At 36.7% G+C, this 72089-nt stretch overlaps 5 protein-coding genes and 1 long non-coding RNA gene across 6 annotated transcripts; all 6 read left to right on the top strand.

Annotated features, from left to right (window-relative positions):
• Positions 1–12633: 12633 nt before the first annotated feature.
• LOC131632635 (uncharacterized) lies at positions 12634–14439 on the top strand. Its single transcript, XM_058903381.1, has one exon. The coding sequence runs from the start codon at positions 12634–12636 to the stop codon at positions 14437–14439; it is 1806 nt and encodes a 601-aa protein (XP_058759364.1).
• A 14502-nt stretch (positions 14440–28941) lies between these two features.
• Positions 28942–29888, top strand: LOC131632634 (ribonuclease 3-like). Its single transcript, XM_058903380.1, has 2 exons — positions 28942–29322; positions 29457–29888. Exons 1-2 carry the CDS (start codon positions 28942–28944, stop codon positions 29886–29888), a joined length of 813 nt encoding a protein of 270 aa, XP_058759363.1.
• Positions 29889–34410: 4522 nt separating this feature from the next.
• Positions 34411–39997, top strand: LOC131632642 (uncharacterized). Its single transcript, XR_009293064.1, has 3 exons — positions 34411–34903; positions 35554–35635; positions 39916–39997. It is a non-coding gene; the product is annotated as an uncharacterized LOC131632642 (long non-coding RNA).
• A 250-nt stretch (positions 39998–40247) lies between these two features.
• On the top strand, positions 40248–42095 carry LOC131632633 (uncharacterized). Its single transcript, XM_058903379.1, has one exon. It carries the CDS (start codon positions 40248–40250, stop codon positions 42093–42095), a length of 1848 nt encoding a protein of 615 aa, XP_058759362.1.
• Positions 42096–42583: 488 nt separating this feature from the next.
• On the top strand, positions 42584–46512 carry LOC131632641 (uncharacterized). Its single transcript, XM_058903386.1, has 9 exons — positions 42584–42840; positions 42928–43033; positions 43110–43834; positions 43955–44227; positions 44306–44556; positions 44652–44864; positions 45780–45872; positions 45949–46050; positions 46138–46512. Exons 3-9 carry the CDS (start codon positions 43813–43815, stop codon positions 46495–46497), a joined length of 1314 nt encoding a protein of 437 aa, XP_058759369.1. The 5' UTR covers positions 42584–42840; positions 42928–43033; positions 43110–43812; the 3' UTR covers positions 46498–46512.
• A 22606-nt stretch (positions 46513–69118) lies between these two features.
• On the top strand, positions 69119–72062 carry LOC131632632 (uncharacterized). Its single transcript, XM_058903378.1, has 2 exons — positions 69119–69326; positions 71578–72062. The coding sequence occupies exons 1-2, from the start codon at positions 69119–69121 to the stop codon at positions 72060–72062; spliced, it is 693 nt and encodes a 230-aa protein (XP_058759361.1).
• Positions 72063–72089: the final 27 nt, after the last annotated feature.

Here is a 72089-nt window from a genome sequence, read left to right as displayed (position 1 = left end):
CTAGTTAGAATCAATACTTTGACGCAAGAGTTTGATCTCTTTCACATGAAGCAAGGTGAAACCATTGCTGAAATGCAAAAGAGATTTTCTCATATTATCAATCGTTTACACACTTTAGGACACATTACTCCCAATGCTGTCGCTACTAATAAAGTTTTGAGATGTCTTAGTAGGGAATGGAAACCTAAAGTCACGACAATAAAAGAATCCAACGATCTCTCTAAATTGGATCTCACGGCTCTATTTGGAAAGCTTGAAGAACATGAGCAAGATCTCATGAACCTAAACAAGCACGAAAAGAAAGAAAAGAAAGAGAAGTCAAAGGACACCGAAAAGAAGTCTATTGCCTTAAAGGCTTCAAGTTCAAAGTCATCCACCAAAGATGCGTGTGATAGTGAATCTAGTGACGAAGATGATAGTCTGGATGAAGACATGGGTTTGTTCGTGAGAAGGTATAATAAGTATCTTCGAAAGAATGAAATCAAACACTCGGATAACAATCTAGTCGACTATAGACGTCAAGCAAGGCCTAACAAGCAAGATGAGAGTAAGAAAAGTAAACCTAAAGGATCTTGTTACAATTGTGCTAAGCTGGGTTATTACAAGCCGGATTGCCCATCGCTTAAGAAAGATAAGGCAAAGAGCAAACCTGAAAAGAAGCAAACAAAAGGAAGAAGAACCTATATCGCTTGGGAGAGTGATAATGACTTATCTAGCAAAGAAAGCTCGAGTGATGAAGAGGAAACGGTCAACCTATGTCTCATGGCACATCAAAAGAAGAAAAAGATTGTAAGTCATGAGAAATATAATAATGTTGATGCTATGTCTTATTTTGAATTAAAACATGCCTTTGATACTTTACATCATGAAGCTAAGGAAGCCTTTCAGCGCTTAGCTTCAAATAAAAAGATTTTCAAATACCTTGAGAAGAAAGTTTCCAATTCCAAAAAGGAAGTAGAAACTCTCAAGGAATCTATGATTGAAAGTATCAAAGACAAAGGAGAAGATGACAAGAGTTCTTGGTTTAGATGGGGAGGATGTGAAACTTGTCACATTTGGCAAAAAGAAGTTAAAACTATCAAAGCCAAATTAGACAAGGCTTCATTACCCAAGATTACATATGCCATTGATCGATCACATTTCAAAAATAGTATGATAAATCCATATCAACGATATACTTATGGGATAAAAGACCAATCGAGCAAATGTAATGACCATCCAAACTCAACATGTTTATATTGTTGCAATAGGGGTCATACCATTAGGAAATGTATTTTTAGGATATTTTTGGTTCCCAAAGGCATTTTCAAATGGATTCCCAAGAGCAACCTTTGTTTCACTCACACACAAGGACCCAATGAAAATTGGGTACCTATTTCCCTTGTTTAAACTTATAGGTGGAATGTCTTGAGCCATCCGAGAAAAGATGGTTTCTAGATAGCGGATGCTCAAGACATATAACGGGTGACTTATCTTTATTCTATGACTTTGTGGCTAAGAAGAAAGGATTTGTGACCTATGATGATAACAACGAAGGTGCAATACTCGGCTAAGGTAGTGTAGTGTTCTTAATGGTGCAGGTATCTCAACTGAGAGTATACTTAAGGATCCAGATGCTAAACTTGATAAAGATAAAGATTGCCTCTCACCCGAGAATATTAAAGAGGAAGTGGATTAAGCACCTAAAGAGAAAGTGGAAGATCAACCATGTGACAAAAGTGATCTTCCCTTTGAATGGAAATCTTCTAAGGACCATCCTATGGAGAACATTCTAGGAGACATATCAAAAGAGGTAACAACACGGTCAAGGATAAGTAACTTTTGTTATTATTATTCTTTCGTCTCTCAAATTGAGCCTAAAAACTTCAAAGATGCATTAATAGATGAGCATTGGTATTTAGCTATGCAAGAAGAGCTGAACCAATTTAAGAGAAATGAGGTTTGGGACCTTGTCCCTCCTCCGCGAGACCATCGAGTAATTGGCACTAAATGGGTGTTTAGAAACAAACTAGACGAAATCAAGATTATTACTCGCAACAAGGTCTGTCTTGTTGCTCAAGGGTATAGCCAAGAGGAAGGGATCGATTATGAGGAGACTTATGCTCCGGTCGCCCGACTCGAAGCCATACGTTTGTTAATTGCATTTGCATGCTCACAAAACTTTAAGCTATATCAAATGGATGTTAAGAGTGCTTTTATAAATGGGTTTATTAATGAAGAAGTTTATGTATCTCAACCTCCCGGTTTTGAAAACGTTGATTATCCCGATCATGTTTATAAACTTAAGCGTGCTTTGTACGGTCTTAAACAAGCTTCAAGAGCTTGGTACGAGCGACTTAGTAATTTTTTGATCAATCAAGGTTTCTCAAGAGGGAAGGTAGATACCAATCTATTCATTAAAAGACATGAAAAGCATTCTATATTGGTTCAAGTGTATGTTGATGATATTATTTTTGGGTCTACTAACATGACTCTTGTCAAGGAGTTTTCTAAGCTTATGCAGGGAGAATTTGAGATGAGCATGATGGGTGAACTAAACTACTTTCTTGGACTCTAAATAAAGCAACTAAAGGAAGGCACATTTGTGAGTCAAACTAAGTATTGTCAAGAGCTTATCAAACGCTTTGACATGGCAAAGTCAAAGGCCATTGAAACCCCAATGCCTACCGCGGTCAATCTTGATCGGGATGAACATGGTAAGTTGGTTGATGTAAAAAGGTATAGAGGTATGATCAGATCCCTACTTTACCTTACCGCTTCTCGTCCCGATTTTATGTTTAGTGTTTGCATGTGTGCAAGATACCAATCATGTCCTAAGGAGTCTCACTTAAAAGCCGTTAAGCGCATACTTAGGTATCTTGTTGGTACAACTAAGTATGGCTTATGGTTCTCAAAAGGTAGTGATTGTTCTTTGGTTGGGTACTCCGATCCCGACTTTGCCGGTTGCAAATTGGATAGGAAAAGCACTAGTGGTACATGTCATTTCTTCTCAAACTCCTTAGTGAGTTGGCATAGCAAGAAACAGGTTTTCGTTGCTTTGTCAACCGCCAAGGCGGAATATGTGGAGGCCAGTAATTATTGTGCTAAAATCTTATGGCTCAAGCAACAATTACTTAACTTCATCTCCGACAATACTCTGCCTGGATGGCATCTTTAAGCCCATCTCCGATAATACTCTGCCTGGATGGCATCTTTAAGCCCATCTCCAAAAAGTCCCTTCATCATCAACAAGGGCAAATTTCTTAGTATTCTAGTGTTCAATCCTCTTCTACCTTCAGATTCAGACAGGCACACATGCCAATCTACATCTTCAGATATAAGAAGATTGAACAGGGGCAGCTGTCATACCCCAAAATTTGTCCACCACATTTTTATACTCAAGCTCATCCAAGTATCAACAACTCAAGATCTAAGTGGATGCACACTCTCCTAAACAATAACCCTCAAATTAGGGTTTTGACCTTTTCAAAGTAAAATCAAGTTCTAAGACCTAAAATGGAACCCTTGGTCTCTCATATGCCTCAAAGGATCCTCATGCCAAGTTTCAAGCTCTGGTTCAAAAGATTGCTCACTCAATGGCCCAAACGATCAACAGTCGACTAGTTTGACCTAAAAGTCAACTATGGTCAAACTACAGTCAAAACTTCTGATTTTTGGTCAACATCAATATTTTGAAGTTACATTCATCATTTGATCAAAATTTGATCATGATTCATCAAGGAAATCTCCAAAATCAACAAAACTCAAAGTTTCTAAATTAGGGTTTTTAAGGAGAAAGTCAACCCAACTTTGATCAGCCATAAATTTCACATGGAACATCAAAAGTTGTCCAAACAAAGCTCAATTTGAAGGAAATTGAATTCTCTACAACTTTGTCTCTACATGCCAATGCCAGAAATGCTTCATTTGAGAGATATGAGCCAATACATTATAGGTCCTTCTAAAAGTCAACAAAAAGTCATCTTTTTGCAAAGAAGTGTATATGAACATGGAAGCTCAAATGAAGATGAAACCAAAAGGAGTGTTTAAAGGACTCTTCAAGCTTTCTAAAAAGTCCAAGAACACTCAGAAATATGGAAAATTGAGAAGGTTACAACACGTGCAAGTTGAGCAATTTTCAAGAGGTGTACAAAGAGAAATATGGTCCAAAATGATTCTTCTTCTAAATGGGCTTGATTTCTTTTTGTTCTAACATCATCTTAAGGCCATCCACGACCATGAAATATATCTTTTATATTTTTATTGTTTTTATTTATTATTTTATAGATTTTATTCATTAAAATCATAATTTAATTAAATAAAATTATAAAAATAATAGAAGATTTGATTTGGCTTCAGAATTGATTCAATTATTTGTCAAATATGCCACATAATCATTCCAAAATCGTGAGAAAAGAAATTGGAAAAAGAATGAAGCTAAAATAGAAAGATTGCATCATATTTCCAATCAAATATTTTCTCAAGTTTTCTCTCATCAATCACCTGATTTGTTTCCAAATATCCAACCCTAATTCATCACATATATAAACACCAACATATGCATCCATAGGGGACGAAAAATTTGCAAGGAGAAGCTAGGGTTTCCAAATAACAAAGTTGCAAGAGCTAGGGCGAACTCAAATCCTAGTCTCCGGCCATTTTCATTCGATTTAAAGCGTCCAATTATCCTCTAGAGGTTTCCAGGAACGTGCCCATGTCCTCACATCGTCCTAAATCGGCAAAGAATTGCCATGTTCAAGAACTCCAGTTTGGTTAAAGTCATGGAATTCGTTTTTAAGTTTCTATGCTTTTTTAACAAATTTGATGCTTTTGTTCATGTTCAGGATGACAATTAAGGGAGGAATGACGTGCTACATGTGGACTTTAGGGCCTGAACGGTATCATGCCATTGAAGGACCTTGGAATGCTGTGAATGACGAAGCCGGTGATACGATGATTTTCAGGGCAAGCCATGGCCACCATCGTGTTCGCAGACCCTGATTTAGGGGGGGGGGTAGGTTCCATGTGAGGCTTTGATTCTCATTGCTTTTGCAGGTTGGAGAAAACACCCATCGGAGATGATGGTGTTTTCCGGTCACCCGCGGCGGTTGAATTCTCCTGGCCCGGTCATATGCCTGCGTGGCGTTTCTGAGATGCACCATTGGCCAGTCAGCAAAACAATTCCCTCTCTCTTATCACGATTGGTTGGTCAAAGAAAATTGGGGCCCACGCTTAACCTTTGAATTGGTTGTTTGAAACAATTTTGTTTTATAATCTTTTTCCCAGATCTAGTACTCCTCTCTCACGAATGCACATTATGCACTAGTCATCAGCCACCGTTAGATCTCTCTTGCGCCAAATCTGATGCCCAGGACATGCTGATCCACCATGGTCTCTCACAGGATGCCCCCACTAGATCAAAAGTTGAGTTGTTTTTTTTTATTTTTATTTTATTTTTAAATTACATAAATCTTTTATTTATCTATTTATTTTTTTTCTATATTAATATTTTTGTTTGAATCATCTTCTTTAGTAAAATAATATTTTCATACCGTTTGAATTTATTTAATCAAAGATTCGATTTTCCTCATAATAATAAAAATAATGGTTTTATAATTCTATAAAGAATTATTGTTGGTTGTGCATATTTTCTTATCATTTGTTTCAAATCCTGATTTTATCATGATCACTAATCACTGGTAGGTGTTATCCACTAACGCATTTTTAAGCCTTATAAACCTTTTGGGTCACAATAAGTTTTCTTAAATAACCCTTTTAGGTTCAGGATAAGGGTTTGTAAATTTTTAGGGTTCGTAATCAATTAGGGTTAGATTAGTTAATGCACTAACCTTTTCCCTTCTTTGTGCAAATTTTCAGGGTTACCTCAAGATCCTCCGATTACGCGCCATATCGGATCAAAAGCTAAGTTTTTAATTCTTTTCCTATTTAAATATTATTTTACTTTTATTTTTGCCTTTTGTCCAAAATAGGGTTTACTTCAAATAGTCAATGGATCTCTCCTACACTCACTCCTATTATTTTCATTTCAATTTTCAGAGTCAATCAAGGGTTCGAGGAAGATCAAGGCATTCAAGATAATTAAACTAATTATTGATCCCTCTTATTTTCTGTCTTTTATTTCCCCTTCCCTACAGGTGTTTATTGTAATAGCGTAGGACTTTATATTTTTTTCTGCCTTTAATTTCTGCAATTTTAAACTGCGTGGTTAGTAACCCTAGGGAGTGATAAACCATGAATTGAACATAGATCACTAATTTACAACATAAATATCACCGAAGTTAACCACGTGATTGTTGCACCCACACACCTTTAGGGTAATCCCTCTTGTTGCCTTTGTTGCCTGTTGCCTTATAATTCTGTTGCCTCTAAGTATACTAAATAGTCAAAGTCCCTCGATTCCGAGGATACCTAAAGCAATATTGCCTTTAAAGTTATTGAAACTCCCTTGAGATTGCCTTATAAAAATATAACGATTGTCCCAATTGCTAAGGTATCCTCGCCTGTTGCCTAAAAATTAAATGACTATTATTTCCTTCCCTTAGACTACCTGCCCTCTTTATGGCATGGGACAGTCTTGTGGCGAACGATTATCCTCGATGACCCTTAAACATCCAATTGAAAGACTTCATGCCCTCTCATGGTATGGATAGACCCTTTCGCCCTGAAAAGCTAAAAGAACAAATTTCTAAACTTAGGGTAGTTGCTATTAATTGCTTGCTCTTTTTCAAATTCAAATTCAAAATCTTTTCCCACTTCTTTTCAAAGAAACTTTTCAAAAAGACTACGCTTATTTACAAGCTAAAGTTCTTATTCAAATTTCTATTCACACCCTACTTTTCAAACAAGTCAAGCATTTTGAAAACTAAGTGAGCTAAGCAATTAAGAGCCCATGGATAACCATGGATGCAAAGGGTGCCTTACACATTCCCTTTGTATAACTTACCCCCCGAACTCAAAATCTTTAAAAGATCTTTTTCTGTTCTTTTAGCCTTTCTTATTGGATAAAATAAAAGTCGGTGGCGACTCTTGCTATCCGCACACTTCAAATAAAGTCAGTTCACCGTATTACAAAACTGGCGACTCTGCTGGGGACGCTTTCGAATAAAAGAGGGGTTACCTTAAAGCTTAGGATCATTTTAATTGTTTGATTTGTTTGATTTATATTCTAAAGGCTGTTTTGGGTATTCTGCTGTGTGAAAGATCCTACACCCGGATCTAGTGTACCTTAGGCTGAGACATTGCTCCAGGTATACAGTGTGGCATTTCCAGTGGAAGCGAAGGAGGATTATTGGCCTGAGTATGATGGGGAGATAGTTTGGCATAATGACATGATGCGACGAAAGAAAAAGGGTCACCCCAACAGTACTCGCATTCGAACCGAAATGGACGTGCCTGACAAAAGGAAAAGAAAATGTTTACAAACATTTTGTTTAAAAATAATTTTAAAAATATTATTAGTTTTTTTATAATTTTTAAATAATAACTCACCTAATTACGTTCATTAACTATAATGAAAAAAAATATTTTAAAAATTAAAATAAATTTATTTATTTAAACATTTGTTTATTTAAGAACTACACACTTTATATAAAATATTTATATGTAGTCCAAACATATCTTATTTAACGATATCATTATAATTTATTTTTTCATATTTATTTGTCATACCCCAAATTTGTCCTACCCTGCAACTTCTAACTGGCTTAGGCTTTGCATTCATGTACATACGTCACTTAGGTCATAATCCATACCCATGCATTCATATCATTGGTACCATTCAAAAGGGTAGCAAAGAAAGAGCTCTATTGCAAAGAAGTTTGATCAGAGAATGAGAAAACTGAGGTATAATCATGTGGCCCTATGTTCGTTGAAGTCCTCCTGGATTGGGGTGTCTCTCTGCTTCAAATCAGGGAATTGATTAGAAGGTACAAGCTCGCAAATCATCTGGTTCTTTAAATCAGGGTTTCTTTGACCAAAGTCAACCAGTTGACTTTCTGGTCAACATTTAATCAGAAGTGGCTTCTATGTGTGGAAAACTTCTCATACTGACTGTGTGGATGTGTTTGTTTGACTGGATGTGAGTGGAAGAGATTTAATCGGGAATTTCATCAATAGTCGGAAAAATCGGAACAGTTGACTTTTGGGTCAAAATCGGGAAAATTATTCAAATATTGACTTTTGGTGGAAAATTAATCAAGAAAAGTCGAAGAATGGATAAAATCGGGAGTTCGGCAAAAAGTTGGAAAAAAATAGAAAAAAGACATTCCAACACTTAGAAAAATTTTTGATGTCTTAAATCTTGTTGAGCAGTCCACTTCAGCACCAGATTACACGTGGCAAACGACATTTTTCGGAGAAATTTCCAACATCAAAGTTGTTCCTCTCATGGAGGAGAACAACTTTGTAGTTGGACACTTTTTCATTTGAAGCTTGTATAAAGAGTTAGAGTGGTGTGAAGTTGCTGGAAACTCATTTGAATCAAGTCACATTCCAGGTCACCAGTCAGGTCATGACCTGGCATTTTCACAAACACATGGCATGCCAAATCTCCAGTCATTTTTAGAGCTGTACAGAAGTGATATGAACGCAAACTTGGTATCATTCTCTTCTTTGCCATGTCATCTATCCATAGAAACAAGAATTGGGACAATTGAGCAAATATTGAGTGAGATACAAGCCTTCAAAGTGGTGCCCCAACCCTGACCAAATTCTGCAGGCAGCCATGACACAGAATTCTGGGCACGCAACGCATTTCAGCAAACACGTGGTGGGCCAAATGTCAAGGCCTATTTCTTCCTCCACAAGTCTCTATCTTAAACAAGCCCAGTTCTAAGCTACTCCTTGCCATGTCCTCTATCCAATGAGACCAATATCACTGATTTTGGACATGTATTGATCGAGATAGAGAGGCTCAAAGTACCACCCTTGCAGAGTCACGTTCTGGCCATACGCAGGTGACAGCAAGCTGCTGGGCGTGTGCAGTGGTATTTGCATGAATTCAAGGCTATTTTTCTCATACTTCTAAGCCTTATTCTGAGATATTTTCAACACCAATCTTGTTCTATCCCATGCCCTCTTCGATATGACACCATTCTTGCATCATTTAACAACCCATGGTTCGAGATATAAGTGTTCAAAGTAGGCACCACAGCATGAAGGAAAAAGAGTAAAACAACACACAATTGCACTATACACACATTAAAGTCCCACATTGGAAAAATGAGAAAAAGTGTGCTGCAAGTCCCACATTGGAAAAATGAGAAAGAGGTATTGCAAACTAGTTCAAGTCCCACATTCAAGAATTGTGAATCACAAACCAATGGTTGGCCATATAAATAGAAACCCATACACTTCATTCTCACTCACTTCCACTCTTCACTATATCACCACATAACTCTCTCTCTCTCTCTCTCTCTCTCTCTCTCTCTCTCTCTCTCTCTCTCTCTCTCTCTCCCTCTCTCTCTCTCTCTCTCTAACTCCCTCTCTCTCTCCCTCTCCCTCTTCTCCCTCTCTATCTCTCCACCGCAATTACCTTCACCACCACAACAACCACCATTGCAGCCACCTCTAACCAAGCTTTGAGTCATCTTCAAGATCCAAAATCGTCGGCTCCTCTCAGTATATTGATCCAAGAATTGCTCGGCTTGCAAGTAGAGCAAGCTAACATCATCATCTTCGTCAAGGTCCGGATTCACCGAGGGAAATTTGCGGCTCTTTGAAGATACACTCAAGATTCGCTTCAGGTGCGTTTCTGTTTAATTCATAGAGTAAAGCACATGCTATAGTTCATATCATCATATTTGCAATGTGTGTGATGCGGTTTACACGTGAGTCTTGAACTGGTTGTGTCTCCTTTGGTATAATGTTTGTTTGAATGCAATAATGGTATGTCTGAATGCTGTGAGTGGTAGGAATCGTGTTGTTGTGCTCAACATCGATTTTAATGGAGTTTTGTTCGGTAGCTTCTTTAAAGGAATTTGATTCGGTTTGCATGATAGAGTTAAAATTAGAGGAAACTGAGCTTAAATTCGGATCCGGCATGAAATTTCGAGTTGAGAGGTGGTGTCTTTTAAATTTTCTGGGCAACTTTTGGTTAGCTCCGGCGACCGGAGCGTCGGAGGAGATGACCGGTGAGAGCATCTCCGGCGCTGCATGCATATTTTTTCCGGTCGTGGCATGCGTGTCATCCATGCTTTGGCCCATGCAATACGTCTCTTTTCCCTTCTTGCTGTTTGTTTTAATTGTTTTCAATAAGCTTGGATGAAGAGATATCATGTTGTCGACTTATTATTGGCTGGAGGTTTCATTTTGTTTGTTAGTGATTTAAAATACTAGTGACCCATTGATCCCAGGTCCATATGCATGTCACGTTAAATCCAAATGATGTGCATGTTGGGTAATAAATGAAAACCATGTGAAATAAATGTCATATAAACTGAGGTAAGATGGAGTAATGATAAGAGTGGTGATATTTTGAACAAGCTGGGCCGGCGCACTGTTTTCTTTTCCGCACCCCCTGGTCAGTAGGTCCACGCGCTAGAGATTTAGTTCATACAGAAATGCTTTTTACACCCCCATGCTGTTACTAATAAATAATAAAAATTGGTTTTTCCTTTTTGAGTATTAATTCATTTTTCTTAAATCAAAGTTGATAAAATTGTTTCCTCTTTCTTTTATTGATTGGTTGACTGTTTTTCATTGAATAAAAATCTCCAAAAATTTTGTTCACTAATTAGGATGTTAGTTTTTTATCGACTTTAATTGTTTTTTTAATAGTTTCTTTTAACATACAAAAAAAACCATAAACCAAATAATTTGTTTTCTTAGTGTAATTCAAATTAGACTCATGCATGAACAAAATGGCATAGTTTAGGAACAATTCTCATAATTGTTTGTTTTGGGTTTTGTATAGATTTAATTCTTTTATTTTGTGAATATACCCTTTGTGAATTGTCTAAAGTGCCCTTGGTCTTTAATATCACTTATATCCTTTTAATTGTTTTTCTTCCCCCATTTCTCTTAGAATATTCTTACAACATAGAATTAGAAATAGGCTAGTCTCCCTCTTTTTGCATTCTTTTCTTTTACAACCTTAAAACATTAATAAATACTTGAATAAAATCCCCTAAAAAACACCAACCAAAAACACTTCAAAAAACCTAATAAATGTTCAGACTTAAAACAAAAGTGAGGAAGTGATGCGAGACCTGGTGGTAGGTTCTCGTCGTCATGGAATTACCCTAAAAGACACAAACCAATCATTTCTTTTTCTTTTGCCTGCTTGGCACCTAAGGGCACCGTTATCTCCGCTCCATTGCATCCTAGGTCGATCCCTTATGCAAGAGCGTGAGCGTTAACTCCGCCCAACTAAAAAACACAAAACAAACAGAAAATCGTGAGCCGAGCTACGGTAACTCTGATTCCTGAAAAGGATACGTAGGCAGCGGGGTAGGGCCCGTGCGAGTATAATTCTTTATTTTCCCTACATTCTGCATTCATTTCGCATTTAGGCATAGACATAGTTAGACACCCTTTAGATAGAAACAAACATAGGTGGATACCATCGAGTACGATGGGCGCGAGGGGTGCTAATATCTTCCCCTCGCGTAACCGACTCCCGTACCTTGATTCTCTGGTCGCAAGACCCTGTTCCTTCCTTTGTTAGGTTTCCTGGTATTCCTTTCCCTTATGGGATAAATATATTGGTGGCGACTCTGTTCATTTTTCGCGAGCGTGCGACAGCTGGCGACTCTGCTGGGGATGTTGCTAGACCTGTTGCTGGTCCATCCTTAGTGAGTCGATCCTAGCCTGCGTTTGTTTGTTTATTTACTGGGTGTTTATTTGTTTTATGTCTATATCTTGTATATATGTTTGCATGTTTATTTTCTGCTTGCATATCATGTTTATTTCTGTTTGCCCATCATGCATATGGATTATATTATGTGTTCCTTGGGGTCTTCTGTTTTGTTTTGCAGGTTGGGTGGGATGTTTTGAGGTAAAAGGCCCACTACCCAGGCCAAGTGACACCTAGGATTAGCGTGGATGCTCATGTTGGCTCCCGTAGCTCTTGCTACGATCGAGTTGATGTGGGGTACCACAACTGGGCGAGGTTCTTTCATGGAACACTGTGTCTGGCACTCTTGTTGCCTCAAACACTTTGTACCCCATGGGAACTATAGACCCCAGTGACCATTAGGGACCACCTGTCCGTGTCTAGAATTCATACCCGTGAGTTTTGGGGAGGGACAGGATACTAACCTTCATCATACCCGGATTTCCATTTTGCAATCTGAAGTCGAAATTTTGAACCTGTTACAATCAGTATTACCCAGATGTTCAGAGTTGCGAGGGACATTCAGTCTCTCACCACATCATACACATGACACATCATGCTATTGCATTCACCTCACTTCATTCGCGGAGAATCTTAAAATCTATTTCTAAAGAAAAAAGGAAAGAAAAGAAAAAGAATATATACACACCTTTTTGCAAAAAATAGGAAAGAAAAAGAAAAAAGAAAAGGAATAATGAAAAGATTTTAGGATTCTCCCAATGAAATGCATTCCACCACATCATTTAACATGCATGTTCATTTATTTTCAGGAACTTTTTGGCTTTGTCTCCGACTAACACATGGCTCCACCACTGAAGACTGGCAAGCGCAATTACTCTTATTCTTTTGTGAACCCTAATCTGAAGTCTGTTGAGTGTTTGGCAAAGAAGATCACACCGGATGAGTCAACCAATTTCCGAGAAAAATATGGGTACATTCTGAGCCTCCTCAAGATGCCATTTACCAAGGATGAGCAAGAAGGAGTTCACACTTTGCTTCAGTTCTATCATCCTTCCCTCCGTTGTATCGCATTCACTGATTATCTTTTGGCCCCTACCTTGGAAGAGTATTCGTCATTCCTTGGCATTCCTGTTGGGAAAGAGGTACCTTATTATAGCGCCATGAAGGCCCCTGATTCCATTGAGATTGCTAAGGCTCTTTATTTGAGCAAGTCAGTCGTGGAGGCAAATCTCACCAAGAAAGGAGGTTGTCATGGTTTTCGTATGGAGTTTCTGGTTAAAAGAGGTTGTGATGCTGCTGAAGCCAAAGAGTGGGACACTTTTAGAGCTATCCTGGCTCTAAGTATCTATGGTATTGTGATGTTCGCAAATGTACCTGACTTTGTTGATATGAATGCCATCCACATATTCATTCTGCAGAACCCCATTCCTACGCTTCTGGGGGATGTTTTTCATTCCGTTCATCATCGTAATGAGCAGAAAGGAGGTTTGGTTAGATTCTGTGCTCCGCTGCTATACCGTTGGTTCAGATCACATTTGCCGGAACGTGGAGCTTTTGTTGATAATAGGTACACATCCAGATGGGCTGATAGAATCATGGGGCTTAGAGCTAAGGACATTGTCTGGTACAACCGATCCTTGGACCATATGGAAGTTGTTATGAGTTGTGGGAAGTTCAAGAATGTGCCTCTCATGGGCATCAGAGGTGGGATCAATTACAATCCTATCCTGGCTAGAAGAACATATGGATACGCTTTCATTAGTCCTCCTGAACAAGCAGAGATTGCTGAGAATATTTATTATCATTCAGCCACCAATGTTGGGCAAATGGCGGAAGCTGCGCAAGCCTGGAAGAATATTTGCTGGAGAGATAAGAAGTATTTTGGTCAAAGAGACTGTGCGACTTATAAAGACTATACTGAGTGGGTTGAAGTTGTGGCCAACACCCAAGGGATGCCCTTCCCTCCAAAAGATCCTTTGTATCCTCCTGCTGGTGTACAACCCGACATTGTCTCCATGCCTTGTTATAATCAGACTGTGGAGCAGAATCGGAAATTGACTGAACAAATGGAGACGATGCAGGTTAAGATGAATACTGATAGGCAAGAGAAGCTTTCTGCCCTTCATAAGCTGAAAATGAGAGAGATAGAGCTTGAAGAATTGTATGCTAGAGGAAGTACTTCTCAGAAAAGGTCAAGGGTGACCATGGACTCTAAATCTGCTAAATCTCAAGAGAGGGAGATCAAAGAGCATTATGAGGATCAGTTGGCGGAATTGACAAAGAGGCTCCAAATCCAAACTGATATAGCCAAATCAGAGAAAGCCCGTCGAAAGAAAGCAGACAAGCTCCTTCTGGAACGTCAGGCAAAGATTGAGGGGTGTTATGAAGAGATTCGCAAGTTGAAGGGTCGAATGGAGGAAAAGGGCCAAAGTGATACTCAAGCTCAAGAGGAGGCCAGAGGTTGGGAATTGAGAAGCCGTTACTTGGAGACCATGCATTTCAGGAAGGACCTATTGATTCAAGAAGTTGTTAAAAGACCAACCCATGCTGAGACCAAAAAGCTGTTTGAAGAAATGAAAGCTTGGAGCTATAAGAACATTGGAGATAGCCCACTTCGTCATTTGGACATGGGAGATCCTGCTTAGTATTGGTTTTTGTTATAGAATCACCACCAGTCTTGTTGGATGGGATTCTTATTTCCATTTTATGTATTGTTGGCTCATGAGAGCAGAATATTTTGTACTTCAAACATGGTTGTGGAATTAATGGATTATGGTTGTTTATCTTGGTTGCGCTTCGTTATTTCTCCGTTATCTTGTGTTGTTGGTTTGAGACAAAGCTAAAAAAGTCTTGGAAATAATAAAACATGCACACATGCACCCATGCACTCATATCATACTGCATTTTCAGGTTTTCTATCAGATTCTAATTGGGGTCCCTTCCAACAACAGATTTCTTTTCCGACGACGAAGCTGACTTTCTTACATCCTTACCGCACCAGGAGCAACGAGAGAATCATGGATCAATTTGAACAGAATCAAGCTGCCCTCCGTAGGGATATGGATGTTATGGGGGAAAGAATGACCCAACTTATGGAGACTCTTCATGTCGTTGTCCAAGGACAAGAAGAGCTCAGAAAGAGCGTTGCTGGGCTGATCAAAGATACTCCTACCAATTCTGATGATGGAGGGGTGAAAACTAAAGAGATTCCTGTTGAGGGGATAACAAAAGTAGTGGATGACCACCACGAGGTTATTGACCTTGAACATGATCTTACTGCTGAGTTGACCGAGACTGCTAAGATGTACCAAGCTCTTGAAGAACGCCTTAAGGCCGTTGAGGTTGCTAAAACTTCGAGTTTCAACACTGCTGCTATGTGCTTGGTACCTGGGATTGTTATTCCCCCGAAGTTCAAAGTGCCAGATTTTGATAAGTACAAGGGAGTTACCTGCCCAGAGACTCACATTCGTTCTTACTGCCGTAAGATGGCCGCTCACGCTGAGAACGAACCTCTGCTTATGCATTTCTTCCAGGATAGTCTCACTGGAGCCCCATTAGAGTGGTATATGAAGCTCGAGAGGTCTAATGTTAGTACTTGGGGAGAACTTGTTGATGCCTTCTTGAAACAATACCACTACAATACTGCTATGGCTCCTAGCCGCGCACAGCTGCAAAATATGTCACAGAAATCTGAGGAGTCTTTTAAAGAATACGCCCAGAGGTGGCGTGAACTTGCTTCCCGTGTCCAACCTCCTCTCTTGGACCGCGAGTTGATTGATTTGTTTATGGGAACTCTGAAAGGGCCGTATCTTCAGCACATGGTTAGCAATACTTCTCCTTCCTTTTCGGATGTGGTCATCATTGGTGAGAGAGTTGAGAACTGTGTCAAAGCTGGTACCATTCAAGGTGTTACTAGTCCTAGTACCTCAAGTGGTAATGGTAAGAAGCCGTATTCTGGGTTTGTGAGGAAGAAGGAAGGTGAGACTAGCACTGCTTCTGTTGACCAAAGCCGAGCCCCTGCTTATTCTGCTGTTCCACCTCCTTATTATCCGATGCCTTATGCTGTTCCTGGTCCGTATGTCCCTCAAGCATATGCTGCTGCCCTTCCACAACCATGGATGGCACCTCAACAGCCTTTCGTGCCACAACAACAAGCCGCTGCTCCTCAGAATCGCCAACAGAATCCTAGGCCTCAAGGTCAGAGAGGTCCACAGAGGCAAAGATACCCTGACAGGCGTATATATCCGGTTCCCATGCCGTATGCTCAGCTTCTCCCCCAGTTGCTTGCTGGTCAATTGGTACAACTCCGTGAACTTGGACCTCCACCTAGTCCTCTCCCTCATGGTTATGATGCTAATGCTCGATGTGAATTTCATTCAGGAGCCCCGGGCCATACTATTGAAAAGTGTAGAGCATTAAAGTACAAAGTTCAGGATCTCCTTGATGACAAACTTATCTCGTTCGCCCCTACTGGTCCTAATGTGCAGAATAATCCTATGCCTCCTCATGCTGGTGCGACCAATGCTATTGAGTTATGTGATGATCAGATCCTAGTAAATGATGTTAATGAGGTAAGGATGCCGCTAGCAGTTGTCAGAGAATATCTTATGCAACAAAAGGTTTTGTGTGAGCTACATGACTACTGTTTGCAATGTTCTTCTAACCCTGAGGAATGCACTAGGTTGAAAGAAGAAATCCAGAAACTAATGGATGAAGGTGTTATTAGGGTGGAAAAGGTTGTTTCCAGTGAAGATGTGGCTACTCTAGAGATACCTTACTATCCTGCTGAGGTGTCAAAGAATCAGAGTACTCCTTTGGTCATTCGTGCTCCGAGTACTCCCTTGGTCATTCAGGCTCCGAGGACTCCGTTAGTTATTCAGGTTCCAAATATTCCTTCGACTCCTTCAACCTCGTCTATTGTTCCCTCTCCTGTGAATGATTCTAAGGCTGTTCCTTGGAGTTACAATGCCGTGTATATTCGAGGTAAGAAGTTTGACTGTCCTCCAGTGGGTACTTCGAGTATCACAAATGTTACTGGCACTAGTGGTATTACCCGTAGTGGTCGGATCTTTGCTGCCCCTCCTCCGCCTCCTAAAGAGACCAATAAAGAGGTTGGTGCACAAGCAAAAGGAAAGCAAGCTGCTGTTGATCCTCCTGTAACACGTAATGCACAAGATGCCGAGCAACTCTTGAAGATCATTAAGAAAAGTGATTACAAAGTGATTGACCAACTTGATCAGACCCAAGCCAAGATCTCCATCTTGTCTCTCTTGGTGCATTCTGAAGCTCATCGTGATGCTCTGATGAAAGTTCTGGCTTCCGCTCATGTAACTCAAGATATTACCGTGCCTCAGTTTGAGTTTCTCTGATGATGAACTTCCACCTGAGGGTAGGGCACATAACAAAGCGTTGCATATCTCAGTCAAGTGTCTGGATGCTGTGTTGTCTCGAGTTCTAATTGATACAGGTTCTTCTCTTAATGTGATGCCCAAGACTACGTTGTTTAAGCTGAGTATGGATGGGGTTATGATGAGACCGTGTACAATGAGTGTCAGAGCGTTTGATGGTTCTAGAAGGTCCGTAGAAGGGGAAATTGATCTGCCTGTCTTGATTGGTCCTCACATGTTCTATATTGCCTTCTATGTTATGGATATACGTCCTTCATACACTTGCCTCTTGGGTCGTCCTTGGATCCATGCTGCTGGGGCTGTGACATCTACCCTCCATCAGTGTTTGAAATTTGTTGTGAATGACAAGATTGTTGTGATCACTGGTGAAGAGGATTTGATAGTCAATAATCTGGCGTCATACCGTTATGTTGAAGTGGAGGGAGAGATACAAGAGACGCCTTTTCAGGCCCTAGAGATTGTGTCGGTTGATAAACTCCCCGTGGTTGAGAATAAGAAAGAACTCGGAGCATCCCTCTCGTCTCTGAATGATGCTAAGGCCTTCTTAGAAGCTGGCACTCCCCATGGTGCCTGGGGCAAACTGATTGATGTTCATGAGAAGCGAGACAAGTATGGCCTTGGGTATCAACCATCTTCTTCTACTCAGCTCAGCATAATTCCTGGAAAGAAGGTGATTCCCCCCATTTCTCAAGTGTTCGTCAGTGCAAGCACCAGTTCCGAAAGTCAGGTTCTCGCCGTGGATGATGATGATGAAGAAGATCTCTCCAGATTCATTTGCCATGCTGCGCCTGGACAGGAGCTCAACAATTGGACTATCTTGGACATCCCCAAAGTCACTTTTATGGAGATGTAATTTTCTTGTTTCGATAAGTCATATGCTTCGCCCTAAGCATTTTGACTGCTTGTATAAAGAAGGGCCCCCATGTTGTTTCAATTTGTTTAATATTGAATGAAAATCATATTTTCGCATGCAATTACTGTTCCATTTCTTTCATTTTTGTTTTTACTTTAAAAACTTTTTCAAAAAATGGCAAAGCTTTTTCTTTTTTCTTTTTATGTGATGCATTCTAAGGCATAAATCATCCATCGTGCAGATCTGGCTCGAATTCCATCAAAAATGATAATGTTACAGTTCCACGTCTTAATATCCTTGAGAATCCAATTGACCAAGCTGATGAGGATAATGGGGAAGATTGTGAAGTCCCCGAAGAATTGGCAAGACTTTTGAGACAAGAGGAGAAATCTATTCAGCCACATCAAGAAGCAATAGAAATCATCAACCTCGGTTCAGAAGAAGCGAAGAGAGAAGTCAAGATAGGGGCCGCTTTGCAAAGTGATGTCAAGAGAAGGTTGATTGAGTTGCTTCGAGAGTATGTTGATATCTTCGCCTGGTCATATGAAGACATGCCTGGTCTAGACACGGATATAGTTATGCACAGGTTACCGCTCAAACCAGAATGTCCGCCTGTAAAGCAGAAACCACGAAGAACTCGACCTGATATGGCTTTGAAAATCAAGGAGGAAGTTGAAAAATAGTTGAAGGCTGGTTTCTTATCTGTCTGCGAGTATCCTCCTTGGATTGCAAACATAGTACCTGTTCCTAAGAAGGACGGAAAGGTACGCATGTGTGTCGACTACCGAGATTTGAATAGGGCAAGTCCGAAGGATGATTTCCCTCTGCCTCATATTGATGTGCTAGTCGACAACACTGCTCAGTATTCGGTATTCTCCTTCATGGATGGTTTTTCTGGCTATAATCAAATAAAAATGGCTCCTGAAGATATGACCAAGACTACCTTTACTACTCTGTGGGGTACGTACTGTTATAAAGTGATGCCTTTTGGTCTTAAGAATGCTGGTGCAACATATCAACGAGCAATGGTGACTCTTTTCCATGACATGATCCATAAAGAGATTGAGGTGTACGTCGATGATATGATTGCAAAATCCCAAACTGAGGAGGAACACCTGGTATATCTTGAGAAACTGTTTGCTCGTTTGCGTAAATTCAAGTTGAGGCTTAATCCAAACAAGTGCACTTTTGGAGTGCGATCTGGAAAGTTACTTGGATTCATTGTGAGCCAACGAGGGATTGAGGTCGACCCTGATAAAGTAAGAGCAATACAGAACATGCTAGCACCAAAGAATGAAAAAGAAGTTCGAGGGTTCCTTGGGAGATTGAATTACATAGCCAGGTTCATTTCTCACCTCACTGATACTTGTGAACCCATCTTTAAGCTGCTGCGCAAAAATCAAGATATCCGTTGGGATGATCATTGTCAGGAAGCCTTCGAAAAGATCAAGCAGTATCTCCAAGAGCCACCAATTCTCATGCCTCCGGTTCCTGGGAGGCCGCTTCTTATGTACTTAACTGTGCTTGAAGGATCTATGGGGTGTGTGCTGGGCCAACATGACGAGTCTGGTCGAAAAGAGTGCGCCATTTATTACCTGAGCAAAAAGTTTACCGATTGTGAATCTCGCTACTCACTACTCGAGAAAACTTGCTGTGCTTTGGTATCGGCTGCTCGCCGACTGAGGCAGTATATGTTGACTCACACCACTCTATTGATCTCCAAAATGGACCCGATAAAGTACATCTTTGAAAAACCGGCTCTTACAGGAAGACTAGCCCGATGGCAAATGCTTTTATCAGAATACGACATCCAGTATGTCACACAGAAGGCCATCAAAGGAAGTGTCCTTGCAGATCATCTGGCTCATCAGCCATTAGAAGAGTATCAGTCAATGAAGTTTGACTTTCCTGATGAAGATATCATGAAACTAGATGATAATGAAGGACCCGAACCAGGGGAGCGATGGACTCTCACGTTCGATGGTGCATCAAATGCTATGGGCCATGGTATTGGGGCAGTTTTGACTTCTCCTCGTCAAACTCACATCCCTTTCACAGCTAGAATATGCTTTGATTGCACGAACAATGTCGCGGAATACGAAGCTTGCATAATGGGTCTCGAAGCAGCCATTGATATGAGAATCAAGATCCTTGAGGTTTATGGGGATTCTGCCTTGGTTATACATCAAGTGAGAGGTGATTGGGAGACACGACACCCCAATTTAGTTCCTTATAAGGACTATATCTTGGAGTTGCTTCCCGCCTTCGAGGCAATCACTTTCAATCACATCCCCCGAGAGGAAAACCAATTGGCAGATGCTTTGGCTACTTTGGCGGCAATGTTCAGAGTTAGCTCCCCTAAAGAAGTGCCAGACATAACGATCCTCCGTTACAAAGAGCCTGCCCATGCATTCCCTGCTCATTGTCTCACTACCGAAGATGTGTATGATGAAAAGCCATGGTATTACGACATCAAGAGGTACGTTGAGAAGCAAGAGTATCCCGAAGATGCTACGATTGGTGATAAGCGAACGCTTCGAAGGTTAGCATCCAAATTCTTCTTGTCAGGAGACGTCCTGTACAAAAGAAACTATGATTCAGTTTTGCTCAGATGCGTGGATAGACACGAAGCAGAATTGATCATGCGGGAAATTCATGAAGGATCTTTTGGAACTCATTCCAGTGGACATTCTATGGCCAAAAAGATCTTGCGAGCAGGATATTATTGGATGACGATTGAAAGTGATTGTTATGTGTATGTGAAGAAATGTCACAAATGTCAAGTGTATGCTGACAGAATCCATGTTCCTCCAACTCCTTTGAATGTTCTGACATCACCTTGGCCCTTTGCTATGTGGGGCATAGACATGATCGGACGGATAGAGCCGCAAGCTTCGAATGGACACAGATTTATTCTTGTTGCTATCGACTACTTCACCAAATGGGTTGAAGCTGCTTCTTACAAGAATGTAACCAAGCAAGTCGTTACTCGCTTCATCAAGAAAGAGATCATATGCCGATATGGGGTTCCAAACAAGATCATCACTGATAATGGGTCTAATCTTAATAACAAAATGATGGCAGAGTTGTGTGAAGAGTTCAAGATTGAACATCATAATTCATCACCCTATCGGCCAAAGATGAATGGCGCAGTCGAAGCTGCTAACAAGAATATAAAGAAGATTGTCCAGAAAATGGTTAGAACGTATAAAGATTGGCATGAGATGTTGCCATTTGCTTTGCATGGCTATAGAACTTCTGTCCGTACTTCAACTGGGGCAACTCCCTTCTCTCTTGTCTACGGCATGGAGGCCGTACTACCTGTTGAAGTGGAAATTCCTTCATTGAGAGTCTTAATGGACGCCAAACTCGATGAAACGGAATGGGTTCAAACGAGGCTTGATCATCTCAATCTAATTGAGGAGAAACGCTTATCTGCTATCTGCCATGGCCAGTTGTATCAAAAGAGGATCAAGAAGGCGTATGACAAGAAGATTCGGCCTCGAGAATTCCACACAGGTGACCTAGTCGTAAGGAAGATCTTGCCAATTCACACTGATCCAAGGGGCAAATGGACTCCCAACTATGAGGGACCATACATTGTGAAGAAAGCATTTTCAGGTGGTGCTTTAATCCTGACAAAGATGGATGGGGAAGACGTTCCGCTTCCGGTCAATTCAGACTCAGTCAAAAAATACTACGCATAAAAGACCCGCTAGGTCGACGTACCTAGGCAAAAATAAGGGCATCCCGGCAAACCAAAAGGGTTTGGGCAAAAATTAGGGATAAAACAAAAAAAAATAAATAACCCGCTAAGTTGAAAACCTGAAAAGGCGACTTAGGCAAAAAGGGGCATCCCGCTGGGTTGAAAACCCGAAAGGGCGATCCAGGCAAAAGTTAGGGATCAAAAGCGAGAGGCTGTAGTCTGAATATCTTTCACAAAGACCACTATACGCCCTTGGCAGAACGGACAGATCAATCCAACCATTACCCTTCTGAAGCAAAGCATTGAGAGGATCGAGGATATGTGAACTGTAGCAATATCAGTTTTAGTGGAAACCCGAGCATTTCTCTTTGCCATTTTGCTCTTTGCATTTGTATTTTCTTTTTCGCAACTACCTCATTTAGGAGTTGCTTCCTTGTACAGAAGCCTATTCACAGGCGCTCCATCAATAAAATGATCTTTTGATGCAAAAGCTTTCTTTCTCTCTTTTTATTTTCACGCATGCGAGATGTGATTTAATTCGTTATTAAACATTGCACTGAAAGCATGGGGGGCAATAATCATAAAATCAAAACGAAACATGATGTTACATAAACATAAAAGTGCTCTAAGGGGCGCCATCTGCATCCAAACGTTGTTTTCTGTACAGGTTGCAGGTTCTAGCCACCATCTTGGCTCATGATATGTCACAAAGGTCATCATCATTCCACGTGAAAGTTCCAAAGTATAATTCGTCAGTACTGGTAAGCATGGAGCGCCTGAAAAGGTCCATATCCCTCTTCAATCTGGCAGACGAAGAATGGTCCCCCAAAGAACTCATGATTCACCAAGCAGTGTAGGATGTAAGGAAAGTCGAGTAAAGTCACTTCCTCCCCAGCAAAGCTATGTTCTAACCCTCCACACAGCTGCCAATAATCTGTGGCACTATGAGGTTTCCAACGCCCATCCGCAACGGCGTTTCAAGACAACAAGCAGCGGACCCCAATGATCTTGCTCCCCTGTCACTAATGCCTTTATTTGGCACTTTGCATATAGAATTCATCGCATATAACATTGCATCCTCAAAAGCGTAGCATATCCGTCAAAGTGGATCATTACGCCATAGAAAAATTCAAGCATGCATACAAAGCATAAGCCAGATAGTACAAATCATCACTCAATCAAGCCAATGGTGAATCCTCACAGAAGTTGTCACCCGTATAAACTTCACTTGATATCTGCTACTCCATCACAAATCTCTTCCAGCCATGGTGCCGATACCTGGTATCCCAATCCCCAGTAATTCAATCTACCAGACTCCTCAAACACTCGTCTGTGTCATTCCTTCGATACGCGTCTGTATCTCCTTTTGATGCTCGTCTGTGTCATTCTTTCGATACTCGTCTGTATCTTCTTTTGATGCTCGTATGTGTCATTCTCTCGATACTCGTCTGTATCTCTTTTGATGCTCGTATGTGTCATTCTTTCGATACTCGTCTGTATCTCCTTTTGATGCTCGTCTGTGTCATTCTTTCGATACTCGTCTGTATCTCCTTTTGATGCTCGTCTGTGTCATTCTTTCGATACTCGGCTGTACCTCCTTTTGATGCTCGTATGTGTCATTCTTTCGATACTCGTCTGTATCTCCTTTTGATGCTCGTATGTGTCATTCTTTCGATACTCGTCTGTATCTCCTTTTGATGCTCGTATGTGTCATTCTCTCGATACTCGTCTGTATCTCCTTTTGATGCTCGTATGTGTCATTCTTTCGATACTCGTCTGTATCTCCTTTTGATGCTCGTATGTGTCATTCTTTCGATACTCGTCTGTATCTCCTTTTGATGCTCGTATGTGTCACTCCTTCGATACTCGTCTGTATCTCCCTCAAAAACAATTGCCAATGTCACTTTATCTTTCTGTCAAACCTACTCCTCTCCCAATCATTTCCATGTAAATATCAATCCCTTTGAGAACCTTGTGTTGGCACCTTGGCTACGTTACAAGTTACTCACTGTAAATATTTCCATCAGGAGAATAAAAATTCTCTTTCCCCAGCAGATATCAAAACAAAAACAAGGATAACACTTACACCATCTTCTCTTCAGGACAAATTTCTGGTCTTGGTATTTAATCTTCTTCCACCTCGAATGTTCGAAAGGCTAACGCCAATCTCACCTTCCGGTTTAAGATGATTAAATAGGGGCAGCTGTCATACCCCAAATTTGTCCTACCCTGCAACTTCTAACTGGCTTAGGCTTTGCATTCATGTACATACGTCATTTAGGTCATAATCCATACCCATGCATTCATATCATTGGTACCATTCAAAAGGGTAGCAAAGAAAGAGCTCTATTGCAAAGAAGTTTGATCAGAGAATGAGAAAACTGAGGTATAATCATGTGGCCCTATGTTCGTTGAAGTCCTCCTGGATTGGGGTGTCTCTCTGCTTCAAATCAGGGAATTGATTAGAAGGTACAAGCTCGCAAATCATCTGGTTCTTTAAATCAGGGTTTCTTTGACCAAAGTCAACCAGTTGACTTTCTGGTCAACATTTAATCAGAAGTGGCTTCTATGTGTGGAAAACTTCTCATACTGACTGTGTGGATGTGTTTGTTTGACTGGATGTGAGTGGAAGAGATTTAATCGGGAATTTCATCAATAGTCGGAAAAATCGGAACAGTTGACTTTTGGGTCAAAATCGGGAAAATTATTCAAATATTGACTTTTGGTGGAAAATTAATCAAGAAAAGTCGAAGAATGGATAAAATCGGGAGTTCGGCAAAAAGTTGGAAAAAAATAGAAAAAAGACATTCCAACACTTAGAAAAATTTTTGATGTCTTAAATCTTGTTGAGCAGTCCACTTCAGCACCAGATTACACGTGGCAAACGACATTTTTCGGAGAAATTTCCAACATCAAAGTTGTTCCTCTCATGGAGGAGAACAACTTTGTAGTTGGACACTTTTTCATTTGAAGCTTGTATAAAGAGTTAGAGTGGTGTGAAGTTGCTGGAAACTCATTTGAATCAAGTCACATTCCAGGTCACCAGTCAGGTCATGACCTGGCATTTTCACAAACACATGGCATGCCAAATCTCCAGTCATTTTTAGAGCTGTACAGAAGTGATGTGAACGCAAACTTGGTATCATTCTCTTCTTTGCCATGTCATCTATCCATAGAAACAAGAATTGGGACAATTGAGCAAATATTGAGTGAGATACAAGCCTTCAAAGTGGTGCCCCAACCCTGACCAAATTCTGCAGGCAGCCATGACACAGAATTCTGGGCACGCAACGCATTTCAGCAAACACGTGGTGGGCCAAATGTCAAGGCCTATTTCTTCCTCCACAAGTCTCTATCTTAAACAAGCCCAGTTCTAAGCTACTCCTTGCCATGTCCTCTATCCAATGAGACCAATATCACTGATTTTGGACATGTATTGATCGAGATAGAGAGGCTCAAAGTACCACCCTTGCAGAGTCACGTTCTGGCCATACGCAGGTGACAGCAAGCTGCTGGGCGTGTGCAGTGGTATTTGCATGAATTCAAGGCTATTTTTCTCATACTTCTAAGCCTTATTCTGAGATATTTTCAACACCAATCTTGTTCTATCCCATGCCCTCTTCGATATGACACCATTCTTGCATCATTTAACAACCCATGGTTCGAGATATAAGTGTTCAAAGTAGGCACCACAGCATGAAGGAAAAAGAGTAAAACAACACACAATTGCACTATACACACATTAAAGTCCCACATTGGAAAAATGAGAAAAAGTGTGCTGCAAGTCCCACATTGGAAAAATGAGAAAGAGGTATTGCAAACTAGTTCAAGTCCCACATTCAAGAATTGTGAATCACAAACCAATGGTTGGCCATATAAATAGAAACCCATACACTTCATTCTCACTCACTTCCACTCTTCACTATATCACCACATAACTCTCTCTCTCTCTCTCTCTCTCTCTCCCTCTCTCTCTCTCTCTCTCTCCCTCTCTCTCTCTCTCTCTCTCTCTCTCTCTCTCTCTCTCTCTCCCTCTCTCTCTCTCTCTCTCCCTCTCCCTCTTCTCCCTCTCTATCTCTCCACCGCAATTACCTTCACCACCACAACAACCACCATTGCAGCCACCTCTAACCAAGCTTTGAGTCATCTTCAAGATCCAAAATCGTCGGCTCCTCTCAGTATATTGATCCAAGAATTGCTCGGTTTGCAAGTAGAGCAAGCTAACATCATCATCTTCGTCAAGGTCCGGATTCACCGAGGGAAATTTGCGGCTCTTTGAAGATACACTCAAGATTCGCTTCAGGTGCGTTTCTGTTTAATTCATAGAGTAAAGCACATGCTATAGTTCATATCATCATATTTGCAATGTGTGTGATGCGGTTTACACGTGAGTCTTGAACTGGTTGTGTCTCCTTTGGTATAATGTTTGTTTGAATGCAATAATGGTATGTCTGAATGCTGTGAGTGGTAGGAATCGTGTTGTTGTGCTCAACATCGATTTTAATGGAGTTTTGTTCGGTAGCTTCTTTAAAGGAATTTGATTCGGTTTGCATGATAGAGTTAAAATTAGAGGAAACTGAGCTTAAATTCGGATCCGGCATGAAATTTCGAGTTGAGAGGTGGTGTCTTTTAAATTTTCTGGGCAACTTTTGGTTAGCTCCGGCGACCGGAGCGTCGGAGGAGATGACCGGTGAGAGCATCTCCGGCGCTGCATGCATATTTTTTCCGGTCGTGGCATGCGTGTCATCCATGCTTTGGCCCATGCAATACGTCTCTTTTCCCTTCTTGCTGTTTGTTTTAATTGTTTTCAATAAGCTTGGATGAAGAGATATCATGTTGTCGACTTATTATTGGCTGGAGGTTTCATTTTGTTTGTTAGTGATTTAAAATACTAGTGACCCATTGATCCCAGGTCCATATGCATGTCACGTTAAATCCAAATGATGTGCATGTTGGGTAATAAATGAAAACCATGTGAAATAAATGTCATATAAACTGAGGTAAGATGGAGTAATGATAAGAGTGGTGATATTTTGAACAAGTTGGGCCGGCGCACTGTTTTCTTTTCCGCACCCCCTGGTCAGTAGGTCCACGCGCTAGAGATTTAGTTCATACAGAAATGCTTTTTACACCCCCATGCTGTTACTAATAAATAATAAAAATTGGTTTTTCCTTTTTGAGTATTAATTCATTTTTCTTAAATCAAAGTTGATAAAATTGTTTCCTCTTTCTTTTATTGATTGGTTGACTGTTTTTCATTGAATAAAAATCTCCAAAAATTTTGTTCACTAATTAGGATGTTAGTTTTTTATCGACTTTAATTGTTTTTTTAATAGTTTCTTTTAACATACAAAAAAAACCATAAACCAAATAATTTGTTTTCTTAGTGTAATTCAAATTAGACTCATGCATGAACAAAATGGCATAGTTTAGGAACAATTCTCATAATTGTTTGTTTTGGGTTTTGTATAGATTTAATTCTTTTATTTTGTGAATATACCCTTTGTGAATTGTCTAAAGTGCCCTTGGTCTTTAATATCACTTATATCCTTTTAATTGTTTTTCTTCCCCCATTTCTCTTAGAATATTCTTACAACATAGAATTAGAAATAGGCTAGTCTCCCTCTTTTTGCATTCTTTTCTTTTACAACCTTAAAACATTAATAAATACTTGAATAAAATCCCCTAAAAAACACCAACCAAAAACACTTCAAAAAACCTAATAAATGTTCAGACTTAAAACAAAAGTGAGGAAGTGATGCGAGACCTGGTGGTAGGTTCTCGTCGTCATGGAATTACCCTAAAAGACACAAACCAATCATTTCTTTTTCTTTTGCCTGCTTGGCACCTAAGGGCACCGTTATCTCCGCTCCATTGCATCCTAGGTCGATCCCTTATGCAAGAGCGTGAGCGTTAACTCCGCCCAACTAAAAAACACAAAACAAACAGAAAATCGTGAGCCGAGCTACGGTAACTCTGATTCCTGAAAAGGATACGTAGGCAGCGGGGTAGGGCCCGTGCGAGTATAATTCTTTATTTTCCCTACATTCTGCATTCATTTCGCATTTAGGCATAGACATAGTTAGACACCCTTTAGATAGAAACAAACATAGGTGGATACCATCGAGTACGATGGGCGCGAGGGGTGCTAATATCTTCCCCTCGCGTAACCGACTCCCGTACCTTGATTCTCTGGTCGCAAGACCCTGTTCCTTCCTTTGTTAGGTTTCCTGGTATTCCTTTCCCTTATGGGATAAATATATTGGTGGCGACTCTGTTCATTTTTCGCGAGCGTGCGACATTATTAACCTCAATTCTCCTAATTATCCCACTAACAATAATTAATAAACATATTTTAAAAAATAAACTAAATTGCATTACTTAAATATTTATTAATTTAAGGACTGCACACAATCTAAATAAAATATTTATTTTGATCCAGTTAATAAGAATCAGAAAACATTAATTAATACAAGTTTATGTAGCACTATTTATGGGGAGAGACGTCTAAAATTTATGAAACAAATTTTATTTTTATTTAATTTATTATTGAAGCAATAAGTAATAATTGTTTAATTCTGGATGTGGTGAAGTAGTCATTTTTAAATTTTCTTCTTCCTTATTTGTTTCAATTTCATTTAAATTTTATTCATCAACTTAACAGTACTATTTGACAAATGAAAATTGAAAGTTTCTAATAACTGTGAATGACTTATATAATAATATTTTATAATTTAGCTAAATTGAAATATTCTTTATTTTGTTAATTTGTTAAATTAAAATAGTAAATAGAATTCAATTACAACAAGTAATTGTGAATATATTACATGTTTCTTGATTTGTATCAATTATATTTTAATTTGATTTATCAACTATGGGAAGTAATGGTACTATTTGATGAATGGAAATTTTTAAATACCGTAAACGAATAGCATAATAATATTCTTTGTTTTTGTTTTATTAATTTTTTGAATTGTAATTTTGGCATAGGAGTGTATTTTACATATATATATTTTTTTTGACAAAGGCATAGGAGTGTATTATTATGATATAACAGAAATTAGAAGTAACTTACTACACGTAATTAATAGTAGAGAGGTAAATGAAGATGTTCAACTTCAACAGGCTATAAAAGGGTGAAGTACACTCTCTGCTAATTACTCAATTCCCACTCTTTACAATGGTGACTGTTACTTCATTTCTACAAATCATATTAACTTGCTTTATTTTGAAAGTTGTTTTTTCTGATGGTTTACCCCCTTCCATTAAACCTTCACAAACACCAACACTTTTCCACCATGAAATATTAAAACCAAATTCTCCATATGAAGAATTAGGTAAGTCTAGGTTAAGGTCTCCCCCACCTCCTGCATCACCACCACCACCTCCTTCCTTTGATCACTTTAAACTAGCTTTGACATGGCCACAAACCTTCTGTAAGATAGAAAACTGTTTCTATCCATTGCCGCAAAAATTTGTTATTCATGGATTGTGGCCTAATAAAGTAGGAGACACTGACATACGTGATTGCCAAGTCGGGAAAGAAGAAAAGACGCAAAAGGTAATTTATGTTTTATTTTATGTGATTATATATATATATATATATATATATATATATATATATATATATATATATATATATTATTTTATCATGTTCTTAAAGAAAATGTAACTTTATTTTGTTTTTATTCCCAGCTTAATACAATAAGGAAGACACTCGAAAAAGATTGGCCTTCACTAATAAAAGATAGACATGGTAATCAAAATTGGGCTAATGATGTGTTGTGGCTTAAACAGTGGAATTCACATGGAACTTGTTCAATCCAGATGTTCGAATTTCTTTCTTACTTTGAAGAGACATTAAAAGTTTACAACAGATATAATATAAAAGATATTCTTGAAAAAAGTAATATTAAACCGGGAGAAGTGTTTAAACAAAAAGAATATATTGATGCATTAAAGAAGCACATTAACTTTACGCCGCAAATTCGATGTGAGGAGATTGATCACTTGTATTATTTATCTGAAATAAGATTTTGTTTGACGGCAAGTAAAAACCTAGAATATCAAGATTGTGCCAATCCTTACAGCGGTTGCAACAGTAAAACTAAAGATGTGTATTTCTAGTGGTTGTCGCAATACACCGTTTGGTTGGAAGTTGAATGGAGGCTGACAAAGGTTCACGAGAGTTTGGAATTTACCTTTTCATTTCTTTTTTATTTTCTGTCTTTTGGTTTTGTTGGATGTTGATGTTGTTATGGTTCTAAATAAAGACCTTGTTAGCTCTCTGTAATTCAGTCTGTACTCTTTCTATTTTCCTCTTTCACACTTTGTGTGTTAGATGGAATTTATATAAATAAAATTTCAAGTATGGTTTTTATTTTATTTTTCATTATAATTTTATCAATGTAAGAGTACCAAAATTTATGATACTTGTGTCTCAAGTGTGCAATATGAAATATATTAAAATCTCAAATGAAAAGCAGGGGTCTTAGATGCATAAAAAAATGTGTTAATCATACAATATAAATACAAGACAAACAAATCATAAGGAACGGACAAAATGAACAAACAGTTTCACTGATATGTCTTGTAATAACTAAAACAACCATGGAGTAGTAACTGTTAGAGCACTTTTTGGTTAGTGAATATAAAGTTAAAAAGCGTGGACTTTACACATATATAATTGTTGCATTCCTCAGTATAACAGTGATGCCCGACCAAATGTTAAATCCTTGTTTAGTTTTATCTGCTTCTTCATCACCCTGAGAAATATTATATTATGATATGTACATTATTAAGCACGCGAATTCTGTATGAATATCAAACTAGCTTTCAGTCTGTACTCTTTCTATTTTCCTCTTTCACACTTTGTTTGACGGCAAGTAGAAACCTAGAATATCAAGATTGTGCCAATTCTGTATGAATATCAAACTAGCCTTCAGTGTAACAATGAACATAGTGTCTCACTTTCAGCTTGTTTATGTAACTTGCTCCAGCTTTGTTTGCATACCTAAACCATATCGAGAGACGTGGATGCATGCGAGTTGAATATTGCATCCTATACAGAGTGCACAAGTATATTGGTAGTAATGAAACAAGTTATTAAAATCATGTTTTGATAACAATACACAGAGAGAGAGAGAGAGTGAATGCTACAATCCCATATTATTAATAATTATTATATATTTAATCATCTTTTTTCTTCAAATCTATTGCTGTTTAAAACAAATGGTGGCTAAGAGCTCAAAGGACACACTCCCACCTACTAACAAGATTTTAGGTCCACTCGTTTATGGAAATCAAGAATATGTGCCTAAACCCCCTCTGCTAGAAGAAAAAGCTCGCACCGACATGTCTCAGGTAATCATTTGTTTCACCATATTTGGGGAAACTAATGCACTTATGGGTCCCTTGCCTGATCATAAGGAAAATGCTAAGAAAATCAGGGAATTTTCCTCGCTTATGATCATACCAAACCTCTGGTTGGCTTGATAAAGCCAAGCGCCAAAGCCTCTATGGCTTAACCCGTTGATGAGATGAAAAGCTTGAGGCCACAAGGTCTAAAGACAAGTCTTTTATCAAAAAACGCAAAACCCTATCGACCTAAGTTATATGAGGAACACTTATCGAGTGTTTCGCTCTTGCACCTTATTCAAAGACCCTGAAAACCATCTTTCTTGATTGGAGAAACTTGAGAAGAAAAAGGTTCGAACCTGGAAGCATATGGGTATTTTTGATATGATTCAGTTGTCAAAAGTATGTCCAACATACTGTCAAAACAAGTTGGTTGCTTCCTCATACTTATAAGAAAACACCATTAATACCTTCCAACTCCCCTGTGGCATGATTACCCCCACGAACATGACTGCTTTCACTGGTCTTCGACCAATTGGGGAGGTCTTTGACCCTAATGACAGGAACATAGACACCATCAATTTAAATACGGATCAAGCCAGTATTGGTCAATATATGGTTAACCATCATGACAAGGAAATCGATGAAGTTTCAAACGAAGAACATATTGCATTTTTTGCGCTTTGGTTGTCGCGTTGTATATGTGCTGCAAATCGATGAAGGTAGCAAAGAGATTCCTAACTTTGGCGAATCAGCTACATGAAGGTCAAAACATTTTACCGAGTCAATTGATATTGGGATATCTTTATGAAACTCTAGGGGATGTTGTCGAATCCTTGAAAGGTTACAAGAGAGGTCCAATTTTCTGATAGCTAGACCTTATTGGTTGAATGCTATGTTTGAACTTTCGCTCCAAATTGACAAGCCAAATGATGATAATGAAGACATTAGGAACATAAGGATCGAAGGGACTCTATTGGCCTCAATGACTATGACTGATACCAGACGCAGTCTGTAAGAAGCTTTTACTAGATATATGATGTTGTTTGCAACCAAATTAGGTTTGAGAGTCGGTTATGCAAGGAGAACGTATTAGCATCCATCACATCCATTGTACTCAACATAACCATTTAGTTAGTTTTCTGGCAAAATGTTAGCATGACGTTTACTGTTAGACGATAGGAATGGTCTAGAGGGGGGTGAATAGACCACCTTTTTTTACTTAAGAAAATTTTAGCTTTTGAAACGTGACTTCCCTGAATCACTTAATCGTCTAAGAGCGATTACGTTATCGGGGACCGGATATGTGCTATAAACCTTTCGGATGAAAATTGACAAATAACAAATTACGTTTTAACGAATATATCAATTTTATTAATCGCACACTAGATGGTATATTACTCACAATGAACGTTTTCTCTAAAATTTGAACAAATGTTGGTTGAGTAATTTTATCGTACACTTGGTGATCGATATTTACCAAACCTTAATTTTTGCTCAACAATGGAAATAAACGAAAACAAATAGAAACGAGATAAAAGTAAAAGCGATAAGGAACACGAGATTTGTTAAGGCAGTTCCTCTAACGTCCTCGCAAGAGTACGTCTGCCCCTAATTTCAAATGAAATTAGGAAAGTTTTATTTGATTGTAAAATGTTTAACAAGGATAGAATGTACCAATCACCAACAACACAAATGCAGTAAAATTGAATATAATTCGATCCTCCCCTTGATTCAAGTTGAATCAAGTCAATGTCAATGATCTTCACCGATCAAGACCCTGATCGTTCCTATCTCAATCCTCCGGTTGTAGCAAGTTTGTTGAACGGATCTTCAATCCCTCAATCCCTTATGCACGGCTGAATTGATTTCTAAAGCGAACCGATCGTCAAAAACCTTCGTACTCAAAACTTTGATGAAGAAGGAAAAACCCTAAGGTTTTATACAAGAATCACCCTCAACACTCTTCACTCGAACAAGATAAATGTCTGCTGTCAAATCTCGAACAAGACAAATATCTACCGTCAAATCTTATCAACACACGTTCCTTACTCCGATCGAAAAAGATGATTATGTGTGATTTTTGATCAATAAGCGAAAGGTTGAAGATGAGAAGAAGCTGAGTCAATCTTTCATGTTTCTTGTTGAAATGATTGTGAATGATCACTTGATTATTTATACCACAAACAATGCATAGGCTAACTTAAAAACAGCAGAAAACCAGTTTAGTAAGCGACAGGTTGACCAGCTATCTGCATAGGTCGACCTATTGAATGTATTGCAATTGAAAATGAACAATGTATGACACTTGCGTCGACCTGAAGGGTCGGCGTGCGCATTCCTGTGAATTCCTCAAAATGCTATGCGTCGACCTATTCCTTCAACGCGTCGACGCATTTTGCTCTTGCACCTGAATTACAAAAAGTGGATGCGTCGACCTGAAGAGTCAGCGTGCGCATACCCGAGATTTCACCAAAGTTCCATGCGTTGGCCTTATCCATGTAATGCGTCGACGCATTCAGCCCTTACATAGAATTTTTCCGAAGCAGCTTGCAGTAGGTCGACCTATTGTGTCTATGAGTCGACCTATTAGTGTATTGTAGCAAAAAATACTTGTCTTGGTTGCATTTGCTCGATTTCTATGATTCTACTTAAGTTGTAGTTGATTCACAATGTTTTGACATCATGAAAACTACACCTTGCCCTCACATTTACTTGCTTCCTAATTACTCAGTACAAAAAAAAACAATGTTTTTCTAGGTGAAAACCACCTCACAGACGAAAAAATATCCCTGCAACGTAATTATAGTGGGGTGGAGCAATTATCCCGCAAAAACGTTAGTTGCAACTTTTTTCCAGGTGGAAAACACCCCGTAACGTTGCCAGGTGAAAATCACTTCGCAACGTTTCCAGGTGAATTTCACCCCGCAATGCACTTTTCAAACATAAAACAGAATATGGCGTAGTGGGAGCAGTGTTAGAGCAGAGGAGCACTACAAAAAACAAGTTTATTTCTAGCATTTATTTAGAGGGATTTACCTAAACCTCTCCGATTTATGTTAACTCAATAAATAGTAGGGGTTTTAACTTTTATATTGAAGAAGTCAATATATGCTCAAATTAAAAAAAAAATAAAGGGAATGCATTTTTATAATCTCTTTAATAATATGTCAAAATATTTTAAATAGAAAATAAGAATATCTTAAAAAAATATTTTTTTCACTTTTAGGATCTTTTAATATATCCTATCAAAATTATAATTTAAAAAAAAATAAAAAGCTCAGATTTTTCATCACTCATCATAACCATCGTGTACCATTCAGAAGAAGAAAAAAAGAAGAAACAAGAAACCCTTCCTTTGTGCCTCATCTTCTCCATTTCATCGTTTTCAGTTCACCGCTTCATCTTCTTTTCATCTTTCCATTTCTATTACACCATCTCAATCATTCACTATTCACCTTGTTCTTTCAAAACCCTAAAATCCCTCTCAGATTTTCAATCGATTCCAAAACCCCTAAAATTCGTCGGATTTTCAATTGAATCAAAAACCCCTAAAATTTATAACGCCTTTCAATTGTTCAATCAATCACTGTGAAACACTCCAAATCTTTCTGAATCTCTATTTTTAAGATCTAAACCCTGAGCAAGAAAGTTTTTAAGAAACCCACTTCAAATCGCACAACATTCTGGTGCGTGTTCTGTACCTGGGTTTTTTTCTCTTCAAGATTGCAAGTGGTAAAGACTGATTCTCCTAATCAACGCCTTCCAGTTCCAACTATTTTGAGGTTTGGGGTTTGTTTTCATCCCTTTCTGCAAATTGTTGGTTTATTTTATGGTAATGTTTTTCTCATTTTGCTTTAAAAGTTAGTGATTTATTGAATGATTACAAATTTGGTTCAATAGCTTGTTATTTTCTTTGATTGATTATTTTATTATTTAATTTTCATAATTTATAATTATGTTTTAACATATCAGATTTATTTTTCTGAAATTGCACACATCTCCTGTAAAAAAAGAAATTTAAAACTAATGATTTAGGTGATATACAATTTTGCGATAATATATTACATTTTCAATTCAATTGAATATCAAAAGACATACATTGCTGCCTGTAACTATATATTTCATAATAGCAATATGCTTCTACCTTAGATGTGGTATATAAATACCAACATTAATTTGCAATTTAGATATATAAAATTTCCTCTGATTTTGTTTTAGTAGTTTGTGATTTTATTAGAAATGATAGAAAAAATTTGAAACTTATGAGTTAGATGATTCACAATTTTGTGAGAATATTTATATTTTTAATTCAATTCAATACACAATATGATGGTAAAAAGAAATTTATGCTGATGCAAGTAAGTTATTCAACAAATATGCAAATACGTGTTCTCGCTACATGGTAACTAATTTAGTGTTATCGTTATTGTAGGAAAGAGAGATTTCCCTTAGATATCTAGTGCAAAGAAGGATTATTCGACTCACAACAAATTGAAGAACGCTTTTTAGTCAAGGTAACTAAGTTAATTATATAATTATCATTGATTTTGTCTCAATAGTCTATTTACTTTAATGATTACTAAGTGTGCTTTAATGATTTGTGATTTTCTTTAATTGATTCCTTTATTATTTGGTTTTTATTATTTAGCAAGAAAGGAATATGAAACTCTTAAGTTAGTTGATTCAAACTTTTGTGATAATTTTTTTAGATTTTCAATCAATTGAATACAAAATAAGTAAATGGACATAAGTGCTATTGTAGGCAATGATTCTAATTTCTTCCTACAACAATATGTGATTCAAACTTTTTCATAGTCATACTACATGTGGCTTTGTAAGAAATTGTAAGTTCCAGTACATTGCTTCTACCTTATAGTGTATATAAAATTTCCAAAATTACTTTACAAAAAGTTAGAGATATATAATTTTCATTGATTGTGTTTTAAAAGTTTGTTATTTAGTTTTAAATTATTTGAGATTTTTTTAATAGAATATTTTATTAATGGATTTTAATAATATGTGATTATGTTTAACTAATTTATGACATAATATTCTTTTTCCGTAATTAAGAGATTTGAAACTAATGAGTTAGGTGATTCACTATTTTGTGAGAATAAAACAATAGGGTGGTCAAAAGATATTTGTACTAATTTATTTTTATAGTTATTGTAGGATGGGGAGATTTGATTGATTCTTTTATTATTTGGTTTTCAACTATTTGTGATTATGTTTTAATGATTTATGATTTAATTTTTGTGATTTGTTTTAATAAGAAAGGTATTTTCAATTGATGAGTTAGAATATTCACAACTGTGGAATTTAAGATTCTTTGTTAGATGATTCACACTTTTATGAGAATATTTTTAGATTTTTAATTCAATTGAATAGAAAATAAGGTGGTAAAAGGATATATGCAAATAAATTTTTTTCCTTTAACTATCTGCTTCATAATTAAAAGGGTTAAATATGTTAGGGGTTCCTACAAATATGTCAACCTTCAAGTTTAGTCCCTACAGAATTTTTCTTCAAACAATGGTCCTCGCAATATTTTCCGTCCCTATTTTTGGTCCCTCCCGTTAGATTCCACTAACGGAGGCTTACGTGGCCCGCCACGTATCATGCCACGTAAGTTAAGGTAAATAATAGAAAAAAAAGAGAAAGATTGCGGGGGTTTTAAACCCCCTTTAAATAACTTAAAAAACAATAGACTTTGAATTTTCCATTGTATCAATTCTGCTTCCAGATTTTTCAATAGTTGCATCAGCAGTAACTTCTCAAAGCTAATTTTACATACATTGATACACATACGCACATTTTAATAACTTGTTTTCCTGATTTAATAACTTGTGTTAGTCACAGGATTTACATATATTGGTTTTTATTTGTTGACTCTGCAGTGATGGTGTACTAGATTTGTATGCACTAGAATATTGACACTTTTAATGGGGTGTGTGTGATATGTATGCAAGAGAGGAAGATAACAGAAAAAAATAATGGATAATAATATGATAGAAAAAGGAGAGAAACAGATGGAGAAATGAGTCAATGTAATACAAAATTTTGATTAGTTTACATGGTAGAAATTTCGCTAGTAAAAAAAAACAATATTAGAATTAATGAGAAAATTGGGTGTAAAAAGTTTCAATTTTTTAATTTAATCTAATTTAAAAGTTAATAACAAGCATGAATAAACCCAAATTAATAATTACATGAAAGAAAAAATGAATGGAAACATACACAAACTTTTGTATTGTCAATCCAAAATTATTCGTGCCAACTTTTGCTATATTATTTTTTAATTATTGCAGCTCTAAATTCATAAGATTGTTAACTAAATTAGAAAATATATTATTTTTTAATTATTGCAGCTCTAAATTCATAAGATTGTTAACTAAATTAGGAAACATACAAGTAAACTAGTTCATTCTGAGATCAAGCCTCTGTAGCTTCACACAACTTTTGTAGCTTCACAAAATTTTCTAATTAGTCATATTATATGGCATGTAATAATTAACTATATGGCATGTAATAATTAACTACTGCATCTACAAATGTGAGTATTATACTATATATACATGTAAGAAGCTAGCACTCTTACCATTACAACCACAAGCATATAACAACCATGGAGTCTCCAACATTTGCAACAAGCATAAGATCACTAACTAAATGGCGATAGATGCTGCATGTTGTTGCGGTAAGATCCCTTTCCTATTTGCATTTTACTGCCAACGTTTTTTCATTCTCATTATTTCTAACAGTTTTGAGATGCTTTCACGCAAAAATATAACTTGAGATTCTAATGCTGAAATTGTTTTGTAAAGATGATGATCATTGTTGTTATATTTTTCCTCACATTCCTTTGGCTTTCTCTCCTACTTGACACCTGAAATGCAAGCCACTTATTTACAATGACAGTTTCTTCAATTTGTTGGGTTAGTTGAAAAAAAAGATTGATTTGAATAATAATTTATCTGTTTACCTTTGCAAAAATTTCACCAGTTTGGATGTACCTGGTATGAAACGAAAACAAAAAGTTTAATAGGATAGAGTGAGATAAATTTTGGATGACAATTAAGATTAGAAGTAAAATATAAGTGGTCTTATATATATATATATATATATATATATATATATATATATATATATATATATATATATATATATATATATAGGATATCACCATAATTTATATTTTATAGAACTGGTAGTTCTATGTCAATAAACAATTTAAAAATCTACATCATTGAATTGAAAATGATTATGCAAAGTATCAAAGAGGAATAGAATGGCTTTTGCTGAAATTTGTTCATGGTATATGTTATAGACCTCCGGCACCGCCTGTATGTGAGTTCAATAACAAAGTGTGAGTCTTCCGGTCCATATCCAAGAAAAGCATTAGTATATTTCTCCTTCGATATATCACGCTTTCTAAGAAGCTTCATTCCCCGACACTCCGTATAGAATCTAAAATCACCAAAAGAACAAGAGTAAAATAAATATGCAGCAATATTATTGAATAAAAAGAATTTGTGATCATGTCACAAGCCCATTAAAAAGAATAAAAATTGCAAGTAAAATATGGTGCTTCCACTCATGCTTTTCTTAAATGCTTTATATACGAATGCTACACAAGGACTTAAGGCTAAGATATGTAGTTTGTTACCATTATATAAGACAATAAATGTATAAAGCTTTAGAATTTAGTTTCTATTTGTAATGTACAATCATTTTCAATGTTGACCTGAATATCTATTCCACCTTTGACAGTGTTACATTCACATTAGGTAGCCAAGAGTTGTTGCTGCTGCAGAACCAAACGTGCATGCTGAAAAGAATGTATTACTCTCTCATGTAATCAAATGGTTTTATTATAATATGTTGATTATGAGAATTGTTTTATAAAGAGAATTGTGTCTTGAATATGAAGTAGTTTTGTGTCTAGTTTGTATGTGATGCATGGAGCATGGGATTTTGAAGATGATGGAATGAATTGGTGCCTGAATTTGTTCGTCAAATTCAGGCAAAAAAAGAAGGACAACGCTGGGAATTGGTGCTTTAAAATTATTGTTTTTAAGTTATTTAAAGGAGGTTTACAACCCCCGCAATCTGTCTTTTTTCTTAGTTTTGACTTTGCCTAACGTGGCGTCATACGTGGCGTGCCACGTAAGCCTCCGTTAGTGCAATCTAACGGGAGGGACTAAAAATCGTGACGGAAAATTTTGGGAGGACCAAAATTCGACGAAATTTTTTGTAAGGACTAAAAGTGAAAAGTGCCATATTTATAGGGACTAAAAACTTATTTAACCCTAATTAAAATCCATACAGCCTTTTAGTTTTTTCCTCATATTTACGTGGCCATGTTTATAACAAAAAAAGTGATTGCAAGAAGTTGTAATTTGCAGGACATTTTTTCTACCTTAGACATTGTAAATAATGTTTATAACTGTCAATGATTTTGTTTTAATAGTTTGTGATTTAATTTTAAATGATTACAATTAAAAAAAAAAGAGATTTTCTTTAATTGATTATTTTGTTATTTGGTTTTAATAATTTGTGATTATATTCAATTATTTATGATTTAATATTTCTATGAAGTAAGAAAGGTATTTAAAATGGATGAGTTAGATGATTCACAATTTTGTGATAATATTTTAAAGTTTTCATTCAATTGGTTGTAAAATGACATGGTAATAAGAATTTTGAGCTAATGAAGGCAACTGATTGAACAAATATAGCAACAAATCTTCTCGCTGCATATGAACTAATGTACTTCTATTGTTATTGTTGTTAGTGAATATCTTCATTGGAAGTCTAGTGCAAAGAAAAGCAATTTAAGTCAACAAATTAAAGAACGCTTTCTAGTCAAGATAAATAATTTAATTATTATTGTCTAGAATTATTTTCTTAGTCATTCTTTACATTAATGAACTATTATAGGTAAGTATAAATTATATTCAAGTATAAAATTTTCACACATGCTTTAGTTAGAAAAATTGTAATTGTTTTTCTTTATTTACAAAGTTTATCGATGCTTTCATTCAATCATGGTGATAATTTTTCATTGAATAATATAAGTTTTGGTTTTTATATTTCATTCTTTAACTTATATAGGTATCTTTATCAATGGACAAGTCTTGGATTGCTAAGCTACATAATACAAACGAATATTTAAATGGCTTGAATATATTTTTAGACTTTGCTTTTAAGAAGGACCCTACAGTACGATGTCCATGTCCTGTATGTGGGTTTTTAAAATGGGAAACTAGAGACGTAGTTAAGGATCACTTGCTTTGTAGACCATTTCCCAAAAACTATGTCATATGGGATCTTCATGGCGAGAAGCGACTGCCGGTTGCTTCAAGAAACGAAGATATTGTGCAAGAGATGTTTTGCTTTGAAAATCCAATGGAAACTATGATCAATGATGCATTTGGGAACCATAGACCAACCACTAATATAGATGAATCACAACCATTGGGTGGTCCTGATATATTAAATGAAGGGTTAAGGGAGGAGCAGAGTAGTTTTCGTGAGTTTATCGATGACGGAAATCAGTCACTTTATGAAGGAAGTAAGTACACAAAACTAGAATTTTTAACTAAATATTATCACATAAAGGTTTTGTGTGGATTAAGTGACAAAGCAATGAAAATGATACTTGATCTATTGAGAGGCGCATTTGAACAAGCAAAATTCCCCCGTTCTTTTTATGAGGCTAAGAAAACCATTCAAAAACTTGGTCTTAATTATACAAAGATAGATGCATGTCCAAATGATTGTATGTTGAATTTGGGAGATGAAGAAAAGAACTTGGAAATATGCAAGCATTATGGAACATCCAGATGGAATCCAAATTATAAAAAGAAGAAAGCAGCAAAGGTTCTTTGTTACTTTCCACTGAAACCAAGATTACAAAGACTATTCATGTGTTCAAAAATTGCAGAGCATATGAGATGGCATGCTTTGGAAAATAATAAGGATGGGTTGATGCGGCATCCTAGGGATGGTGAGGCATGGAATAATTTTGATTCGATACATCCTGAATTTGCATCTGATCCAAGAAATATTCGCTTAGGACTTGCTAGTGATGGTTTTAATCCTTTTGGTAAGATGAGTACTTCATATAGTATTTGGCCTGTTTTCTTAATTCCCTATAATTTTCCTCCGTGGATGTGTATGAAGCACACATCCTTCATCTTATCAATTATCATTCCTGGAAAGGAGGTGCCTGGAAATAAAATAGATGTATATTTACAACCCCTAGTGAAAGAGCTAAAAGATCTTTGGAATGATGGTGTTGAGACTTTCGATGCATCAACTAATGAAACTTTTAGAATGCGAGCAGCTCTTCTTTGGACAATTAGTGACTTTCCGGGCTTAAGTATTCTCTCTTGGTGGAACACATATACTGGGTTGGCTTGTCCTACTTGTAACTTTGATGCAGAACCTTGTCGTCTTCCGCATAGTAAAAAATGGTGTTTTATGGGTCACCGTCGTTTTTTAAGCAAAAACCATAGGTTTAGATTAAACCGTGTTCGTTTTGATGGAGGTGTGAAGGAAAGAAATCCACCATTAAAATTGTCTGGATCTGACATTTTGAGGCAAATGGAAAATCCTAATATTACATGTAGGAGGGGAAAAAGAAATAGACAAGTAGTTAAGCAATGGAAGAAGAAAAGCATATTCTTTGAACTTCCGTATTGGGAGTTAAATTTACTGCGTCACAATTTGGATTTTATGCATATTGAAAAAAATGTATGTGACAATGTCTTGTATACTCTACTTAATGACAAGTCTAAATCAAAAGATCATCTCAATGCTCGAAAAGATTTGAAAGAAATGGGATTAAGGCGTGATCTATGGCCTGATGATAGAGGGATTTACCACCTTGCTTTGCTTTCACTAACACGCAACACCAAAAAGCTGTTTCTTAAAACTTTGAAGAATTTAAGGGTACCAGACGGTTACTAAAGTAACATTTCCAGATGCATTGATGAAGTGCAACAAAAGATATTTGTGTTAAAAATTCATGGTTGTCATATTATAATGGAACAATTACTACCATTAGCAATTCGTAATTTGTTACCAAACCATGTTATCGCAGTCTTGGTGGAGTTTTGTTCATTTTTCAGAATCCTTTATAGTAAAAGCTTAAATCTTCCTGAACTTCAAATACTCCAAGACCGCATTGTGTCCACACTTTGCCATTTAGAAATGTTATTTCCTCCATCATTCTTCACAATTATGATTCATTTGACTGTGCATCTAGTAGAGGAAGCAAAACTTGGAGGTCCGGTTCATTACAGATATATGTATCCTGTGGAGAGGTAAATCACTCAAAAAAAATTAACTTATCATATTTCTTATACTCATCAAACTTTATTACATCTAAAATCCATAATTTTTGTAGGGAATTGGGTCCTTTGAAGTCCTTTGTACGTAACAAGGCCAAACCCGAAGGTTCTATAGCTGAGGGGTACTTAGCTGAAGAATCTTTTAATTTCTGTTCACGATACCTTGAAGATATAGAGACAAGATTCAACCGACCTAGACGTGTTTGTGATGAAATAAATGAGCCTTCTTATGCTTCCACCATCTTCCCTCAAATGGGTAAACCAGTAGGGGCTTCATCAAATTTCACTCTATCTCAAATGCAAAAACAACAGGCTCATCGCTATGTGCTTCTAAATTGCAAAACAGTCACACCATTTATTGAGTGAGTAATTGAAATAAACAACATTTGATTAGAATATTTAGTATAAACTAGCATGAGCATTAATTGTATTAAAATTAATTCATGTAGGGAATTTAGACAATTCTTAAAGAGGAGTTTAAGGTCAAGAAGGCCATCAGCTACAGATATTGAAAAGAGAGTAAGTAGAGAATTTGTTGCTTGGTTTGAAAAACGGGTAAGTAATCAATCTAAGGCTATAATTCTAATTCATATTTTTTTTTTAAACTTACTAATATAACTACTTTATTTAGATTTTGAACCCAGAAGCAATAAGGACTATGTCAGTTGATATGAAGTTTCTAGCTCGAGGACCATTGGACAATGCAATAAGATTTAGTGCATACAATGTTAATGGTACAAATTTCGAACCTTAACTCGAGAAGAGGGGTTAAAAACACAAAATAGTGGTGTGTTTTTAACATCCAACACATCTTGTGTTTCGAGTAGTGCTGATAAGAACTTAAGACAAGCAGACTTGCCTTATTATGGGAAGTTAGAAGATATTATTGAGATTAACTATTATGGTCAGTTTAAGGTTGTTCTTTTTAAATGTAAGTGGGCAGATACAACAAGGGATAGAGGGTATAAAAAAGATCCTTGGAATTTTAATTGTGTTAATTTTGATAGATTAATTCATACTGGTGATCGTGAAGACCATGATCCCTATATTGAAGCATCTCAAGCACAAATGGTGTATTATGTAGATGATGTGGTCAATGAAGGATGGAGTGTTGTTGTGCATTTAAAACCAAGAGATTTATATGAAATGGGCGAGGAAGTCGAAGAGGCTGGATATGTAAATGAGCCATACCAAGAGCAACTACTTGAGAAAATTGTAAATATTGATGATGAGTATGCTCAACTGGCTACAAATGATATAAATGATGATATGATTGACACTAATTTGTCTTCTAACTTGTAAACATCTTCACACATGTCCCAATAGAAAATAATATGTATTATACTTTATTTAAAGGTAATAATATAGAATCTTTAAATTTGTTGCTATTTATGGGGTTTATACTGTATATTTATGCATATCTATTAATGTATTGTATTTAGATCTAATATTTTCCTCTTTTTTATGAATATACAGCCATGGTAAAGGTCAAACGCTTCCAAAATCCACAAAAGTCAGCACCTCCACAACAATGTTCTACAAATCATGTGATTCAAGATGTGGTTCATCCTTCACCGATGCCAAATCCTAGAGAGTCCACACAATTTGCTCAAGACACTTCTCATGCTTCATTGAACCATTCAACACCAATAGATTCATCTTCAACTCATGATATCCCACAAGAATCTCAAGTGCCTTCACAATGTGTTAGGCGAGAGTCTAACACACATCGGTGTGTTCAAGTTATAGGTATGTTTCATATTTACTTGTAATAATTTTAAAAGGTTGTTTTTTCTTTTGATTATCTAAATCTTTTAATTTTTGAAGATATTAAAGAAGTCATCAAGAAGATCAAGATCAAGGTTAAGGAAGTCAATAACTTACCCCAAGAAGAACGCATAATTGTGGAATTTGATGCACAAGGGATTGCATATGGTGATGCTCAAGCGGTACTTGCGGGATATTGTGGTTGTTTGGAAATTAATTGCAAGCTGTTTCCTATCAACTTTGAAAGGTGGTCCGGAAAAATGGGCATTCCTAATTTTTATTTTGAGGAATGTTTTCAAACATTTCTAAAGGTATATGCTGTATGTTTATATAATTCCTATTTTCAAAAATGTTTTTATATATTTTAATACAAATGATATAAAACTAACATTTATTTTCTCTATAGCCTCGATTTTTATTTAGGACTACCGAAGCACTTGCAAAACGATATTGTAAGATGAGTATTGGTAAAAAGTGGGCTGCAAATAGGCAAAGAGTATGGGAAGAATTTTATGATACATCTAAAACCAGAGATGAGATAATTAGTAACTCTCCAAAGGGTATAGATCCAATTCAATGGGCTCACTTTGTTAATTATCGCCTAAAGCCAGAGACACAGGTATAATTTTTTATTACTTTGATTGGATTATTGTTTGTGTAGATGCTCATTTGATTAATGTAGCATATCTTTGACTAATAAAATTTAAAATGGTGATAACTTTTAGAATTTTCAATTTTATTAATTTAGATAATCCTAACATTTTCATGCAAATGAATTTACATAGTGAAGTTATATAATGGAGGAATTAATCTAGTATAAATTTAGATAAGGGAGGAAGAGTGTGTTTGGTTAACTGAATGAAGTGAACTAATCCACTTTATACTGTCAGTTTGAAAACGATACCATTTTCGCTACAACTAGTTAATAAATTTAAATTGATTCAAAGTCGATCCAGATCTGATTGAAAACTGCTGCACCTATATTAGAACCTTCTGAGTTCAAATTAAAGTAACAATTACTAATGATGTGATCTTGTCTGTAAAAGTGGCAATATAAAGTAACAATTGTAAAAAAATCCTATTTTTTTAATTTAAAGGATAATCCACATTCTCAGCCAACTATGAAATAGATCCAAAAACATGTTTATAATGCTTATATACCATCAGTGATGCATTCTGCCTCATCATACTTAGCAGCTATTTAGTAAACTAATAAATTTTGCTTTATTTGTGCTTGAAGTTTTTCTTTGTTTTATTTACTAATATCGTGTTTATGCGATTCTTTAGGCTAGTATTGAATTATATAGTAACTAATAAGGTCAATCTATATCTTGTGTGTTATATTATAGGTGTATTTGAGTAAAAAAAATTGCCAAACACTATTTAAGTAATGTTACAAGTCTGAATATATTTTAAAGATGTATGTCTTAAAGGAGTATTAATATACTCTAAATGCATGGATTTTAAATGATTGGAAGAATGTATGATGATTATTAAAAAATTTACTCACTTTATAAATTATTGTTTCTTATAGGACCTTTGTAAAAGAAATAAAGAAAGTCGAAGCAAGCAAGTTATTCCTCATACCGGCGGTTCTAAACCTCTAGCGAGAAAAAGATACGAGATGGTAATAACATTAATTTATATTTTTAGAATATATTTTTACCAATGCAAATGATCTAATAAGTTATTTTCAATTTTAGTTTATGGAAACTGGGCAACTACCGAGTCGTGGAAAATTATACATTGAAACTCACAAGAGAAAAGATGGATCATTGGTAAATGATGCTGCAAAGACTATAGTTGTAAGTTTATATTGAATATTTTGTTTTTTATGTACTTTGTATTTTAAACATGAAATATAAACTTTATAAAATTGAATTCTTATGTAGGAACAAATAGAAGAGGGTTTGACACAAAGTACTAATGATGAATCAGAAGTTTCTCCTCAAGATGTTCTCGGTAGAGTGCTTGGACCAGAGCATTCTGGGAGAGTGCGTTGCATGGGAATGGGAGTAGTACCAACTGGAGCATTTAGGAACACTAGACTGCGAATTTCAGATTTGAGTTATTCTTCACCTAATGTTGCAGTACTATCATCATCTAACCCTTGGCAAGAGAAGTACAGCCACTTAGAATCTCAAATTCAAACCATCTTGAGTTCATTCCAAACCTATGTCATAATGAAGGAAGGGAAGATACCTGAAAAATTAGCTGGCCTATTTGATAAACCACATGTAAGTTTCCTTTAAATATACTATTTTTCATAAAATTAATGTTCACTTCTATTCTAAGATGATACGTAATATATCTTTATATATGAATGCGTAGTTTATACAATATTTTTGTTATAAGTCATGGGTATTCACAACTGCTGCAAGTACATTAGGCTGAGACTTCGAGAGTACTTTGAAATGCTGAAATATATACCTTAAATGCTTTACATTGAAATGATTTGCTACATGTCTTAATTGTGCTACTTAGAAATCTTTAAGTACATATCTTAAATGCTTTGCATTGAAATGATTTGCTACATGTCTCAAATGTGTTACTTTGAAATGCTTATGTCACATTTTTTATCCCTTAGGTTTAATGGCAACAATATAAAAAATTAAAAGTCAATATCTTAAGTCATATTAATTAACTAAATGTGTTTCACACATAAAATTGATCTATTTGAAGGGATTTATTGATTATAGCATTCTCACTGTCTTGAAATTTTAAAGTTTGTTAACTTAGTTTTTATAATGTTTCGTTTGTTGCTTTTCATGTAGATACCCCAAACAGTTTTGGTTTTGGAGACTATAAATGTTTTCTAGTTATTACAAGTATTGTTGATATAATTCTAGTAATTATGTTGCTCATTGTTAAAATTTCTATGTTTACTGGTTTTCAAAGTTAGTTGGGCTGTATTTTAGGTCATAGTTTTGATCTCTACTTGAAAGAAAATTTTCTTTATCAAACAAATGTTATCTTCATGCAAAAAAAAAAAATTTTAACTGAATTTAATTATGTTTTGTTTTTAATAGTGCAATCATTTATGAGTGTATATGTTTTTACTAGGTAAATGATGCTCCGACTTTTCATAATTCACCAAGCATGCCTACCTCGCCATTGGATACTAGTGTGGGTAACTCATCTTTGGGTGCAAGAAGATCATCAAATGCAAGCAATGAATGATGGTATTACAAATATGAAGACATGACTAACTCACCATTGGATGCTACTGTGAGCAACTCACCTTTAAATGCAAGATCATCAAATGTTAGCAATTTTATTTTTAGTGTGATTAAAAATAGGGTAACCCTTGAAAATATGCAACCATTTCTAATGATTGGATGATAGTATGTCTAGCCCACCTTTAGATGCAAGATCATCATCAAATGCTAGAAACATTGGCTTACTGCCAACGTATATTTAGAATTTAATGAATTTTAAGCTGCTTTAAAAATTATAATTTATTTGAGGTATTAATGTTGAATTATGTCTATGTTCCATTAAAAAATATCAATGTCTAATGTTCTTTGGATTGTTGATTTAATGAAAATTTTGTGGATATTTTAAAAAATGGTTGAATATTTTACATATGATGTCAATTAGAGATTTGATTATATTTCTAAATTAGAGATTTGATTATATTTCTAACATATTTTTATAAATACTAAATACACGTGATAATAATGAGCTTATAGAATTTCATAACTAAATCAATAACAAAGGAGGTTAAGAACTCCTACAATATACAAAATTTAATAAATAATGCTGTAAATGTTTTATAAAAATATCTCACATAAAAGGGGTTACTAACCCCCTGAAATAAAACTCCCGCGATATCTATACGATACCAGGAGTAAAAAAAAACTCCCGTGTATTGTTTGTGGCAATACTATTTGTGACAGTTTTAAAAACCCCCGCTAAGTATTTAGCGGGGGTCCGAAACCCCCGCTAAGTATTTAGCGGGGGTCCGAAACCCCCGCTAAATGTTAAAGTAACCTCCGCTGTTTAACTTATTTTTTGTAGTGCAGAGCAAGTGGAGTTGTGCAAATTTGACAGAAACTTGCGGGGTGAAATTCACCTAGCAAATATTCTGTTTTATAAAAAAAATTGTTTTGGAATTTTTTTAATTATATTTTTAATATATAATACTAATAATACAGTTATTTTTTTAAATATAATATTAATAATACTTTTCTGTTTTCATAAAACATTCATTTATATATAAAAAATGAAAAAAATATGTTTTTAATATAATATTAAAATTTTCTGTTTAGAAACATATATTATTTTGTATTTTTTAAATGTAATATTTATTTATATATAAATAAACGAAAAAAATAAATTATTTACATAAACCTAAAAATATTGATCCAGTATAATATAAACCAATTTAACATTGATGCATTATATAATACAATCAAATCATAGAAATTTTATTCACAAAATCATACTTCAACCAAATCATAAACTCTAACATAAATCCTGAAAACATAAACTCTAACATAAACCCTAAAAACATAAACTCTAACATTTCAACCAATCACAAAAATTTTATACACAAAATCATACAAATTTTATCATGATAAACAACAACAAATTTCGTTTAGATGTATACCTTAAAAATGAGTTTGATGACAAAACTTTGAACCAGCTACAAAATTGGGGCTAGGAGGTTTTGATTTGTGATAAAAATGAAAATTTTAAGAGATTTTGGGTGTATATAATAATGAACCCTCAACTAGTACGTGTGGAAGAGAGAATGGGTATTTGGAAAACTGAGATATAAAATGGAGTGTGGAAAATGAAAGAGAAAAATTGGTATTTATAATAATTTTGCAAATTGAAACACACCCCGCAACATTTATTGTCGGTTAGAGTTACGAAATGACTCCCACCGCACAAATTTTGTGTTAGTCAAAGCCTGCCTTGTGCTTAGTGCCATAAGTAAAGTTCAGATATTATCCTATCAACTTTTTGAAAAAAAAACTTGCGAAGTATTTTGCACCCCGCAAGGTAAAGAGACATTGGGACATGCAGCATGGCTTTCACCCCGCAATGTTTCCCTTTGAAAAAGTGCCAAACAGTCACCTACCACACCTGACACACAATAATTCCAACCTTTAATTTCCACCCTTTTTTTGAAACTTAGTTGCGGGGTGAATAATACTTCGCAACGTTATCTACAAAAAATTTCAAATTTCACCCATCTGTTACGAGAGGGAAAATCTTTTTCTTTTCTTTCATACAAAAAATTATGCTGCAAGGTGAAAATCACTGTGCAAGTACATGTTTGCTAGGTGATTTTCACCTAGAAAACTCACATGGCAAAATCAATGTTTTCTTGTAGTGATTACGCGAGAAAAAGTGAAAGAAATGAAAATGTATTTTGGGTTTTTTAATATTAAGCTCGACATGATTTCAAAATTCCGTGCCTACGTATTCCCGAGTGCAATGAGAAAGTCAAAGCTTACGTAGCTCTTAGGAAAACTTAAATGTTTTGTATTTTGGTTCCTGCACCAAATAACACAAAAAAAAAAGCCAAATAAAATAGTATTGTACTAATTGTGACCCATAAATTAAAATATTTTATAATATAACAACAAAATTAAAATAATATCGAGTATGATGTTTATTTAAAAAACAATCAATTTACAATAATTAGTTTGCTAGTAAAACACTTACAAATCCTCTAATATTATACCACTTAATAATAATGTATAGCAATTTTTAACATAAAATTTAAATTTAATCATCACTAAATCTCTCAAAGAAAAAAAGACTCCAATTAAATTATATTCAACACACTATTAAATCATGTTAAACATTCTCATATTTTTTTTTTCAATAAGCAATGGAATTAAAGGGAGCAAAAGGGATGCTCCGCCCCAATACAAACAAAGTTACTCAACAAAACACAAAAGAGGTTGAGTATTCCAAGCATAAAAATTACACCCAGGCAAAATCTTATAAAAAGAAATTAACCAACACCAAGAAACCCGAACAATCTCCGACATACAATCTATGAAACTAAAGGACTCACTTCTAAAAACCATAGCATTCCGTTTTAGCCATAAAGTCCAAACCGTTGCTATCCACACCACCGCCATGATAACTCTTTTAGTTGGACACTTAATCTTGGAACAATTATAGAAGAAGTCCAAGAAATCAACCAAAGACAGAAAATCCCCACCACCAATCCACATAAAAACTCTACGCCAAATACCGATGGACACTTCACAAATAGAAAAGAGATGCGCAATATTCTCCTCCTCCTTCGAACAAAAAACACACAAGGAATCTACCCCTTCGTTCAAAATTCCACGGCTCACTAGGTTGTCTTTTGTTGCAATTCTATTGTGGATAAAACGCCAACAAAAAAATAGAATTCTAGAAGGAACTTTTAAGTTCCAAAGATGAGAAAGGGCTCTAACCTTCTCCTCGGCCAACGGAGGACCCGAAAGCTTTCCTTTTAAAAACTCGTAACAAGATTTAACCGTGAAAACTCCTTCCACATTAAGCCTCCATCCGAACGAATCTTCTTCATCCTCCTTTAAAAATATACTATCCATGTCGGCACGAATTAATTGCATAGCATTGCCAAGCTCTGCATCAGCCGTGGCAGACGCTTGCAAAAAGGAAGGCGGCTGCTGCTGTGAAGATTGGCGGACAGCACAGTCAGACGCTGATGCTGCAGCTTGTGGCTGAACATCCGTGGTCTCCCTGGGCAGAACCTGAGCAGCGCCATCTACCGTAAAAAGGCTACTATAGTTCCACTTCCAGCAACCATCTACATAAGCACCAGCTTCAGAAACCTGCATTAAATGGTTAGCAGCCAAAGAAAACAGAGCAGGGGAGAGTTTCATGAGAGCTTGCTTCCCCATCCATTCCGCATACCACAGAGGGATAGAGTCCCCATTTCCCACTTTGACTCGAACGACACTAGAAAAATTATCCATAAGAAGATTTTCATAGTTATCCGACAAAATGAGATCCCTCCACCATATAGAATCTTTGTTATCCACCACCGATACATCTCCTACCAACACCTTAAACTTCACGTTTCCGTAACGCTCCACTAAAAGATCTCGCCAAACCGCCCCATTATCCGTAAGAATACGCCACTTCCATTTGCTAAGTAAGGCCACATTTAAAATTTCCATATTTTTGACACCCAATCCTCCCTCTTCCCGACTCTTGCAAACCGTGTCCCATGCTATCCAATTAACGGAGCGCTTCAAATCACCTCCTCCCCAAAGAAATTTACGTTGAATAGAGCACACTTCATCTAGGATCTTTTTTGGAGCCTTGTAAAATGAAAGAGTGTAAATCGGTAAAGCATTGATAACCGAATTGATTAACACCACCCTCCCCGCCATACTAAGGTTCTTACCTTTCCAAGACGATAATCTCTTCTTGAAAGTCACTAAAAAGTCTTTCCACATTGAAAGTTTTCTAGGATTATCACCAACCCTCACTCCTAGAAACTTAAAAGGTAATGACCCTACTTTACAAGAGAGAAAGCTAGCCGCGGCTTCCATAAACCACTCACCCGCATTAACCCCAAAAAGATTGCTCTTATGGAAATTAATACGAAGACCGGACATCAACTCAAAGCCTCTAAAGATAGCTTTCAAACTCCAAAGGTTTGCCAAATCACACTCCGCGAATATCAAAGTATCATCCGCAAATTGTAATAAATCCACCTCCTTATTCTCATTAATTTTAAAGCCACGGAACTCTCCCGAAACCTTGCTTCGATGCATCAATGCCGTTAGAACTTCCATCACAAGGACAAACACAAAAGGGGACAAAGGATCCCCTTGACGGAGTCCTTTCTCCACAATAAAATCTTTGGTCGCGCTTCCATTGACAAGCACCGAAAGCGAGTTAGAGAAAATGCTACTATCCATCCACTTCAACCATCTCTTACCAAATCCCATGCGTTGGAGAACGAATCTAGTAAAGTTCCAACTCACTCTATCATAGGCTTTCTCGAAATCTACCTTCAAAACCATACAACTCCTACGTCTCCTTTTAGCTAGATCAAGGGTCTCATTAGCTATAAGGATTCCGTCCGAGATATTTCTACCCGGAATAAACGCCGTTTGATTCTTCGAAACAAGTTTTCCCACCACACATCTAAGTCTAGCCGATAACAACTTAGATACAATTTTATACAAGCTACCAACCAAGCAAATGGGACGGAACTCCTTTAGAAATTGAGGATTCTTCACTTTTGGAACAAGCGTAATAAAAGAAGAGGTACAAGCTTTGGTTAAAACACCTTTATCATGGAAATCCTTACAACACTTTATGACATCCTCCTTCACCACCCTCCAATTCAACTTGAAAAAATCCAAAGAATACCCATCCGGGCCGGGGCTTTTATTACCGTCGCAAGACCAAACGGCTTCCTTGATTTCTTCCTCCGAAAAATCTCTCTCCAACCAAATCACATCACTTTGGGTCAAACAATTAAGGGGGAGACCCTCCGGGACCGGCCTACAAAAGTCTTCTTCCTTGAAAAAATTATGAAAGTAATTGACAATCTCTTCTTTGACTCCTTCCACACCTTCTACCCTCCCATGTTCTCCTTCAATGGAAGTAATCCCGTTCCGCCTTTGCCTTTCCTTTAGGGAATTGTGATAGAATCTAGAATTCCTATCTCCCTCTTTCAACCAAAGATTGCGGGATTTAAGCCTAAGCATACACTCCTTAATTTCCATGTTTTTACGAAGATCTCGATAAGCCATCCTTCTATCATTCACAACATCATCTATATGGCCTCCTAGACAATCCTCCAACTCTTTATCCTTCGAATTAATTTCAGCCCTATCCTCCTCCATCTTTAAATCAATCCAACCGAAAACCTCCTTATTCCACCCTTTGAGCTTCTCCTTAAAAGATTTCATTTTCTCATAGAGCACAAAATCGCCCCTCCCTTTAACAAGCAACTTCTTCCATTCGAACTCCACAAACTCCTTGAAACCTTCATGTTTAAACCACGCATTAGAAAACCTAAACGGTTTAGGTCCCCAATCAAGTTTCCCTCTTCCTACCCGGATAGGAGCATGGTCCGAGAAGTCTCTTTTCTCTATCCTTTGGTCACATATCTCCCACGCCTCAATGAGCTTTTTGGATAAAAGAAATCTATCAATTCTACTAAAAGCCTTGCCATTGTCCTTGAACCAAGTAAATTTCCCTCCAACACAATTTAGGTCGATTAGCTCCATATTGCCCACAAAATTCCTAAAATCCTCCATACCTCTAGAGAAGCGCTGCATTCCTTCTCCTCTACGTTCTTCCTTACTCAAGACTTCATTAAAATCACCAACGACACACCATTCCTCTCCTACTCTACTAAATTTCCTCGATAAAATTGAACTCCACGTAATACTCCTCTCAGCTCTATTACACGCCGCATACACATTAATGAGGTTGTAAGGCACACCTTTCCAGTCTATATTAACACCAACGTAACCATTTCCCACAAAACTATAGTTTAGGGAAAGAGAACCTCTTTTCCACAAGATCACCATACCCCCTGCCGTTCCAATCGAATTACTCGCAGTCCACTCAACATCAGAAGAGCCCCAAAAATCTCGAGCAAGAGCATCAGAGAAAACCGAGAGCTTAGTTTCTTGAATAAAGCAGACATCAATGTTATAAGAATTAATAATAAAACTTACTCTCTTCCTCTTAGAAGACAAACCTCCTCCCCTTATATTGTAAGATAAAAGATTCATAAATCAGTGTTGTTTATCACCTTCCTCCCACTGACACCCTCCTTATCCCTCAACTCCATAGCATCAATTAGTTTCACAATCTCCGAATCCTTCTTAGCACTGACTACCCCCAGACCTGTGATAGTTTCCCACACCCTCCTTCCAATTTCAGAGTTTCCTGCTAAACGATTATTGCATCGCTGAATTTCCGAGTCGGCAAGAGAAAAAGGGAAAGGCTCACCAGATGATATGGGATCCTCCGACGAGGATGATGAACCTCCATTCCGCACCTCCTTTGACTGCGACTTTCTTGGGGCAATACAAGCAAAGTACGAAGACTCCACTCTTTCACCCAGGTCTGCTACTTTCTTCAACTTAAGGTTCTTTTTCTTTTTCTGTAAAGGAGGGAGACTTTTATGACTCAAACTCAGATCTTGGCAAGCTTTGTCAAATGGACCAATTCCACCAGTCAGGCCCATTCCAGATTTTGGCCCATTAAGCCCAGAAACTAAAACCGGTTCTAACACAAAAGGTGGCCCCACTTCGTAAGAATCCCCCACTCTGCTACAGTCTACTTTAGACAAGGTCCCTTTAATAGACTTTGACTTTTCCCCCTCGGAATTCGAGCAAGAGAGATTTGCAGAAAAGTTAAAACTTCCCTTTTTCTTTTCTTCCCCCGACAATTTGCCTTTTGATGAAAGATTATTGTGGCCTCCTAGGATATCTGCTTCATCAAAAGACTGACCTACCATCGACACATCACATCGATCTGACGGCACCTTTTCCTCCTCCACCGTTTGCGCCTCCCCTTCAGACGCTTCAGAGAACGCACCGTCCGCCGAAAGGGAAGACTCCTCAGAGTCTGACTCCTCACCTATTCTCACGTTCAAATTCCTCACCTCAGACTTAGGTGTTAAAGCTTCACAGATATTGACGGTGAACTCCGCTCCATCTATCACCAACTTAATCGTATCCTCCACTCTATTGAAAATAGAGGTTTTAATACAAATATTGGCCACATCCAACCTAGCCTTCAAAGCTGTTCCTTCTTCACATTTGATAAAGCTGCCATAAGAATCTGCCAACAATCTGAAAAAACTTTCCCCCCAAACGTGACAAGGGATACCTCTAATGTTGAGCCAAGCCAATCTTTCTTTATCCACATCTGAAGGTACCCATGGTTTAATGGAACTAAACCATTGCTCCCACCAACCTTTCCTTTCAACTAAAAAAACCTCAATCTCTCCATCGATTAAATCCTCAAGAAGACAGAGGTTTGGTCCCATAGGAGTGACTCTAATCGAGAACAGACCCTCCTCTAGAAAAATCCTCTTAATATCCTCACCATCACCAGGATTGATGAAGGTTCCTGTGTACGCCTTACTGTAAATGTTACAATCTTCACTACTGGGAGTAAAAACCACGGATTTAGACCAAGACCGTGGGTCCTCTGATGACTTACCACCTTTGTTGACATTAAGCACCTCTGCATAAGATCTACCGATACCAAAACCCCTAACCACATTATCATTCCAAGAATGCTTCCCTTCTCCCACACCTTGATCACAAGCCTGTTCCTTCTTCTTTTCCGAATGACCTTTAGCCACTGGTACTCTCTGGAATCTAGGAAGGTTAACATGGAGTTTCCGATCATCAAGGAACAAGTTATCTAACTTAACCTCCAAGGACTTGATGTCTTTCACGTTGGCAAATCTTACGAACCCATATCTCCTCCCGTACCTATCCCTCCTCGGTGGAATCACAAACTCCACAATCTCTCCGAAATCTTTGAACTCAAAGAACAAGTCTTTCGCCTTCCACCTAGACCCGAACTCAGACACGAAGAATGAAACAATGTTGACTCCTTCCCCAAACTCAGCCTTTCCTTTACCACCATCTGCAATATCCCATCGCTGGGACATCCTCCTACGTTGCTCCACTCTCTGCCATCCTCCCACTCCTGCATTGCCTTTAAATACCATCTTGAAAAACCCTAATAAGACTCGCCAGACCAGAAGAAAGTTAGAGAGAAGTGAGAGAGACGGAAGGAATTTTCTCTCTCATCTCGCTCAAGTACATTAGGATTAATAGGGAAAGATTGAAGAAGAGATATGAAATGATAGTTGAAGGTTTGAAAAGTGTTGGAATAGAATGTTTGAGAGGGAATGCAGGATTGTTTTGTTGGATGAATATGAGTCCACTATTGAAGGAATCAAGTAAGGAAGGTGAATTAGAACTTTGGAATGTGATATTGAAAGAAGTGAAGTTGAATATATCTCCAGGGTGTTCATGTCAATTTTTCTATTATTTTCTTTTTGATCTATATTTTAAAGATAACATTTTTTTAATGGAAATTTAACGTTAAAACATATAGGACAATTATGGTACATGCTATGAAATAGTTTGGATAGTCTGAATCTTCCAATAAATATACAGTACTATCCATACTTTTGAATTTTAATACTTATTGAATTCTCTTGGCTCGCTTGTCACGAGACCCCATGCCAACTTTATCCTATGGCTCGCTTGTCACGAAAGGCTAGCGACGAAGGATAGATTATTTAAATACGGAATGATTGATAACAAAAATTGTTGTTTTTGTTCAAGGGAAGAGTCAATTAATCACCTGTTTTTTGAATGTGACACTATGAAGAGGATATAGATGGAGGTTCTGAATTGGGCACAAGTCCATCATGCTCCCGGGGATAAAGGGTAAAGGTGCTAGAGCCGCTATTCTCAAAATGGCGGTTTCAGAAACAATTTATGAGCTTTGGAAGATTCGGAACAACAAGAGTTTTGGAGAACCTATTGATACCACTACAATAGGAAGGAAAATTATAGATACACTGGTGTATAGAGGGTGGAATAAAAAGAAACATAGAAAGTATATAGCCATCTTAATGATAAAGGGGGGATAGTTTTACTTTCTTTTTACCTTTTTTTCTTGTCTGTTATGCGTGATTAGTGGCTGGATCCGATTGGGATCGCTTGTACTTAAAGTGCTTTTTTTGATTTAATAAAGTTTTCCTTATTTCAAAAAAAAAAAAAAAAACTCTCAAAAAAAAAAAAAAGACTCCAATTAAATCATATTCAACACACTATTAAATCATGTTAAACATTCTCATATTTAATCCTTAATTTTTCTATTATTTTCTTTTTGATCTATATTTTAAAGATAACATTTTTTCAATGGAAATTAAACGTTAAAACATATAGGACAATTATGGTACATGCTATGAAATAGTTTGGATAGTCTGAATCTTCCAATAAATATATAGTACTATCCATACTTTTGAATTTTAATACTTATTGAATTCTCTTGTCTAATATTGCTAAAAAATAAAAGAACAAGTCTATTAATGATAAATTAATATTGAATAAATGATCATTATTTGATTTAACTCTCAATATTAAAACTCATAAATTATATTAAATCATCCACTAACACACATAAATAAGAATAATGAGTAATGATTTATCAGAACAAAAAAAAAAAACACATATTTACTGGTTTAATTTAAAACCAATAATATTGACTTTTCTAAGTATTAAAAAAAAGTAATTAGGGAGCGTTGAGTTTATATTTACCTAAGAACACGATCGTGAAAACTGTTTCTTATGATTGTTTTAGCTTGAGGACATGATTCTTTGAAGTATTTTTAAGAAAGTCGTTATAATCTCTTGCAAAATGAATTGTACTTTATGAGAACATTTTATGAACATGACAATAATCAATACTTTTAACCAACAAGATAGTACTTTCTATTCAACAATACTTTTTGACACATTAAAATATCTGGATATATTCTAAACTGTGAACAACTCTAAGTTAATTTTCAGTTTTTAAAATATCCGCTCCACTTTTTAAATTGTTCGGTTATTCAGTTTCTTTGTTGATCTTTTGACGCGTGATATTTAACTTATCAATTGTTCAGATTAGATGTAGTAAATTCTGTAATTTTTAATAAAATAAATAAAATATAATTTTCACAACACCTTTATATCATTTTCTAAAACCTAACAACACCAACTGCTTCAGTGTCCACACTACTCGCCGGCGTACTGTTACCGATTCACATATATCGTCGCATTACGGTTGTCCTTCATCTCTCATGTTCATTGAATATACATTGTCGACATGGAAAAAAAATAATTCAATGGCAAGGGTTTTAAATCTGAGAAATCAACAACTTTCGTTATGCTTGTCGTTGCAAGGACCGGCCTCTTCGCTGAAATTCACGTTAGTTTGATTCTGAAATTTTCCCCAAGTTTTTTTAGCAAATCTTTGCAAAGTGTAAAGACAGAGTTGATGAACTAACTTGAACGGTGCATCAACCTTGTTGAGGCTAGACAGTGGCAAAGAGATTGTCGAACCGGATTGAATCACGGTTGTGACGAATGGAGGCGGAAGGTCCAAATAAAAAATTTGATGAGTATTGGTGTAGGTAGATCTGCAAAAGAGAAAATTGTGTGAATGGATAGTGAAAGAGAAGAACCATATATACTATTATTTTTTAAATTAATTACAAATAGTGATTTTTAAATTTCAATCTGAGAAGAACCATATATACTATTATTTTTTAAATTAATTACAAAATTGTGTGTTGTGCATCTAAGATAGAAACCAGAAAACTGGATTGATCTGTAACTGGAACAGAGCCAGACTCATTTGGTCTCATTGCAACAACAACCATATCAAAACCCAAGTGCATAACCACCCATCACCACACCAACAAAAATAAAAAGGAGATGCTTCTGAATCTCTTCTAATACCTTCTTGAATGGTGGAAAATGTCTAGTTGCACTTAAAGGGGCGGCATGAATAAATTGATTCGGAACCTCTCTAGCTTTCAAAATGTCACTATTCCTTATCTCTACAAGATCCAAAAGAACTCCAAATACTAAATCTCGGTTGGCAAATTCTGCAACACAATAAAATATCATGTTCAATACTGTGTTAAAAATCATTTATGTGTTAAACAAACAAAAAAAATCTTTTTTAAACCAGAATAGTGAACAACCAGTCTCCAAAAGGATTCAACATATACCATTTTCAAGCTCTTTTGTGGAGAAATTTAATTTTGGATAGAAATTAAAATGGAGTTGTAACACACTATAAAATGGAAATTTATATATATAATTTATATATAAAATGGATTCAACATATACCATTTTCAAGCTCTTTTTTAAATATAATATGAATAATACTATTCTATTCTCATAAAGCATTCATTTATATATAAAAAACGAAAAAAAAAATATGTTTTTGAATATAATATTAAAATTTTCTGTTTAGAAACATATATTATTTTGTTTTTTAAATGTAATATTTATTTATATATAAATAAACGAAAAAAAAAACAAATTATTAACATAAACCTAAAAATATTGATCCATTATAATATAAACCAATTTAACATTGATGCAATATAATATAATACAATCAAATCATGGAAATTTTATACACAATCGTACTTCAACCAAATCATAAACTCTAACATAAACCCTAAAAACATAAACTCTAACATTTCAACCAAAACTTTGAACCAGCTACAAAATTGGGGATTGGAGGTTTTGATTTTTGATAAAAATGTAAATTTTAAGAGATTTTAGGTTTATATAATGATGAACCCGCAGCTAGTACGTGTGTAAAAGAGAGAACGAGTATTTGGAAAACTGAGATATAAAATAGAGTGTGGAGAATGAAAGAGAAAAGTTGGTATTTATAATAATGTTGCAAAGTGAAACACACCCCGCAACATTTATTGTTGTTGAGAGTTACGAAGTGACTCCCACCGCGCAACTTTTGTGTCAGTCAAAGCCTGCCTTGTGCTCAGTGCCATAAGTAAAGTTCCGACATCATTCTATCAACTTTTTGAAAAAACACTTGCGAAGTATTTTGTACCCCGCAAGGTAAAGAGACATTGGGACATGTGGCATGACTTTCACCCTGCAATGTCTGCATTTGAAAAAGTGTCAAACGGTCAGCTACCACACCTGACACACAATAATTCCAACCTTTAATTTCCACCCATTTTTTTGAAACTTAGTTGCGGGGTGAATAATACTTCGCAATGTTATTTTCAAAAAAAATTCAAATTTCACCCATCAGTTACGAGAGGGAAAATCTTTTTCTTTTCTTTTATACAAAAAATTATGTTGCAAGGTGAAAATCACAATGCAAGTACATGTTTGCTAGGTGATTTTCACCTAGAAAACTCACATGGCAAAATCAATGTTTTCTTGTAGTGATTACGCGAAAAAAAGACGAAGAAAGGAAAATGTATTTTGGGTTTTTTAATATCGGGCTCGACAAGATTTCAAAATTCCGTGCCTACGTATTCCCGAGTGCAATGAAAAAGGCAGAGCTTATGTAGTTCTTAAGAGAACTTAATTTTTTTGGATTTTGGTTTGAGTGATACGGACGAGTGTCTAGACCAACACGAACGAGTGATGGAGAAAGGGTAAAAATGGTAGATTGTAAGTTATTTAAGTCATCACGTATGAGTGTTGAGATAAAAGGAAAAAGGTTGTCTGACGAGATGTTGAATCTTGCTCCTACATATTCTCCTATGCATTGAGGAACTCAAAACATATGTAGTTTTGGGAAACTAAACTAGGTTGGTTAAAATATCCATATGGGCGAAATAATCAACACGAAAAAGAAGTTAGAGCTCATAACAACAACAAAACACACAAATGCAATCCCTCAGTCCCCTTGATCCCCTAGAGGAACTAATTTATAGGTGAGAGAGTCATGAATATTGAGTCAATATGTTATAAATGGAGGGAAATATTTGCGAAGTTAGAGTGAATGAGAAATTGCTCAATGGCAAGGAATGTTTGGTTTAGCGATCCGTGTGTCTTTCCTTTGAATCAAGGGTTGTGATTTTAAGTTTTGTGTTTGTTTGTAAGACTAAAATCTGAGTTTGTTAGGAGAATTAGTGAAAAAGCTGTGAGCTCAATTTAAGTATTTTTTTTTTGATAAGCAATGATATATTGAATAATCAAGAGCACAAAAAGTACTCAAGACGTAAACATACAATTATCGACAGTTCAAGAATTGAACCGGACAATGGCACCATAAGTAAAAATCAGATACAACATTAGATTTAGAGCCTAATACATTCCACATCCATGCTAAAGTAATTGCTTTGTGAACCACCTCATCTTCATGGTAATCTTGATCATTAAAAATGATCTCATTCCGCATCCACCGTAGCGCCCAAACTGTAGCCAACCACACCACAAGACGCTTCCGTTTATGCACCAACCCGACTAAATTCTCAGCAAAACTCAGCAAATGTTCATCAACTTCCTCATAGCTATTCAAAACCACTCCTAACAATACCCCCATCTTCTGCCAGACAGCTTTTGAAACACAGCAATCAACAAATAAATGGTTAACGGTTTCAAATTCGTTATAACAGAACACACATACCGAATCACTTTCGTCTAATATAATTCCACGAGCAGCCAATTGGTCTCTAGACGGTAGCCTATCGCGAAGGATCCTCCAACCAAACACATGCAGCTTCGAGGGCACTTGAGATTCCCAAACTAACCGCATAGCATCCATGTTCAGGTGCTGGGCCGAATCAATTTCCAACCTGTTGAAGAATTCTGCATATCCCGACGCTACCGAATATACGCCTTCCCCCTCCTTAAACTACTTAAACCTATCCACAGATGAAAGCTGCGGTGAAACGCCCTGCAGAATGTCATATAAATCTTGTAACTGCTGCACGCCCTCCCCCACGACACCTCCAACGCACAGATTAATCCTCCATTGCCAAGAATCTTCTACAAAAAACCCGCACTCAGAGACAAGAGCAGATTTATTAGAAGCCTTTTCGAACACAGCCGGATATAACTCTCTCAAAGCAACACCACCATGCCAACGGTTAACCCAACAATTTGTGAGAGTCCCATCCCCTAAGACACATGAGATCCCTTCTCTAAACTAGTCTTGATTAGGAGAGTGCTGTGAGCTCGGGAATAAATCACGCCACCATAAAGATGACCTCGACACCGGAGAACACGAACCTATGAACACAGCCGAGATGAGGCAGCCATACCTCCCCTCAAGCAACGGTCTCCATAAGGCTCCTTTATCCACCAAAAATCTCCATTTCCATTTCCCAATTAAAGACTCATTAAAAGCTTCCAAGCATCGCACACCCAAACCACCCTCTTCCTTCGAACGACAAACCTCCGACCAACCAACCCAAGAAACACCCCTCCTATCCAAGCCACCATTCCATAAAAAGTTCCTTTGAATTGCCACAAATTCCCTAAGAACTACTTTAGGCACTTTAAAGAAAGAAAAATAATAGATGGGGATTGCGTTCAATACCGAGTTAATAAGTGTGACTCTTCCCCGGATAGATAGGAATCTTCCTTTCCAAACTGAAAGTCTCTTCTTCAAAATATTCTCAACCGGTTGCCACACGCTTCTATGCCTATGGTTAGCTCCAACCGGTACACCAAGAAAGGAAAACGGAACTGAACCCATTTGGCAGCATAAGAACGACGCTGCCGCTTGCATAAATTCCACCTCGACATTGATACAATACAGATTGCTCTTACAAAGATTAATATTTAAACCTGAGACCAGTTCAAAGGCTCTTAGAGCTGCCTTAATGCTCCACAAATTCGACCAAGAGGGATCACCAATGATAACCGTGTCGTCCGCGAACTGTAAAAGGTTATATGCTTCCGACTGTCCCACTTCAAACCCCTTGAGCACTCCTACATCAGCCGCTTCCTTGATCAGCATAGCATGACCCTCAACAACCAGGACAAAGAGAAACGGAGAAAGGGGGTCCCCTTGACGCAAGCCTTTCTCCATTGCAAAATCCGGCGATGGGCTGCCATTAACAAGAACAGAACTTGTCGCACTACAGACACAAGCTTCAATCCACCTTACCCAAGTTGGACCAAAACCAAATTTTCTTAGCATGTAGAGTAAGAACTTCCAATTCACGTTATCGTATGCTTTCTCGAAATCAACCTTCAACACCATACATTTCCTCTTTAGCCTTTTTGCATAATCCATAACCTCATTTAACACTAGGACCCCATCGTGAATATACCTCCCCGGAATGAATGCTGTTTGATACTTTGATACAAGTTTACCCACCACCCTTTTCAACCTATTAGCTAACAGCTTTGCTATAATTTTGTACAGGGAACCAACCAGACTTATAGGCCTATATTCCCCCAAAACTTGAGGATTTTCAGTTTTTGGCACCAAGGCAATAAAGGAAGCAGAAATTGCCTTGGGCAGGTTAGACTTTATGCTGAATTCCGAAACAAACCTGAACACCTCCTCTTCCAAAAAATGCCAGCATTTTCGAATAAAATTGAAGTTGTACCCGTCTGGCCCGGGGCTTTTGTTGCCATCGAAATCCCAAACCACCTCTTTGATTTCTTCCTTCGTGAACGGAATCTCCAAGGCCCCTGCTTCGACACTGCTCAGCTTTCTGAACGATACGTTATCCAACCTTGGTCTTTGGAAGTCCGACTCTTTAAACTTTAAAGCAAAAAAACGATGTACCTCCCCCTTCACGCCATCTACATCTGACAATCTGCCCCAAGGAGAATCCATACTGCCTATGTAGTTAGATCGCATTCTAGCTTTTAAGGCGTTGTGAAAAAAACGGGTGTTCAAGTCCCCCTCCTTACACCACCTAATCCTGGATTTTTGTTTGAGCAAAGACTCCCTCCTCCTCAAACAGCCCCAAAAATCACTCACATCTCCTTTCCTCTCCTTTGCTATAACAACACCTTCAGCTTCAATGTCTACCACCCCTAGACCCACCGCACCATTCGCTACCTCCCCACACTTGGTATCACACAGATTAATCTTTTTGACAGCCTCCTCCACTGCAAGATCAATCCATCCATAAGACTCCTTATTCCACTTTCGCAATGCTGCTTTAAGATTACAGAACTTTTCTTTAATAACAAACGCAGCAGAACCGGAAATAATGAGCTCTTTCCAAGATTTCTCACAGAACTCCACAAAACCTGGAAACTCTAGCCATCCGTCTATTGATTTGAAAGGCTTTGGCCCCCAATCCACCACCTTACAATTTAACCATACAGGGTTGTGATCTGAGATATCTTTCTGACCCACATCTTGGTACACAGCTGACAGAATATGAATGGAACCATCAGTCAAGAGAAACCGATCCAATCTGCTAAGGGCTCCACTAGAACCTCCACTCCAAGTAAATTTCCTCTCCCCTGTTGGCAAGTCCAGTAACTCCATAAAGTTAATAAAATCATTGAATTCCGCCGCATCCTGGGATCTTTGCAAAGAGCTACGCCCCACCCTCTCCGACAAACATCGAACCGTGTTGAAGTCACCTGCTACACACCATTCTCCATCTTCCATCTTTGCTTAAGATCTATCAGCTTCTCCCACAAACTCCTCTTTAACACAAGATCACAAGGAGAATACACATTTACTATATAACACTTCCTTCCTTTGAATTCAAAACATAACCCCAAAAAACCATCACCACCAAAGCTGTGTATAGGAGACAGAATATCCCTTTTCCACATCAAAAGCAAACCACCAGACCTCCCATTTGAGCCCTTTGCTGACCAATCAAACTCCCCTTTACCCCACAAGCTGCGCACCACCTCTTCCGACATGACCTGGATTATTGTTTCTTGAACCAAACAGAGATCAGCCTTACCCTTTGTGAACAACTCCCTTAATCTTCTCCTCTTCAGTGAATTTCCACCTCCTCTGATATTGTAAGTAACAATATTCATTTTCCACTGTTGTTTTTTGACACCACCGATCCTTTCTTCCCAGCTCGATCCCTCACCTCCATCTGGTGAACAGAATCAATATAGACGTCATCGTTCTCGCCCCCCACTACACCCAGGACTTTAATTGACTCCCATAACCTTGGCGCCACCATTCTTTTCTCCTCCTCCCTAAACCTTCTATTACCTTGTTCCACCGCCGAATCTTCTATTGAATCTACAACATTGCTATCGCCCCGGTTCTCCCTTATATCAACGACAGGCTCCATCGGAACAGAGTTACCATTTCTCGTCGGTAAAGAAGAATTTGGAATTTCCCGTGGAACTTCCCCTGTGGGATTCGACAGACCAAGAGCAGCAAGACTAGCCATCTTTCTTTTCGCATTAACCCTTTTTTTCACCTCTTTTTTCTTTCTAACACTTGGGCCTGCACCACTTGTTTGGCCCACACAAAATCTCCCTCTGAGAGGCCCAAAACCAGGTCCAACATATTTTTTACCACAACTTCTTTTTAACTTGGGACCCTCACTCCTTTTATAATTAACCTTAGAGCCATCTGTCACAGCATTAATAACAACCTGCTCCCCATTAAATGCTCTGCTTAAATCAACATCATTAGGCCTCATATTATGGACAAACGGCGCCTTTCCCTTATCAATCGTAGCTATACGGGCTATGACACCTGTATCTTCTAAAGTATCTTTTACTTTCTCCATTTCCGTACTTTTGCTAGTCGCATCTGCCACACGATTTTCTGCAACCCCAAACATCCCTTCCTTCACCGCCTCCGGAGGATCAAAACCAACACCGCCACCTCCCCCCACACCCTCCCAGCCAGCCTCGTCAGTGCTATCATATTCCTCATCAGAACTGCCCCCTTGCTTTTTCCCGCCTGGAAAAACAATTCTCTTTGGGCCGTATGCATCCTCTACAATTTTGATAGAGTATGCATCACCATTCACACCAATGTTGAAGGTTTGGTTCAAGACCAAATTGTACTTGGTCCTCACCAACACTCTAGCAACATCAAACTTGGCCTGACTCTCCGTTTCCTCATCACATGGCAAGAAGACACCAACCGGCGACATCAGAAAACGAAAAAATTCCGGACACCATGCATGGCAAGGGATGCCATAGCATCTTAGCCACGTAACTCTCTCATTATCCACATCCGACGGGCTCCAACTCCTCACCTCATGGAACCATTTTTCCAGCCACCCTTTCTCCTCCCTTAGAAGGAACTCAAGGACTTCATTCTCTGTTTCTTCTAACAAACAAAGGTTTGCACCCAAGGGTGTTGCCTTCACATTGAAGAAGCCAACCTCATGCAAAGCTTGCTGGAAATTATATGTCATTCCTGGTTCTTCCACCACCCCAACCAAAGCTTTCTCGAATCTCTTCACCGCTTCCAAACCTCTATTAAACTCCATATGAGTGAATAAAGGCTTCTGCTTACCCCCCCTTGTCACCTGAGCGTAGGATCTCTCGGGGACCTTTCCACCCCCATCACGCAAGCACCCCATATTACGAGTAAAGTGGTTTTGTTGAGCTTCCTGTTTATGAGTATTGTTACCAACCACCTCCCCGAACCTTGCTTCTCCACCACACCCCCCTCTCCCTCCACCACCAGCCCCGTAACGACCCTCACTCTTGTTGGGACCACCTCTCTCATGTTTTGGCACGTTGACATGGATCTTCTTCCTACCCAAGAAAATATTATCCAGCTTCGTTGCTAAGAACTCCACGTCTTTCACATCGAAGAACCTCACAAAGCCATATCTCTTTCCTCTAACATCCCTTTTAGAAGGAATGAAAACTTCATCCACCTCGCCAAACTCACTGAAGACGTTATACAGGTCCTTAGCACCATACTGCTCCGGGAACTCAGTGACAAAGAAGGACGAAACCTTACGAGGCCTAACTGCATACTCACTCCTCCTAACGTCCCACCTTAGTTTAGGAAGCTTCTTTGATTGAACCCTAGTCCAATCCCCCTCACCCTTATTTTTCTCTCTCCACTCTCCCTCCCAACTCTCACTGTTTCTCTCTCACAACTTTCTCTCTCGTAAATATGATAACTCTCCACTCTCTCAATTTATGTATGTATGGTATGTTGATTGTTTGTGATGAATGTATGTGTGTAATTGGTAAATTCTTGTTTCCATGTTACATCATAAGGTTGATGCTAATGATGCATGGTGCTGAGATAGAGGGATCATGAAGGGTATGACTATGGACAACAAAGAATATGATGGACTTGAAGATGACTTGTCTGCCCTTGTTCTCATTTTTCACGTGTTATACATAGCATGAGATGGTACGTTGGATGTAAGAATATTAAAAAATAAACTATCTTATTTTATTCATTTCATTTTCGCTTTTTTTCTTTCTAATTTTATCCTATTTTAAAATAAAAAGAGCAAATAAAATGTTCTTTGTTGCAAGACTCAATTTACATGTGCAAATACAATTATTAGTTCAAGTTCAAATTAAAATATGCCATAATCAACTATAGTTAAAAATGCAAATTAAGATATGAAAAAATTAAAAATGCAAGTTAAAATATAAAAAAAAAATCAATTGTAATTAAAATGCAAATTAAAACATGCAAAAATCATTTTTAATTAAAAATGCAAATTAAAATATGCAAAAATTAATTAATAATGAAAATTAAAATATATAAAAAATTAAAAATTCCAATGCAAAAATCAATCACAAATGATATAGTTAGTAAATCAAATAGACATCACTCGGGCATTTGGACTTAAAAATAAACCTGCAAATGAAATAAACAAGGTAAACAAAAAGTCAACTTTTAACTTTTATGCAGGTGTTGCAAATGATGTAGATGAATCTTTATGGGTGAAATTTAGGGTATGACACATTCCTCAACACAAACATCAACATACTTTTACAAAAGTATCTAAAATAACACAAACAATTACATTTATCAATAAAAACATAAACTTACCTTAACAAAACAACAATATACCTCCCTAAAAACATCAACATACCTAATAAAAAACATCTACCACAACACAAACAACAATATTTATCAATAAATACAACAACTTTCCTTAACAAAACAACAACACACCTCAAGAAAACCATCAGCATACCTAATAATTAAACATCTACAATAACTCAACACAATAACATTTATCAACAAAAATAACAACTTACCTTAACAAAACAACAACATATCTCAACAAAACCATCAACAACAAAATCAAAACTCGTAAAATGAATGGAGGAAAATGTTTCACGTACGCACCTTTCCTTGAAAAGATTCGTCGAAAATAAAGACAAACAAATGAGTTACGATGATTTGTGCAAAGAGAAAATAAATACAAACAAATGAGTTATGATGATTTGTGCAAGGAGAAGTTGTGTTGTAATTTTGTTAATATATTATGGAGTTTTGAGAGATTGGAATAAGGCAAGAGAAGTTAGGGTTTCACTTTGAGTGCAGTTTGAGGCTTTCGGGATTTGAACTCTTGACCAACAGCTCCTTTAACCCAATTAAAAAGTTCTAATTGAGGAACCCTCCCACTCCTGCAAATTCATTACTATTTTTAAATAATTTATAATTTGCTACACATCGATTTTTCCAAAATGGTTTTATTATAAAAAAAATAAGGTAAGAAAAAGAGAGAAGTCGTGTGCTTTGAAAAACATAAGAGAAATTTATTTTAAATCTAATTAGGATCATTAAAAAGTTATTAATATTAATTGAAATCTTCATTTTTTAAATTACGGAAGTGGATTTTAGAGAATTTCTCAATGCACCACATGATTCTCTTACACTGCATGAAATTTCAATTATGTCCCCTGCTTCTGTAGATGCACATCCGAAAGCACATTTTTTATAAAAAATATTGGTCACCTTCCATAGGTACATCTACGAAAGTATAATAACTTAGTACAAATGGGGATAAAATACACATAAATTCAGTTCAGGGATTGTTCCGTAGGTGTATCTATGGAATGACTTAGCGCCACATTATTCTGTAGATGCATCTACGAAAGTATTTGATATAGTTTAAACCTACTTGATCACTCCCCCATTGTTACATTTCTTCATCAATACTCACTCTCCACAACCTAAATACCCTTCTTCTCCAATACCATTTTCACTCCAAAACTGAAACTTTTTGGTAAAACAAATCAAAAGGAGCAAGAGAAGACTGAATTTCAGGTAAATATTCATCTTCAGCCATTGCATTGCTCACATTATGCATGAAATTTATATTGAACGTGTTGAAGATGAACACTTCCGTAGGTGCATCTACGAAATAATGCCTGTGTTGTTTTTTCTAACAGTGTTGTAATTATTTTTTATTTTGGCAATTGATTGCAAATAGGTATGGTGCACTCTGATAATATCGCAAGAGAAATAGTTCCTTTTGTCGATGTTTCTCCGAGTGTTGAAGGGGTAGTCACAAAGGCGATAGATGTCGGCGGTGACTTTAATAGAAAACAAGACTTTGATGATCGTGAAATCATGCTAACATGGATTCGTAGGAATGCAACTAACCTTGGTTTTGGTGCGGTAATAGGAAGATCAGATAATGGTATGACAAGAAGAAACCCTTTTGTAACAATATTGTGCGAAAGAAGCGGGAAATATCATCCTCCTCTAAGGAATTTTAAAAGAGACGACACAGGTACTAAAAAATGTGAATGTCCATTTAAAATCTGTGGTTACATGTTGACTAGCAAGAAGTGGAGATTCTCTATTATTTGTGGTTTGCATAACCATGATTTGTGCGCAAAGTTACATGTATTAATGACATGTCCTTGAATCTTGTCCAACGGAAAAATATACTAGCCAAATTAAATAGGAAGGAACCCGACAACATATCCAATATAAGACAAGTGTATAATCAACGGTACTGCAATAATAAGGAGCACGTCGACAAAATCTTTCTAGACTCACCTACTCCTTAATCGCAAAAATCTCAAAAAATTCAAACAAAGGAGCTTGCATTAGGTAATTGGGGTTACCGAGCCGTCTCGGCGTTGCTTGGTAATGGAGAGGGTAGCCATATGGTTGTCCGTCATCAACTCATCCAAGAGTTGAAGACGCATAAAGAATCGTACACCCGGTCATATGTAGAGGAAGCTAAATTTGAAGCGGTTAAGGAAGCTTTTGTGCCTTGATTGGGCCCTTACGCACTAGTGTCAAAATGGATGAAATTCTTAGAAATGTGATATCTTATTACATGTGCCTATGAAATGGTGTGCATTGACTTAACGCGTTATGGTTTTTCGAAAATTCTCGGATTTTCTGTGTTGTACTTCTAGAAAATATCAAGTGATAAAATTGAAAAAAAAGTAGTAGGCGAGTGTGTAAAATATTACTACTAGTATTTTACTAATTCTACTAAAATTAACTAATCCAAATTCAATAAATAAATAAGTTATTTATTTTAATGAGAAAAGTATAGATGATAAAGAACACCTCAAAACAAGATGGACGGTAACAAAAACCAATCGTTAGTTGGTCCAGTGGTGATTGGCGCTGGATTTGGTAGGGAGAACCACGGTTCGATCCCCGCAACTGCGATCGGGAGGGGGATGGAACCACTTGATTCTAGAACTCGCCCCCGAACCGGACTAAACCGGTGGTATAAAGCCAAAAAAAAAAAATTTAATAATTTACTAAAAGTTAATATGATTTATAGAAATATAAAGAATTAAATAATTTGAACTTTTTTTCTTATTTAAGTTTTCCTATCAAAAGAAATATTTGATTAAAAAATTTTATATTATTTTGTTTTTTTGGGAAAATAACTAACTTTATTGATTTCTTCTTCATTAAGTTATTATAGAATACTTATGAGTTAAGAAAACTCTAGTCAAATAATAAGTCTAGATTCAGTTTTGTAAAATATGGAAACTTACAATATTAATGAATTCATTTTATCAAATATAAATATCAAATCACTAGTTGATTAATTCATATCCATCTTGTTTCTTAGTATTCCTGATATCAATCATTTCTTCCATAAACAAGTCTATTTTAATTTATTTTAGTAGGTCATTTTAAATTTTACATAACATATTTCATAATCTCTCATTGTCCGTTCCATTTATAAGCTTAAGAGAATATGCAAAAATTTATAGGTAAAAAAGTAAGAAACAATATACCCTTTGATTTAGAAATTTCAATTCTCTCAAATTTACCTTTAAAATCGTTAAAACGATTGGGATGTGTATGCAAAGCATGGAGCTTTCTATTTGAAAATTCAAATTTCTTGAGTATTTTTTCAAATAATTTTATATCAAATCACCATTCTTACTATGATGATACATCTCTTCTCTTACAACAAACAATAACTAATTTGAATACTGGTACTCTTGATGATCGTTATAACTTATTGTATTCTCTCAATGGTGATAGTTTTATAAATAAAGTCAAATTAGAATGGCCAAATCCCTTTTATGATGATGATTTGTTTTTTTATATTTTGGATTCTGGTAGTATTAATGGAACTATTTGCTTGTACAACTCCAAGAATTTAGTTTTCAGAACTGTATTATGGAATCCAACTATCAAAGAGTTCATTGTAATTCCTCGTAGTCCGATTGAATTGGTACCACATGAGTTGAATTTAGTTGTTATTCATGGATTTGGTTATGACGGTATTAGAGATGACTATAAAATAATTCGGGTAATATATTTAGTTCCGCCAGGTTACTCTAGAGATGATTCACATGAAGATTTATACAATAGACATACGTGGGAAATATATAGCTTAAGAAGTAATTTTTGGAGAATACTTCATTTAGACATGCCTATTTGTAATTTGGAATGTATAGGACAACGAATATACATACATGGAATGTGTCATTGGGTAGGTTTAAGTAATACATATCCTGATGGTTCATATTTGGTTTCATTTAACTTAAGTGATGAGATATTCATTACAACACTCATTCCATTTTCCATGGATGCTAAACTTAAGGATAAAGATTGGAGTACACATTTAATATTGTTAAATGGGTCAATTGCTACAATTTCATGGTATCATGGTTCCGGTACTTTTCACATATCAGTGTTAGGCGAACTCGGTGTTAAAGAATCATGGATAAAACTCTTTAATATTGAACTATTGTTAGATGTTGATCATCCTATTGGAGTAGGCAAAGAAGGTAATATATTCTTTCGAAAAAAAGATGATGAATTGATTTTGTTTGATTTGAGAACACAAATGATTAGGGAGCTTGGAATTAAAGGATGGCATTTTAGTCAAGTAGTAATTTATAAGGAATGCTTTATTCCAATTGGAGGAATCAATTTGTAATTTTTATTTGTTGTTTTCATCTAAGAA

Source organism: Vicia villosa, unplaced genomic scaffold, assembly GCF_029867415.1.
Source record: "Vicia villosa cultivar HV-30 ecotype Madison, WI unplaced genomic scaffold, Vvil1.0 ctg.000976F_1_1, whole genome shotgun sequence".
NCBI lineage: Eukaryota > Viridiplantae > Streptophyta > Magnoliopsida > Fabales > Fabaceae > Vicia > Vicia villosa.
Note: the sequence above shows the minus strand (reverse complement) of the source record. Positions and strands in the feature narration are given on the sequence as shown.

What these genes read in the sequence shown, in the direction of transcription:
- LOC131632635 (XM_058903381.1), top strand. Translation starts at nt 12,634, where the DNA reads ATGGCTCCACCACTGAAGACTGGCAAGCGCAATTACTCTTATTCTTTT.
- LOC131632634 (XM_058903380.1), top strand. Translation starts at nt 28,942, where the DNA reads ATGGTGACTGTTACTTCATTTCTACAAATCATATTAACTTGCTTTATT. An exon ending in AAGAAGAAAAGACGCAAAAG is followed by an intron (nt 29,323 to 29,456) that starts GTAATTTATGTT and finishes TTTTATTCCCAG; the next exon opens with CTTAATACAATAAGGAAGAC.
- LOC131632633 (XM_058903379.1), top strand. Translation starts at nt 40,248, where the DNA reads ATGGACAAGTCTTGGATTGCTAAGCTACATAATACAAACGAATATTTA.
- LOC131632641 (XM_058903386.1), top strand. Translation starts at nt 43,813, where the DNA reads ATGTATTATACTTTATTTAAAG. An exon ending in TCGGTGTGTTCAAGTTATAG is followed by an intron (nt 44,228 to 44,305) that starts GTATGTTTCATA and finishes TAATTTTTGAAG; the next exon opens with ATATTAAAGAAGTCATCAAG. An exon ending in GTTTTCAAACATTTCTAAAG is followed by an intron (nt 44,557 to 44,651) that starts GTATATGCTGTA and finishes TTTTCTCTATAG; the next exon opens with CCTCGATTTTTATTTAGGAC.
- LOC131632632 (XM_058903378.1), top strand. Translation starts at nt 69,119, where the DNA reads ATGGTGCACTCTGATAATATCGCAAGAGAAATAGTTCCTTTTGTCGAT. An exon ending in AATAGGAAGATCAGATAATG is followed by an intron (nt 69,327 to 71,577) that starts GTATGACAAGAA and finishes TGGAATGTATAG; the next exon opens with GACAACGAATATACATACAT.